This window comes from Talpa occidentalis, unplaced genomic scaffold, assembly GCF_014898055.3.
Source record: "Talpa occidentalis isolate TD23 unplaced genomic scaffold, MPIMG_talOcc4v2.1 talOcc4.5, whole genome shotgun sequence".
Taxonomy (NCBI): domain Eukaryota; kingdom Metazoa; phylum Chordata; class Mammalia; order Eulipotyphla; family Talpidae; genus Talpa; species Talpa occidentalis.
In genome coordinates, this window is record NW_023604861.1 from 65,193,419 (window position 1) to 65,254,366 (window position 60,948).

The 60,948-nt window shown below is 40.3% G+C and overlaps 2 protein-coding genes across 2 annotated transcripts; both read left to right on the plus strand.

Moving 5' to 3' along the window:
- Positions 1 to 25,072: 25,072 nt before the first annotated feature.
- On the plus strand, positions 25,073 to 33,691 carry GJB6 (gap junction protein beta 6). The gene is made up of 2 exons (XM_037528780.2): positions 25,073 to 25,149; positions 32,585 to 33,691. Exon 2 carries the CDS (start codon positions 32,600 to 32,602, stop codon positions 33,383 to 33,385), a length of 786 nt encoding a protein of 261 aa, XP_037384677.1. The 5' UTR covers positions 25,073 to 25,149; positions 32,585 to 32,599; the 3' UTR covers positions 33,386 to 33,691.
- A 25,641-nt stretch (positions 33,692 to 59,332) lies between these two features.
- Positions 59,333 to 60,697, plus strand: GJB2 (gap junction protein beta 2). The gene has a single exon (XM_037528781.1). The coding sequence runs from the start codon at positions 59,372 to 59,374 to the stop codon at positions 60,050 to 60,052; it is 681 nt and encodes a 226-aa protein (XP_037384678.1). The 5' UTR covers positions 59,333 to 59,371; the 3' UTR covers positions 60,053 to 60,697.
- Positions 60,698 to 60,948: the final 251 nt, after the last annotated feature.

Sequence of the window (60,948 nt, forward strand, 5' to 3'; positions counted from 1 at the left end):
ACATAATCCATGTCATCAGCATTAAGATGGATGTTGAGCCTGCATGAAATAATATCATGCAGTTAATTCTTCTTCTAGCTGTGTGGAGTTTTGTTAAAGACTGAAAACGAAATTGTGGGACACAATCTAGCTGCACTGATTAAGATAACAGATTCAGTCTACCTGAGTTACTTTAGCTATGGAGCTTAATACAGGAACCCAACTGGATAAACTAGCTTAGATGTTGGCTAAAAGGAATACATTTAACCCAGAAAAGTCCAGTCCACTAAATCAAAGGTTGAAGTTATGTCAGATTATGAAGGAAAAAACAAAAAAGCCTGACATAAAATTCAGCTTTTCTTGAATGAGGGTGTAACTATTTAGTAGGTGAAAAACTGTCCAAATTCTCTCTACTCCTTATTAAAAATAATGTTCTGAGAAGCTGACAGAGATGTTCTAAAATCAACTCTCTCATGGCCTGCTTCCTTCTTATTCTTCGTTGACTTGCTATAAATTGTGATGCCCCAAACCGACCACAAAAGAATAACTATAAATGAATAACCCTGTCTGTGGAAGCCAGAGAAAACGTTGACATAAAGATAGGGTGGAAAAGGAGGTGAAGGAGAGAAGGATGTGGAAATAATGGGCCATACAGCCTGATGTTTTCCAGCGGAGCCAGGCTTGCTCACTCACTCGTTCAATATAGGCTGTATTGTAATAAGTGTTCATCTGTTTTTGAATAAATGAAAAAGAAAATTACTACAGGAAGCAATGGAATAAAGAACACATTCCTTAATAGAACAAACCAATCATTTTAATGTTTTGTTTCTAAGTAATTTCTATTGGTTACAGAATAACATTCTTGTATAAGAATGAAAGGATATTTTCTTCAATTAATCACTTTTTAGGTTTTTAAAGCAGTTTTAGGTATATACAAAAATTAGGCAGAAATGATAGAGTTCTCTCATACCAACTCTCCCTCTATTCAGTTTCCCCAGTTATTAACATCTTTTGTTAAGGTGATGCATTTATTGCAATTAATGACCCTACATTGACACATCATTATCATCCAAAGTCCATAAATGCTTGGGACACCTCCCTGTTCTTCATGGCTATTTACAGACCATTTATCATCCTGTATGTTTAAGCTAAATATCTCTGTTCTCCCACATTCTTAAATACTTGAATCCCTTGAATATTCAAGCTGTGTGACAAAAACAAGCCCTGACTTCACAGGATTACCTCCCTAAGTATTTTTGCAATTCTCATGAATTTGTGTTTGCTCCTAGTGTTGTATATTATAGGGTTAAAAAAGCATTTAATGACATGTACCCATCATTATATTACCACACAGTATAGTTTTCAACTCCTTTGAATAAATATCAAAGAGTGATTGATCAATGGTAGGAATATGTTTAGATTTATAAAACTGTCTTCCACAGTGACTATACTATTGTTCCAGCAACGGATGAGAGTTCCTCTTGCTCCACATCCTCACCAGCATTTCATCTTTTCATTGTTTTTATTTTAGCCATTTTAGCATGGTGTGTAGTAGAATCTCACCATTTTAATTTCGTATTTTCCTGATGACATATGGTGTAGAGTATCCTTTCATATGCTTGATTGCCATCTATATACCTTCCTTGGAAAATGTCTTCTTCACATATTTTGCCCTTTTCTTAGCTGCTTGTTTTTTGTTTGTTGTTGTTGGTGGTGGTGGTGACCTTTATGTTTTCTTTGTAAATTTTGGTAACAATTCCTTTATTATGTAAGTGTTTTGCGTATACTTTCTCCCAAACATGTCTTCTTACTACTCTCTTAACAATGTCTTTCACAGAGCAGAAGTTTTCAGTTTTAATTAATCTCAAAGAGTCAATTTTTCCTTTCATGGATTGTACTTTAGTGTTGTATCTAAAAGTCATCACCAAAACTAAGTTATCTCTAGATAATCTCCTATGTGCTATCTAAATTTTTTTAAGTTTTTGGATTTTACATTTATGTTTATGAGCCATTTGAGTTAATTTTTGTGAAATTTTGTGAAAGCCATAGATTTGTGTCTACATTCTCTCTCTCTCTCTCTCTCTCTCTCTCTCTCTCTCTCTCTCTCGTTTGTTGCAGGTAGATATCCAGTTGGCCTAGCACCATTTAGTGAAAGGCCTATTCTCTCCATTGATTTGCCTTTGCTCTTTTATGAAAGATCTTTTCACCATATTTGTGTGGGTTCGTTTCATGGCTGTTTTATGGTTTTATTGTATATTTCTATGCTTTCATGATACCACACTGTTCTATCATTAAAATTAAAAGAAATCTTACTGATTGGGAGAAAATATTTACACATCATACATCCAACAGAGTATCCAGTATCCAAAATATATAACAAACTCATAAAACTGAATGACCGAAAAACAACTTAATCAAAAAATCTAAGTTACTTTAGTGACTTTATCAGAGTGATGCTATATGCAGAGAGTGCTGTGTTTTGGGGTGAAATTGGAAAACCCCCTGGATATCACAGATTAACACTGAGAGCAACAGAGAACAGAAAGAGGTAGTCATGAGTCATTGAACAAGAGGTAAGTGAAGGGAAATTCCTGGAAGCTGGAGTCCAAGTAGCAGATAAAAATAGTAAGTCTCCCAACTAAGTCGTAGGCCTTGATTAGGGAAGAGCTAAACAACCTAGAGGTACATAGCCTCTTCTGTACAAACATGTACAGAAGAGCTAGGGTGCTCGCCACAGGCTGGTCTCCCAAAAAAAGAAACAAAAACTGGGAATGCTCTGGAAAGCACTCCTAGTACCATAACCCTTAGCCCTGATATTGACCTTTTGGACTGCAAAGACAGTGCACAGACAGCACTCTCTGACCTGCAGCCTCAGTGAGGATGGATACTGGCAGTAACAGAAACCAGTCCTATCTCAGTCCCGCACATTTGCATCAGCAGCTGGAACCCTCCAGACTACTCCCCTACCCTCTGAATCAGTAACTGTATATCAGTACTTATAGATAGAACAGGAATCAGTCCTATGGAAGCCAGCAAAGATCAAAAAAGATGAAATCAAATCAAATAAAACCAAAGCACATCTGGAGGAAAATTACATAAGTTACTGCTAAGATTTTTTTTTTTAATAGGGGAACCTAAAGCAGAAAAATAGGGAGAAAAAAATATGACACATGGCACTTGAGATCTCAAGGGAACATGATATCACAAGGAAAGAACAGCTCCCCATAATCCAATCACAAAGATATGAAATATCTTACATCCTTACCAGACAGAGAGGTCAAAATTGCTATAATAATGAAAATCAAAGGGATAGGAGAAAACACAGAAAGGCAAGTCAAAGTGCTACAAGAGAACTCAGAAATACTAATAAAAGAGGTACAATGAAATTCAGAAAACCAAATGAATGATCTGAAAAATAAAATTAGAAATCAAAGATTTAAATAAAAAATAACAGAGTTATAAAACATAAAGGGATCAATAGATGAGATCAAGAACTCAAAAGAAAGCTGTGAATACAGCATAGACTAAATTGAGGGCTGAATAAATGACCTCAAAGATAGTTACGAGCAAAGGGACCAAATGGAAGGAGAAAGAGAAAATAGACAAAATATTAAAAAATGCAGAAGCATTGCTAGAAATATTTGGCCTGTTAGGAAAGGCAATATAAGGATAATGGGTATTCCAGAAAGGGAAGAGAGAGAGGGAACCTCTTACTCAAAGAATAATAGAGGTAAACCTCCCAAACCTGGGGAAGGAATTTAACATACAAATCAATGAAGCTAAAAGATTACCCAGGTTATATAAATGCATTGAAAGTTACACTAAGTCACACAGTAGTGAAATTGCCAAAAGTTCAAGACAAAGAAAGAATATTAAAGAGTGCTTAAGAAAAATAAATAAGGTAAATTATGAAGATAATGTATCAGGCTTTCATCAAATTTTTCAGCAGACATGTTATAAGAGAATAGAATGACATAGTCAAAATACTTTAAAAACTTTCAACCAAGCCAAGCAGCAGACCTCTCCTGTCTCATCTGCTGCTCCCCTCAGCAGTGTATTTTGGTCCAACTGCCTGTTCTGCTTCCTCACCCTATCTCTGGTGAATCCTTTCACCCTCCCCTGCCTCTGACCTGTACCCCAGTTCTTGTATAAAAATAAATAAATCTTTAAAAAAAAAAAACTGTATTTAAAAAAAAAAAAAACTCTCAGCCAATACTCTATCCTGCAAAATTCTCCTTCAGATATGAGGAAGAAACAAAGGTCCTCCCAGACAAATAAATGCTGAAAGAGATTGCCAACACTAGACATCCCCTACAAGAAATGAGTTCTCCTATCAAAACTGAAGAGAAGAAAGTCCACAAACAATTGAACAATCAAATTAATAGCACAATAAAACACAAACAAAATGGCAGCTGCAATCCTCATATACAAGTAATCACCCTCTAATGTAAATTGGCTGAACTCACAAATGAAAAGGTACAGAATGTCTAACTGGATCAGAAAACAAAACCCAATGTTCTGCTGTCATCTGGAGACCAATTACAGGCTCAAAGCAAAAGTCTGGAAAACAATCCTACAAGCAAATGTTACCCTAAAAAAAGCAGGATATACAGACATAGATATAGATATAGGTATAGGTATAGATATTGATACAGATCAGATAAAGTAGACTTCAAGCTAAGAAAGATAACAAGAGACAGAGATGGAAATTATGTAATGATTAAGGGGTCAACCCATCCAAAGACATAACCCTTATCAATATATGTGCACCAAATGAGGAATCATCAAAAATATATAAGGCAACTATTAACAAACTTAAAAGCACATATTGACAGCAATACAATAGTAGTGGTAGACTTCAACATCATAGTTACATCAATGGACAGAAATCAATGAGACAGAAAATCAAAAAAGAAACAATAACATTACATTAATTAGAAAACATGGACTTAAGAGGTACCACACCCCAAAAAGTTGAGTACACATTCTTCTCAAGTGCACATGGAACACTCTTGACAATGGGCTACGTGTTGGGGCACAAATCAATTGTCATAAATACATGAAGATATAAATCATATCAAGTACCATCAGCTATGTCCACTAAGAAAAAAAGGTGAAAACTCTAATAAACAGAAATGAAAAAGCAGAAGTTACAACAAACATCTCAAAAAATAAACATCTCAAAAAAAACAAAGGATCATAAGAGACTATCATGACCATCTTTATACGACAAATTGGATAAACTAGAAGAAATGCACACATTCATAGAATCATACAAGCTCCCAAAGCTGAATCAGGAAGAAATAGAAAACCTGAACAAATCAATTTCAAGCAAAGAAATGAACATGTAATCAAAAGAAAGTCTCCCAAAGCACAAAAACCCAGGATGATATGGTTTCGCTAGTGAGTTCTAGTCAAAGCTGGATTAATACCTGTTTCTCAACTGTTCCCAAAAAAATTGAGGAAGAGACAGTGCTTCCAAATACGTTTTATGGGGCCAATATTACAATGATACTAAAAGCAGAAAAGGGTATCACAAAAAAAGAAAACTACTGAGGAATATCAAATGTTGATCAGGTGCAAAAATTCTCAACAAAATCTTAGCACACCATATTCAACAAAACATATAAAAAGATCACACATCATGACCAAGTAGAGTTTATTCCAAAGATTTAAGGATGGTTCAATATCAACAACAGGAAAGATAAAAATTATACTGTAATATAAGCAGCTGCAGAGAAAGCATTCGACAAGATTGTACATCCAAGTACTTATTTTTTTAAATCTCCAAAATTGGTGATTTAAGGAACATGCCTCAAGATAATAAAGAACATATGGACAAGCCCCAAAACTAACATCACAACTAATAGTGAAAAACTGAAAACTTTTCCACTAAGATCAGGTACCAAACAACGATGTACACTCACACCACTAGTATTTGAATAGTTCTGGAAGTCCTAGCTAGAACAATTAGGCAAGAGAAAGATATAAAAGTAAACTAAATTTAGAGAAAAAGAACTAAAACTATCATTATTTGAAGAAAGCATGATAACATCCATAGAAAACTAAAAATTACACTAAAAACTATTGGAAACAATAAATCAATGCAATGATGTGGCAATCTACAAAATCAACATACAAACATCAGTTGCATTTCTATATGTAACCTACGAACTAGGGGAAAAAAGAAACCAAGAAAACAATTCCACTTACCACAGGTGAAAAAGAATTAAATAATTAGGCATAATCTTAACAAAAGAGGTGAAATAGCTGTACAATGAAAATTATAGGACATTATTGAAAGAAATAGAAGACACAAAGAAATGAAAAGATATTCTCTGTTCATGTACTAAAGAATTAACATTGTAAAAATTACCATTTAGTTACCCAAAGCATTATACAGATTCAAAGTAATCCTTACCAAAGTTTCAATGACATTCTTCAAAGAAATAGAACAAACATTAACAGAAGAATCTCCATTAGAAGGGGAGGTTCCAGGTTTCCTGCCCTTCCTAATCAGGGGTGGAGAAGGAAAAGAGCATGCTCCCTTCTTAGTACTGGACTTGCACCAATACTAAGGGGCTTGCAGACATGGAAGGAGACATGTGAAATCAAAACAGAGATGCTTGAAAGAGATATGTGGGTGAGAGGCTCATGGGAATGCTGAAAATAACAAATTTTATACTTTTTTTCAGATTCATTTTTATTTATTTATGCATACAAGAACTGGGATGTTGGCCAAAGGTTGGGGGGGGGTGTTGCTGGTGCGGGGTGAGGGGGGCAAGTATTGGCGAGGGAGGGTGAGAGGATTCACCAGGGACAGAGTGGGGAGCAGAACAGGCAGATCTACTGAAATACACTGCTGAGGGGAGCAGCAGGGGAGACAGGAGAGGTCTGCTGCGCCATGTGGATAGCTCCCTCGCCAGAGATTGAACTTATGCCACAGTGGCTAGCCATACTTTGATAGTGCTGAGACTTTAACCCCTGTGCCTCTATAGAGGCAACTTTATCTTGATTTGCACTTTAATTTTGTTCCTTTTTCTCTCAAACTTGCCTTGCCTTTTTCCCCTTTCCTCTGGTCCCTGCCCCCCTGTTTTGGACCAACGCTGTTTGGCTGGGCATTCATCCACAAGTGTATGTGTAACTTTAGGTATTTCATTGGGAAACTATATCCTCTCTCTACTGTCTCCACTATGCAAAATCACTCCATTAAGGATCTTTCACACTGAGTGTGATTTGTTAAAGAGACAAATGGCAGAACCCCTTTAGAACCCAGGTCCCCCTCAGCCTCCCCACTAACAACATTGCTGAAATATATATGGAACCCCAAAATACCTTGTACATATTTTGGGAGGTACTAATATAAATGCTGCTGTGTTTTTAATTTCAATTCTAATTGTTTGTGATTGATATATAGAAAAATAATTGACTTCTGATCTGAAACTTTGCTATAATTGCTTGTTTAGTTCCAAGAGAATTTTGTTGTTTCTTTCAGCATAGACATTCATGTCATGTACAAACTAAGATAGTTTTATTTCTTCCTTCCCAATCTGCATAGCTTTTATTCTTTTCTTATTCCAATATGATGTTGGATGGAGAGTGAGAGAGGACATCCTTGCCTTATTTCTGATCTAGGGAGAAAGTGTTTATTTTTCACTATTAATAAAATGTTTTTTGTAGAGTTTTTGTAGATGTTCTTTATTAAGTAGAGGAAGTTTCTCTCTATTCTTAGTTCGCTGAGAATACTTATATCATGAACAGATGTTAGAATTTGGCAGTTGCTTTTTTTATGCACCTATTGATTGTGGCTTTTCTTCTTTAGTGTGTTGATGTGATGGATTACATTAATTGACTTTTGAATGTTGAACTAGCCTTGCCTATTTGGGACAAATTGCACTTTGTCATGGTGTATAATCCTACTTACACATTTTGGGATTTGATTTGCTAACATTAGTTGAAGATTTTTTTTATATTCATGAGAGAAATTGGTGTGTAGTTTTCCTTTCTTTTTTAATTTGTTTATTCTTTTATTCTTACATCATTGTTCATTTTTGTACAATATTTGATTTCTCACCTCAGGTGTCCTCCCTGTAGTTCCTCTGCCACCACAGTAGCCATGAACCCTCACCTTAGTCCCCTGTGCTCTTGCTCCCCCTCTTTTGGATCCCCCTCCTTCCCCCTTCCTGACTATATGCCTCAGATCTATGGTTTGCCTGCAAGTTTTGTCTTTTTCCTGACCCTTTCTTTGGTTTCCCTATATTCCACCTATTAAGTGAAGCCATCCAATATTTTCCTTTTTTCCTTCTGACTTATTTCATTGAGCATAATCCCTTCCAGTTCTATCCATGTTGCTGCAAATGAAATAAGTATCTTTTTGACCACTGAGTAGTATTCCATTGTGTACATATACCACATCTTCTTGATCCATTCATCTATTCTGAGGCATTGAAGTTGTTTCTATATCTTAGCTATTGTAAATAGTGCTGCAGTAAACATAGGAGTACAGGTTTCCTTTCTTAAAAGGAGTGCAGGTTTCCTTTGGTATACTGGTCTAAAATGAGTTAGTACATATTCCCTTTGCTTCTGGACTAGACTGTAGAGAATTTGTATTATTTCTTTCTTAAATATTTGATGGCATTCACCAGAAAAACCATCTGCCCCTTGTGCTTTCTTTTTGGAAATCTTCTTAACTTTATTGATTCAGTTTCCTTAACAGATACACCCCATTCAGATAATTATTTCTCCTTGTGCAAATTTTATTAGAGTTGTTGAAGGAGTTAGTCTATTTCATCTAAACTATCAAATTTGTGGGCATATAGTTGTGGGCATAATACATTTTATTATGTTTTTTAATGTTTATATCAGAAGTGATGGCTATTCTTTCAGGTCTGTGATTGTAATTTATATCTTCTCTGTTTCTTCTTTTTTTTTTTTTCAGTTTACTTTAAGTTCATGTTGCTCTACTTTTTCTAATATCCTAAAATAGAAATGTAGGTAATTGATTTTACATCTTTCTTCTTTCCTAATTTATGCACTCAATGATATAAATTTTCCACCAACCAGGGTTTTTACTATATACCATAAATTTTGATAATGTTTCCATTTTAATTTATTTCAAAATATTTGTTAATTTCTCTTAAGACTTCTTTGGCTCATGTGTTATTTCAATGTGTAGTTTAATCTTCAAAGATTTTCACATTTTCCAGTTATTTTCCCGTCATTTATGACTTTCATTCTTTTAAGTTTGTTACAATTGTTTAATGGCCCAGAACGTGATCTATGTTGATGAATGCTCCATGGGAGCTTAAGAAGAATGTATATTCTACTGTTGTTGAAGTATTCTATAAATGTCAATTAGATCCAACTAAGTGATGATGTTGTTAAATTCAACTATATCTTTACTAATTTTCTGCCTGCTGGATCTGTCCATTTCTGATAAAGGGGTGTTGACATTGCAAAATCTGATAATAAATTCTTCTAATTTCCCTTTGCAATGCCATTAGTTTTTGTCTCACATAATTTGATGCCCTGTTGTTAAGTATATTCATGTTAAGAATTATGTCTTCTTGGACAATTGAACCCTTTATCTTATGTAATGCCCCTCTTTATCCCTGATAATATTTCCTTGATCTGAAGTCTGTCTGTTCTGAAATTGATAGCTATTTCAGTTTGCTTTTGATTAGTGTTAATATGGTATATCTTTATTCATCCCTTTACTTTTAATTTATCTGTGTCTTGTATTTAAAGTGGGTTTCTTATAAACAACTTGTTGTTTTTATTTATTGTTCTCTGTCCAAGTTTCTGACCTATACTATTTTCCTTCTTGGTGAAGAACATCTTTTAACAACCCTTGCAAGGCATATCTACTGATGACAAATGCCTTCAATTTTTGTTTATCTGAGAAAGTATTTTCTCTCACTTGTTTTTGTTTTCTCCATTATTTATTTCTCCAATTTTTTTAAAAGATTTATTTATTTATTTATTTATTTATTTATTTATTTATTTATTTATTTATTTATACAAGCACTGTTTACAGTCAGAAGAGCGGGAGGTGAGAGAATTCACCAGAGCCAGAGCAGGGAGCAGAACAGGCAGACTGATGAAGTACACTGCTGAGGGGAGAAGCGGGTGTGGCAGGAGAGGTCTGCGCGCTATGTAGGATGCTCACTGGCAGCCGGGATCGAACCAGCTTTGCAGAGGCTGTGGGTAGCTTCGCAGCCCAGTGCTCAACCACTGCGCCACCAAGGAGGCCCTCTCCAATTTTATTTTTTATTGTGATAAATTATACACAACAAAAAAATTACAGTTTTAGCCACTTCAAGTGTAACCTGCAGTGACATTCAGTCCATTCATATTGTTACTCAACCATCACCATCATCCATCTCCAGAATATTTTTCATCTCCCCTAACTGTTACTCCATGCCATTCAAACGATGACTGTCCATTCCACCTCCCATCAGTTCCTGGCAATCACAACTTTACTTTATTCTCTATACATTTGACTACTATAAGCACATCATAAATATGGGATCATACAGTATTTGTATTTTTCCTCTGCTTTTGAAAAATAATTTTACAGGAAACAGAATTCCAGATTAGTATGTTTTTTTTTTTTCACTCCACTGTTTTCTTGCTTACATAGCTTTTGAAGATATATTTGATGTAATTCTTATCATTGTTCATCTATAAACAAGGCAGGTATTCTTCTTCTGGTTTCAATAAAGACTTTCTCTTCGTCATTTATTTTCAGCAGTTTGAACATGGTAGGCATTGGTGTCGATTTTTTAGAATTTATCCTGCTTTGTATCTGTGGTCAGAGTCTATCATTAATTTTCACAAATTCTCCATTATTACTTCAAATATTTCTTCTATTACTTTTATCTCTTTCTCAGCATTAAAGGACTGCGAAATCTATCAAAGGCTCCAAATTTTTCTTTCATCTGTGAAAACTGACAATGAACCTACCTGCCCTGGGATGCCTGCATGACAGCATTGCTGTGGGTGAAACTTTTGAGGAAGTAGGAAAGCAGAAGTATCTGGAGGCTTTTTGTCCCTGAGTCTCTCAACCTCCTCCCCAGGTGGGACAGACTTTCCCATCCCCTTGTGTTTCCTCTAATCCCACCCAGCACTCAGAGTCTTATAAACAACACCCTTATCAGTTGAAAACCTATTCAGGCTTGAGTTATGGACCCCAGAGCCAGCCAATATTGTCCTCAAATGAACTGAACCTGTGGTATGGAAGAAACACACCACAGGAAGTTTATTTAAAAGAAATCTCAAGTGCCTTTTTCAGGGAAAGACCCTAACCTTGGTCATTATCAAGAGAAGCTATCAAGAAAGTTAAAGAAAAGTTCACAAGAAAATTAATAGGGAGAATCAGAACTAAATTTAAAATACTTTGCTTTTAATTTACTACCACATTAATGTCAATTTATTCATGTTGCATTTCAATATTCTATGTTAGTCCTATCTCCATGCCCTCAACTTAAAATCACAATGTTCTGTATTCATCTCAGACTCTGGCTCAGAAGACTTTAATTAGTAATAATGCACTTATGCTAAAACTTTCCCATCAAGAGACTTATATTTTGAAGACTGGTCAAGGATAAAATGTAAACAAACAAAATTCAATTTAATAAATTCACTGTTCTAAAAGAATTTGTGGTTAAGCTGACACCTTATCTATGAGTGATTTCTATTCCAAAGGACACACTTATAGACAAATATCTCCATTAGTCTTCATTGTTATTAAATAAAGGAGGGAAAAAGTCATACTCTTAGGGGGAAAGGATGTCCTGAGCTAATCCCATACAGGCTTTGTGGACCCCACCCCCACTCCAGACTAAAGCCATCAAGACATTGGGAAAGACAAATCCCGTCACCACCAAAGGGAAGGTGGCTGGGACCTGAGGGTAGAGTTGGGCAGCCAGGTTGCATATAAAAACCAAACACGTGGGCCTTGGGCTGGCTCGCTGTCACTTGCCTCCTGGCTTCATGGCTCCTGGCTCGCAGCCAGCTCTCAGAGCGCCATTTGGGATTCCTGATTGGCGGATCGGGTAGGACTCATTTAAAACTTTGTCTCCCACTTTTCTCCCTGAGCTATACATTTCCTCATTTCCCCTTCCCTTGTAAATAAACCTTTTATTAACCTTTCACGTGTGCCTGCAGTAGAGCATTGATAAGTCCTTTTAAGCGCGTGGGTGAGGACCCACAGTCAGGCACCCCGTTTTGTATCGGGGCTGCCCTATAACAATACCTCAGATATCTCTAGCCTCTTCAGGTTTATTTTTCAGTCTTTATTTTTCTTATAATAAATGTATTACATGCTCATTGTGGGAGGGGATTTAAATTACTTATAAAATCAGCTAATACAGATTACAGTTCACCATTAAGTAGATCTATAAGTAGTTTATTTCTATTTGCACACCACATATAAAATTAGAATATTAACAAGTTCCTCTTTATTCAAAAATCATCACTTTGTTCTTATGTTCATGGACTACCTATGGGCTGTTGCCCTTGACCATCCTTATCACAATCCTCACTGTTATTCTGCACTTTCTTGTATACTGGCTGTATCCTCAACTCCACTCTAAGTCCCTTGACAAAGTAACCTTGTCCATTATTGTGACCTTACAGCTTTACATGCAGTAGTGAAGCCAATGTGTGCTGTTAATTTAGCCTTTGAACCACCACAGGTTCTTATCCCACAAAGCTGTAAAAAGAAATTAACAGACTTTTTAGATAAGTTAGCAGAGAGAAGCAAACTGTATTCAAGAAAGTAAGAAAAGTTTATTTAGAGGGAAAAGAACAAAAACAAAGACTCCAAGACAGCTTTGCCAAAGAGGGGCAAAAGATGCCATTATGAGCCTGTGTCTAGGGGATATTTAAACCCTTTTTTCTCTATTCTAAAATCTCATCATCTTAATTTGTGATTAGCTCTTTCTCCTAGTGGCTATACCCCTCCGGGCAGATGTGCCCATTTTACTAACTCTTATCTTAGAATTTCTCTTTTTTGCTCCCCTGTCCAAGGTCTCTTAAAATTTGCTGCTCTCAGCCCTCCTGAATTCCTCTGCCCTTATCTCAGGAGTCTCTTTTAACTCTCCTGAAGTCTCAGCCTGCACTGTCCCTGTGTAACAGGGTAGTCCCCAGGAAAGGGGGAGGTTCCAGGTTTCCAGCCCCATCCAAAAGGACGGTGGAGCTGAGCAGGGAGAGAAGAAGCTGCAGAGACTGAGGAAGGGAGGAAACAGAATGGAGAGCCAGAAGGAGACCTGGAGGAGGCACATGGAGCAGAGAGACACATGAAGAAACAACACTTGCCTTTTGGTTGTGGGCTGGGTGACACAGATGTGGGTGAGAGAACCGTGGGGAGGTGACAATGACAATGGTGGTTTTTATCTTGGTTTTGATTTTGCTCTTTTCCTCCCAGACTTTCTGGTTTTCTGATCCTTTTCTGTGGGTCCCCACTGGAAGATGCTCTAGACTTGTGACAGGCTTTGGGGACTTGTTCTGGGCCAATCCTGCTTGGGTGGACTTTTACCCACGAGGGGACGGGGAACTTTGGGTGCTTGATTTAGAAACTATATACTTTGCCTTTCCTGTATTGTTTCCTAATTGTATTAAAGTTCTTGTTCACTAAAGTCTCGTATGTTTTGTGGTGATGGGGTGGATGGCAGAACCTATTTAGAGCAGGCAGGTTTGCAGGGACTGGGCAGCCCCGCTCCCTGCCCTGTAACACCTGAAGCTGCCTAATTAACCCTAACTAGCCCTGAGACCCAGTAGGAACTATCTGTTAGGAGGAGGAAAAAAATGAACCCCACTAATGTTGGTTAATTTTATATATCAACTAGGGTAGGCTATGGTCAAACATAAATCTAGATGTTGCTATTAAAGTGTTTTTTAGATGTGATTAGCAGTGAAAACAGTAAGCTTTTAATAAAGCAGATTACTATACATAATATGGGTGGGTCTTGACCAATCAGTTGAAGGTCTCAATAGATAAGACTGAGCTCCTCCCCACAAACACACACAGAAGAGAGAATTCTGTCTCCAGATAAGAAATACAACATCAATTCTTCCCTGGGTATTCAGCCTTGCAGATTTTGTATCAGCCCCCACATATCATGTGACCCAATTTATTAAAATAAATCTCTATGGAGTTAATAGCCAAGATATTAAAAAATTTATTCTATTTAACAATAAAAAAACAACAACCCAATTAATAAATGGGCAGCAGATCTGAACAGATCATTCACCAAAGGAGATACCCAGAAGGTCAATAAATATAAGGGGGAAAGGTTTATAATCACATTTAATGAGAGATTCCAGTTACAACAATGAAATATTGTCTCACACCATGAGAATGGCACTTATTAAAAAGAACCCCAATAAGTGCTGGATGTGGAGAAAGAAGACCCTTAGTACACTGTTAGTAGGCATGGAAACTGGTGCAGCCGTTTTAGAAAGCAATCTGAATATACCTTATAAAACCTAAAAATGGAAATACCCTAATGTATGGTAGTGCAACAGGGTGGTCCCCAGGAAAGGGGGAGGTTCCCTGCCCCACCCAAGGGAGGGTGGAGCTAAGCAGAAAGAGAAGAAGCTGCAGGAAGAGACTGAAGGAGGAAGGAAGCAGGATGGAGCCAGGAGACCTGGAGGAGGCGCATGGAGCCTAGAGACACGTGAAGAAACTGCGCTTGTCTTTTGGTCGTGGATGGGGTGACACAGATGTGGGTGAGACCCATGGGGAGGTGACAATGGCAGCTTTTATCTTGATGTTGATTTTGCTCTTTTCCTTCCGGGCTTGTCTGGTTGTTTCTGACTCTTTTCTGTGGGTCCCCACTGGAAGATGCTTTAGACTTGTGGCAGGCTTTGGGGCCTTGCTCTGGGCCAATCCCATATGGATGGACTTTTACCCACGAGGGGACGGGTAGCTTTGGGTGCTTTATTTAGAAACTAGACTCTTTGCCTTACCTGTATTGTTTCCTAGTTTTTATTAAAGTTCCTTCCCATTAAAGTCTCATATGTTTTGTGTTAATGCGGCGGATGGCAGAACCCATTTAGAATAGGCAGGTTTGCGGGGTTTGGGCTGCCCCTTTCCCTGTCCTATAACAGTAGTAGGGGGAGGAAAGATATCTGCCATCGATTTTTTTTTTTTAGAGTTTGGAAAAGGCTCTAAAGATAGATATATATAAAATCTTCTTTTGGGGCCTTCCGATGGCCCAGCGGTTGAGCGCTGGGTTGCGAATCTGCCCAAAGCCTCTGCAGCACCGGTTTGATCCCCGGCTCCTCCCCGGCCACCGGAGGAGGGTCCCACATGGCACACAGACCTCTCCTGCCGCCCGCTGCTCCCCTCAGCAGTGTACTTCCATCCTTCTGCCTGCTCTGCTCCCTGCTCTGGCTCTGGTGAATTCGCTCACCCTCCTGCGCTTCTGACTGTACCTAGTGTGCTTGTATAAATAAATAAATCTTAAAAAATAAAATAAAACAAATCTTAAAAAAAAAATCTTCTTTTGGTTCTGTGTCCCTGGAGAACCCCAACACCCTTCCAGTACTCTGTCCCATCCAGTCAACTGCCTCTCTGGACTAGCATTCTCCCCCATTTTCTTCTTTTCTCTTCCATTCCTGGTTCCCCTTTCTTCTTTCTGCAAAACTATGTTTAGACATCCACCTTAACCCCTACCCAAGTCCTTCTCAGTGTATTCACTCTTTCAACCAGCAACTGCATCCTGACACAATTCCAATTTAATTCAATTGATTTGTTCCATCATTTACACAGAAGCAACTGACATGGTTTGTGCCCACATACAGTGGTATTAGGGATGAGACGGGACAATGATAGAAAGATAAATAAGGTATGGGTGCTATCTTAAAGACACTTAATAATTAAGTACTTACTTGCAAGAAAGGTCAAGCCAAAGTGTGAACATTGATAAGAAGACAGACCACCCATGGAGCAGGAGCAAGGCAGAGAGACAAATGAGGGAAAGATCCCCTCTGGAGCAGGGTGGCTAGGAAGGGACAAGGACCAGGAATCATGGAAAGACAAGTCCATGAAAATGGGTAGGCTCTTGAGCACATTTCACCTAAAATATTTCCCCAACACACATGATCAGTGTCACCCAACATTGCTCACTCACCAGTCAGCTTCTTTCACCAACACCTCTTAATCAATAGCAGAGAAATAGGATTCTCTGAATCATTCAGGCTCAAACCTGACTCTGACTCAGTTTTCTCTTCCTCCAATGGTGATGTGTCAGCTTCATTGTTCCCAGGTTTCAAAGACTACTTAGCCCTTTATCTAACCTCTATCCATGTAGCACCTGTTTGGGAGTCATTTTGATCTCTGTGGATTTCTCTCCAGATAGAAACTCACTGCCCATCTATCCACATTGTGTAAATGTCTCCTATAAAGAAATGTGGCATGAGAGTCATCAGTTCACACTGGGTGGGACCTGGCAGCTTAGAAAAGAGAGCGGAAGCATCCGTTTCACTGAGACACTAAACTCCTATTAATGGAACCCAAAATTATCATGGCTGTTGGGCAGTCACATCACACTAATGAACAGGATTTCATTAAAATTGCCAGATTAGGTTCATACCTGGAAATGTCATGCTCCTTCTTTCCCGCTTCCTGCCTCAAAACCCCTCACTTTGGCCACAACCAACCGCTGAGTCCATCTATTTCCCAAAGCAAGCTCTCCACTCCAGCAGGACCAGCCAGTCCCCATCACTTACACACTTCACCTTCATCCCAATTGCCACACTCATGAGCCTGCCCTCAGGTTGCCCCAGGCATCTTCTCTCAGGGCATAAAGTTCCTCCCAAATCTTTCTGCCCCCACTAAGCTCTGCCTTCCCTAAGATTCCTCCTCAGATCCTCTGCAAAACAGAATCTGACTCTTGGATGCCTTGTATATCTTAGATTGAAAATAATATTCTATGCGATAATATAGATTGTATTGTAATTATTATACATATTTATATTCTTCTGTGGCCAGAACTAAGAGGATTATAGTAAGTCACCCCAGGATATGAATTTAAGCTCATGAAAATAGCACCGCAGTACCAAAATTTGTACTGATATGCTGCAGAAATACCTCAGTCTAAGAAATAACTAATAAATTTTTAAGAAAGCTTAGAATTATTAAAGTTAATTAAAAAAAAAGAAAATTATAACCCAACAAGGTGTGTTTTCATATGATATGAGAAGTAAAGGTGGTTTAAATAAGAGCCATATTCTATATGAAGTTTAGAACTTAAAAGGTCAAAAACCAAGAGTCAGTGCTTCTTTGGAAGGTGACACTGTCTCCAGATGGCAGACCAGTCATTTCACAGAGGTCAATTTGTCAGACTGTTAGGGGGAAATGATGTCCTGAGTTAATCCCATACAGGCTTTATGGACCCCACCCCCACTCCAGACTAAAGCCATCAAGACATTGGGAAAGACAAATCCCATCACCACCAAGGGAGGGTGGCTGGGACCTGAGGGTAGAGTTGGGCAGCCAGGTTGGATATAAAAACCAGACACGTGGGCCTTGGGCTCTCTGGCTCACGATCGCTCGCCTCCTGGCTTCACCGCTCCTGGCTGGCGGCCAACTCTGAGAGTGCCATTTTGGGATTCCTGATCCACGGATTGGGTAGGACTCATTTAAAACTTTGTCTCCCACTTTTCTCCCAGAGCTGTACATTTCCTCATTTCCCCTTCCCTTGTAAATAAACCTTTTATTAACCTTTCACGTGTGCCTGCAATAGAGCATTGATAAGTCCTTTTAAGCGCGCGGGTGAGGACCCACAGTCAGGCACCCCGTTTTGTATCGGGGTTGCTCTACAACAAGACTACCATTGCATGATGAGACTAGCCCTTTGAAGCATCCACCTTTTCTGATCCTAGTTCTAGGTAATCAGAGGTAGAGTGGGGGATGGATTGGTTTCCCAAGTGGACCTCACCAAGTGAAACTAGGTCTATCTCCAACAGGAAATAATGACATTGACATTATAGCTTATGATCCAATTTCTTCCAAGTTTGTTGATTTCACAGCATCATTTCTGAGGCTATAGAGCCTCTTCCAGATACTGTACTCTGGAGATTTGTTGTAGAGCAACCCCAATACAAAACGGGGTGCCTGACTGTGGGTCCTCACACCCGCATGCTTAAAAGGACTTATCAATGCTCTACTGCAGGCACACGCGAAAGGTTAATAAAAGGTTTATTTACAAGGGAAGGGGAAATGAGGAAATGTACAGCTCAGGGAGAAAAGTGGGAGACAAAGTTTTAAATAAATCCTACCCGATCCACTGATCAGGAATCCCAAATGGCGCTCTGAGAGCTGGCTGCGAGCCAGGAGCCCTGAAGCCAGGAGGCGAGCGACAGCGAGCCAGAGAGCCCAAGACCCTCATGTTTGGTTTTTATATCCAACCTGGCTGCCCAACTCCACCCTCAGGTCCCAGCCACCCTCCCTTTGGTGGTGATGGGATTTGTCTTTCCCAATGTCCTGATGGCTTTAGTCTGGAGTGGGGTGGAGTCCACAAAGCCTGTATGGGATTAGCTCAGGACATCCTTTCCCCCTAACAGATTCACCTCACTGCTGCTGCCTTCACTAACTCCTAGCTGGATGAAGAGGTGCCTCCATGCTTTACAGGCCCCACCCCTTTAAGTGCATGTGTCACATCTCCCTGTTAGATTCTGTTTTGAGGGTGAGAACAAGGCCTCATTCTTTCTTCACTCTACCAATACACAGGAGTATTTTCACTACTAGACTCTTCTAGTTTGTCCACTAATCTACTGAATAAATATTTCTTGAATCTTGAATTCTTTGTCATTCATTCAAAAAACACCTGCTTGTTCTCCAGCTATGTCACACATAGCACCAGTGTTTATACAGGGCCCAGACAGAAGACCAGCACTGTTAAGATTTCTCCCCCAAGTATCCTACAGTTCCTTGAGGAGGCAAACTGGCTCAATCACAGACAATGGGTTCCCCAATACCTGAAAGGACTCTTTGGAGAACGGCTGACTCTAGGGCCAGAGCAGGCATGAATCTCAAGCATCTAGTATTGCCAGAAAAAAAAGTATTAAAGGAAAACTCACCCTGATGTGTGTATATGAAAAGGGAAGCAGAAACGAATGAAATACTTCCAATGGCCAAAGATGAAACAATTTGAACAATAAAATAGTATATATTGGCTTATAATGCAAAATATAAAATAAACATCCAATGAAGTATACAATTATATGGACAAATGATTAAATGAGTAAATTGGAGAGAAAAATCAAACTCCTTGCAGAAGAATAACTGATTATTATGTAGCCACTCCGCAAGCAAAGAGGTGAAATACAACTGCCCAGCCCGCAAGTGTGAGCTGTACAATGATATCCTTTCAAAGACTAAAGAAAGGAAAGGGCAGAAGAGTAACTTACATGGAGAAATCTGGTAAACACTTCCCCTGAAGGATGACCAAACTAACCATCAACTGTTCATCGCATAGTGATTATAATACATACCTTTGATATGATGTAATGAAAATGACACTTCACCTCTATGGTCATTTTTTATTATTGTGTTTATCGAGGTAATGTTGGTTTGCTGCACTATGTGATTTAGGAATACAGGCTCACACCTATTCAGATGCATGTTACTGTAACACACCCACCACCAAAGCACCAATAATCCTTCACTGCAGTCCACTGGGCCCCCTCCACCCTTTGTTCCCACCTCCTCTCCCCATCTGGTAGCCTCAGTTCTGCAATCAGATTCCAAGGGTTGTTTTGGTTTGGTTGTGTCTATTCCTTGCTTTGTTTCTTTATACTCTACATATGAGCAAAATTATCTTCTATTTGTCTTTTCTTTCTGACTATTTTCACTTAGCATAATCCCCTCTAGTTCCATCCATGTTATCACAAGTGGCAAAATTTCATCTTTTTTTTAAAGATTTATTTATTTATGCATACAAGAGCTGGGGTACAGGCCAGAGGTGTAGGGGTGTGAGAGAATATACCAGAGACAGAGTGGGGAGCAGAATAGATAGATTGACTGAAATACACTGCTGAGGGGAGCAACGGGCCAGTCAGGAGAGGTTTGCTGGGCCATGTGGGCAGCTCCCTGACCGGGGATCGAGCTCTTGCTGCAGTGGCTACGGATAGCTTCATAGGTTGTGTCTTAACCCTTGTACCACCAGGGAGACCCTTCATCTTTTTTTAATGATGAGGAGTATAGCGTGGTATCCATACTACATGTTCTCTATCCACTCATCTGTCACTGGACATTTAGGCTGTTTTCACAATGTAGCTATCGTAAATAGTGCTGCAATGAACACAGTGCGTATATCCCTTTGAATTAATATTCCGCATTCTTCTGGTAGGTATACCTTTATGGTTTTCCCTCCCCACAACAAATAATCCCATCTAATCGTGAGAAAAACATCAGACAAACCCCAGGTTGGTCAAAATCCCCGATCAGTACTCCTCAAAATTATCAATGTACTCAAGTAAGGAAGGTAAAGAAACGGTCACAGCCAAGTGGGGCCTAAGGAGACAAGATAATTAAATGTGATGTGCTCTCCTACATGCAAATGCTGGCACAGAAGGGAGACATTGAGTAAAAAATTAGGAGATCTAAACAAAGTACATACTTTAGTGAATAATAATGAATCAATGTAGGTTCATTAATTGTAATAAATGTATCATATCAAGGCAAAATGCTTATATTAGGGGAAACGCATTGTAGGGGGTATGGTAGATAACTCTGTACTATCTTTGCAATTATCCTGTAAATCTAAAATGAAAGTTTATTATAAAAAAAAACAAATGAACCAAAACCACAACTAAGCTTTTCAGCTCATGCAGTGGGAAGTCAACATGTAATACTGGAGATTTTCAGAATAGTAGCAGTATCTCAGGCATAATTCAGTGCTTCCAATGCCAGAAAGATTAGGAAACTTAGCCACCTTTTTTGACTATTTCATGATGAGATGGTTGTTGAGCCCCTTTCCACTTCACCGAAGCACTGGCCATTGTAAATATATACATATCCTTTCCAAAAAGTCCTTAGCACATCACAGCAAAATCTGAACAAAACAGAGGATTGCCATAATCAGGCAGCAATCCACATTTTGCTTATTGTAGGAACTCAATATTTGTTAAAATGTTATTTGCAAATCATTTCACCACATTAAAACATCCATAACTGAAAAAATATTTCTCCAAAGATATACAAATGGTCACCAAGCATGTGAAAAGATGCTCAGTGACATCGATGCATCTCAAAACCACAATGAGAGGCCACTTCACACTCACCACCATGGCTATAACTTTAAAAGTGGAAAATAGTAAGTGTTGGTGAGGATATCGAGGAAGTGGAGTCCTCATACATTAATGATGGGGCTGTAAAATGGTGCAACCACTGTGGGAAACTATTTGTTGATTCTTCAACACGTTGAACATAGAGTTGCCATATGAATCAACAGTTCCTCTCGTCTTTTGGTTTATACCCAAAAGAATGGAAAACAAGTATTCAAACAAAAACTTGCACATGAATGTTCACAGAAGCACTATTCACAATAACTGAAGGTGGAATCAGCCCAAGTGTCCATCAATGGCACTTAATTAAAAGGAATGAAGTGCTAATCATGATCCATGGATGAATTTTGAAAACATCAGGCCAAATGAAAGGACCCAGGTACAAAAGACCACATATTGTAGGACCTCTTCTATATGAAATATCCAGAATAGGCAGATCCATAGAGACAAAAAGCCAGACTGGTAATTAACCAGGGGCTGGGGAATGAAAGGTGAATACTTAATGGTTTTAGGGTTTCCTTTTGGGGAAATGTGAAAGTTCTAGAACTAAATAATGGTGATTGTTGTACAACACTATGAATATATTAAATGCTTTTCTTTGTACATTGTACAATTTGAAATGGTTAAAATAGTGAGTTTATGTTGAATGTATTTTACCACATTTAAAATCAAAAGGCAAAGAACATCCATAATCGACATGCTTCCAAGCACGGTTATTGCACCAATAAATCAGTAATAGTTGGTGTACTTGATAGAAATGAAAGTTCCTGAGCTCATCTGACAAAATTGTATAGTATTATATTATACTTCAACAGCACCTCACAGGACCTTTGCACACAAATTTGACAGCCAAACTAAAAAAAAAATCTTAAGAAAGGAATTGTCTCCTTTATGTTCCCAACCCAAGTAGGCCTGTGTAATGTAGGCTTTATTTGTTGAATGAACAGACAAATATTAGTTTTATTTAAAGGGAGAACAAAGTTCCCGCTCTTTCAGCTGCCTAGGATTATGTCAGTTATAGGGAAGAGTCCTGTATTTTGTTTCCAGCTTAGACCATGGAAGTCTGAGCAATCAATATAAGTCACCTTGTGAGTGTGGTGGCAGCCTGAGATGGAGCAAGGAGATCTCTACTTCTTCCTTTGTGTTAAGACATAGAAGGCCTTAGAGATGTCCTGAAGAGCCTCACTATCATACTTTCAAACTTCCTGATATTTCCAAGGGAGTTCCACACATCACATATTTTGTGCCAGTTAAATTTGTGACTTTGTCATGTAGATACAAAGGGAAGATGCCAATCAAATGAGTTTCATGTCCCCAGTGTCAGTTAGGACTGCAAGTCTAGTTTTAGAACAGTGTGGTATCCTCAAGTGGACAAGAAGTTTGTAATCATCTCCTGAAGTTTTTTTCATCTTTGACACAGAAAGTCAATAATCCAGTAAACACTCTAGATGCTTTTGGATATCATGACCATAAACTATTTAATTAACTTTTCAGTTTTCAAATGAACAGCTCAATGAGCCCATAAATTTTATGGAGTCCATATTTAATTTGTGCTGCAACAGGACCATCTAATGAGAAGTGAAAATTGAGTGATTAAGGAAAAAAGTGACAAAAATAAATTAAAAAAAAAAAAAAACGATGGGCTAGTATACATAACCTGAAAAGAAAAACTTTTTGCACAGTATTGAGCCCATGGCCTTTTTGGACACCTGAGCAAAGGCAACATATTCTCTGTGACTACTTGAGTTAGAAAGTACTTTCCTGGCTGAGTCCTAGAACAACTTTCATTGATTCAGACACAGGGTCGTATGGACCAGCTGTAGAAGTGGGAACATGGGCAGTCAGGCCTCAGGAACCAAAGCTATTTCCAGGATTATTTGCTATGCTGGTTGGGTTTACCAATAAAAATGCAAATACTCATGGAGCAACACCTACATGTGCAGAGTACTCTTAACTAGAGCAGTGGGCACACAAAAGAGGTTTAAACTATTGATAATCCTCAAAGCAATTTAGAATCTGCTTTTTAAATTGAATTATTTTACTATGTAATTATTATACTATGAAAACAGATGTGCCTGGATGGAGTGTTTGGGGAGTGATGAAGAAAAGACCAAAAGGTACATCGTGGCGGAATTGTGGTGGACAGAAGAGGCCCCCTCCCCTAAAACTTTAAGGTTGGCTGAATGGTTCCAGGCACAGGACATATCAAGGTCCACCCTAAAGTGTTCTAAACTTATCTGCTCAGGGACATTTCTCCAAAAAACATGTTCTCCTCAAACAAAATATTTTGGGTTTTTTAAAAAAGATTTATTGTTTATGCATACAAGAACTGGGGTACTGGCCAGAGGCGCAGGGGGTGAGAGGATTCACCAGAGACAGAGTGGAGAGCAGGACAGGTGGGTTGACTGAAATACACTGCTGAGGGGAGCCGCTGGCGAGACAGGAGAGGTCTGCTGTGCCATGTGGGTCACCACCCTGGCAGGGAATCCAACTCCTGCTGCAGTAGTTGCAGATAGCTTCATAGTGCTGACGCTTAACCCCTTGCGCCACCGGGAGGCCCCTCAAACAAAATATTTTGGAAGTTTAATTTGTTTTACAAAGTCTTGGTTCAACTTTCACGACTTTGAAGGGACATCTTAAGAATCACTACTAATCCTGTTGCATTAGAGAATATGACCCAATGAGTAGTAAATGGTTTAGGTGGGGACATTTAATTACCAACCGATTTTGTGGAACAAGCAAATCACACATCCCTTGTCCAACGTAGGACAGGTTTGAACCTGTAAATCCGGGTTCTAAGTAGCTTCCGACATTTCTACCCCACCAGCCCCTGCACCATTCCCTGTGCCCGCTCTGGGCATTCCAGTCTGTGCCTTAAAAGGGGGCCACCAGCGTAGCCTTTAGGTGGTGTGCTGGGCTAGCTGCGAAAGGCCGGCTTGGCTTCCCCGGAGGAGGCTTCAAAGGATGGAGGTAACTAATAAAATGAACCCCTTCGACTCCTCTAGGTGATCATAAGTGAATAAAGAACGGCAGTCCCTGGGCCCCCAGGCTACTCTCTAGGAAAAGGCGGTGCACAGCTACAGGGCACCTTGTCACTGTCCAGAAAAAAGGGAATATATACGCCCTGGCAAAAATATAGCCTACGCCGAATTCTGATTCCAACTGGTACCGATCCTGGTACCTCATCCCAACTGGTATCATCAGGAGCCTCCCAACGGGCGGTGGGTGCACTCACCCAGGCCTACTCCCTAAGGGGCAGGGTAAGGGGCCCCGGGTCTGGGGCCCAATCCAATCCAAGAGCAGATTGCCCGCGAGCTCCGGACGCCCGCAGGAGACCCGCGCCGCCGCGCCCCCTTCCAGGAACTGGCTGGGCCCGCCCTCCGCTCCCCGGTACCCCAAGGGGAGGCCCTTGCACCCAGGAGACCCACACCCGCGCCGCCCCCAGCTCCTTGGCCGGGAGGGAGGGCCTGCCTGTGGCCTGCACCCCGGGGCGGGCACGCGTCGGGTCACCGCGCCGGCCTTGCGCAGCCAGCCGGGGAGCGTCAGGGCAGAGGCGGGGTGGAGCGCGATTAAAAGGCGCTGCAGGTGGGAACCGCGGCCTTCACCCCAGCGGGCGGGAAGGCGGAGCAGACCCAGAGCCGCCCGGGAGTCTAAGGCGCCCCTGCCGTCCCGCCTGCCCTCAGCCGCGCAGGGAGCCCCAGCGCTTCAGAACCCGCGCCCCGGCCGCGCAGGTGAACGGCGCCGGGCGCCCCACCATCCTCACCGCCCCCACAGAAGCTGGGCCGTGGGCTGGCGGGGTCGCTCCGGACTCACTGGTGCGCGCACCACCGCAGCCCCACGAGCGCTGGAACTACCGCCGAGAACCCCGGGCAGGTGAGCTCGGAGACCCGCCTCCCGCGCCCGAGTCGTCCCGCTGGAGACCGCTCCCGGGTGGGCACAGGCGTCCCTGGGGGCTGGGGATGGTTAAAGGGGGGTGCCCGGGGCCAACCCTCGCCTCGGAGCCGCATCTTCCCGCGTCCAGCCGGCGGGATCCCCCAGCCGGGCGTGGGCAGCGGGCGCAGCTTGCATCACCCCGCACGGGAGGGGCGAGGAGGGGCTGGTCTGACTTTTACCCCAATGGTCCCCCTTTGACTTGCACGACAGGTTTTATAAATGTTTCTCAACGTGTGTGAAGGTGGCAGAGATGGGGACTGTGCCCCTTTCCCCTTTCAGCAGAGGACACAGATGGGGACTGTGTCCTCTGCTGCGCCTTGGATTTTCTTCGCTTTTATGGGTCACTGACAAATCCCGCTTGGATTTGGGGGCAGAGAAAAGCCAGTTAAACGGCGGGGTTTCGGTCAAACCTCGAGACTCAAGGCGGGTTGGTAAATCGCAGGGATGGCTGCGAGATGCGCATCCGAGGAACTTGTGAAACGCAGATGACAGCCCAGTGGACAACAGTAATTAAGTGTCATTGGTGACACATCTCACTTAAAAGGTGGAGGCACCCATCCCAGTTGTCACCTGACGTCGTGTGGGTTTGGGTTGTGTTTTATTTTTTTCTATTTCCACTTGAGTAACCTCCGTCGTCCCCGGAGAGCGGGAGGTGAGTCTTGTGGACGCCCGCCAGGGCCGGGGGTCGTGGGGCAGCACGGATGCGGCCCAGCCTCCGCGGTGCTCCCTAGGTGGGATCTCGCTGTCAGTTTAGTGCCCGGCTGAATTTAACCTTGGATATAACCATGCGCGGTTGTTTTTTCCCTTCGGTGGATTTTATGGCTTAGAAGTGTTTTCTTGCCCCAGTTCTAGCAGAATCTAACCAATGTTCTAGAAGAAAATGTCCTGCTCAATGCAGTTTCCTTAGAATTGCAGGATGCTGCTCAGCACTGCGCTGTGGAGCGCTTTGTCTGTTATTTGGATCAGGCAGAGTCTTTGGGGGTGTTGTTTGAGCTCTGCCAAGGAGGGGAGAAGGGGGTTTCTGGCTCGAGAACACCAACACTGTGTCGTGGCCTGCGGGAACAGCCAGGGTGCTGAGGGTCTCCCGGCAGTGACCAAAACCCGGGGAGGACGCTTCCCAGCTCAGCTGTTTCATCGGTGTTTTTATTTTAAAACAAATTATGATGCAGGTTTGGTGACCTCACTCTGTTACTTTTCTCTTCTGAATTATAAGAGCTACGAAGCAAGCAAGAGTTAAGAAGGGACAGGGCAGAAAGCGCTGCGGGTCTGACTAAACAATCTCAATAGGCTGAACAGATGTTCCTCACAGAACCGTTTTGATTCTATCAGAAGATTCCGGGAGCTATGAGTTGTTTGCACATCTTAGTTAAAAAGTTAAGTAGAATATAGTTGTGGGGAAATAATTTCTGACCCAAACTTCTGGGCCCATGAGGACATCATTCTGCCAATGGCTACATTATCCTAAGTTAAGTTTCTGTTTTTTTTCTGCTTGCTATGAAAGTGGAACTGGATCCACTGCTGGCCTTGTCTGATTTTATTCCCAGGATTATTTAATTCTTATTAGACTTTGGGAAAGACACAGGTTGGCTTGAATGGAGTGCGAAGAACTTAATGGAATTGTTTTAAACTTTACATTTTTAAATACAGTAAAAAATGCATGTAATTCAATCGTCTGTTTTTATATTTAGTCTCTATAAGTAGAAAAATTCATTTTTACTTAATTTTGAAGAACTATGTAAATCTTAAATCCATGTCATCACTACTTGTTATTTTAAAAGAATAGTTGCTGAAGTTTTGAGAAATTAAGTTTAAAAATCAGTTACCTGATCAATTATTTCTTAGATGACCTGGGATTTCAGAAGACAGACTCTTCTTGATTAAAAAGAGAACTTATGTTTTTTTTCCTGCTTTCATTTATTGTTTTTAATTACATTTATTGAGGTAAAATTAGTTTACAACATTGTATGTGTTTTAGAGTATAAGTTCACACCTCTACAAATGCCAAATGCGTCTCATCACTCCACTCCCACCACCAAACCCCCAACAATATCTCACCATACATAGTCTATTGGGATCCCCCTCTTTCTTCCCTCTGTTTTGTTTTCTATTTTTTATATAGTGCTGATGGAGGTGGGGGGGTCCGGTTCCTGCTTCTCAAACTCTACTCCTTTTTCTTTTTAATGTTTAGGGAATGGGATTGAGGTTTGGGCTTGGGCAGCAGTTGTCGTAGTAATAGCAGTAGTAGTAGTGGGAGTGGTCGTGGTAGTAGGAGTAGTTTGATAAGGAAAAGAATGCATGCTAAAGATTTTATTTTGGTTTTATTGTATAGTCAAAGTATGGAGTGTCAGGAAACTGGCAGTATCCAAACTCCCCTCGTTAACAGTTCTGGGAATAAAAAGAACCACCCAAAAATACCTTACATAACACACATGTGGGAAGAGTTAAAGGAATATGCCACAGCTGTTTTTTTCCTCAACAGGTGACTTCCTCATTGACATTCAGAAACTGCTCGAAGCTTTATATTCATGTGCAATATTGGCTTCTAGGCAATCAAATAATGTAGAAGAAAGCCTGAAGCCCTTGAGAAGGATCCTTGCCCTAACTCTCCTCCTGTGATAAGCTTTGAGTCCTTGGAAGTAAGGCTGACTGGGCTTGTTTGCTTGGATATTGTTGCCTTTTATCAATACACACAAGTCAACTATGCAAAGCTTGGTGGAAACTGTGAGGAATGTGTTCTGTTCTAGAGTCTAGTAAATATTTACTGAATGACTGGAAAGCCCATCCAAAGAGGAATAGAACTATCTAGAAAAATATTTTCCACCACTTGGTATCTGCTGAGGGTTATCACTATAGTTTTTAGGGCTTTAGTTTTGATTCTAACATCAATGAAACTAAAATGACATTGTTAAGAAAATTAGTTATGATTAAATTCTAAATTAGAGACTAAAGAAAATTCTTAAATAAAACAATAAAGAAATTGTGTCACTGAAGCAGAATACTGATAGACAAATTATTTGAGTCGTAAAGGGGGAGGACCATCTATCTTCACAATACCTTGTGTATCATCAGCAGTTGCAGCTTATATTTTGGTCTGGAGCTGTAGTATCAAGAATGCAACATGGAATTGTTTGCTATGATTAGATATACCACAAAACCAAATACAATTTACCTTTGTCAGTTTAAATGTAACCACATTCTTAGAAGACTGCAAAAGGGAAACATATCTATTCTTCCCTTAAAAGAGAGCCAAAAGGCACCAGTTAAAATAAATCTCTCTGGTTTACAAAAATAGTTAATATTTACTTTTTTTTTAGAAAAGTTCCTCCCATTGTCTTAAGTCAGCTCGAAGCATGAACAGATAGAGCTTTACTAATACTAGTTGCAAAGGGTTCCAATAGATGCAATTATTTTAGAAGTAGGTTTCAGAGAGCATTTTGTCTTCAAATCTTCTCTAACCAAAATGTTTATAAAACGTTACCCCAGGGGTTATAATTTTGAAGGAGAGAGGCTGAGGATTAGTCCCCAGCCAGGCAGGCCTCAACCCCAAAGAGTCAGATCAGGGAAAACAACTGTATTCCGAAATCCTTTAAAACCTGCTGAGTCTACTGCCTCCTGACAGCTCCCTCCGGAGGACAGTCCAATGTGCCCAATGCGTCAGGAAGTTTAGGGCCATCCCCTGTCCTGTCTCCTAATATTTGTGAGATGAACTCTCCTTCTTCTTCCTGTCCAGAGAAGATATGCAGGAAAAACCCAGACTTCTTTGCCAGCCCCCCAGGAATGAGGTGTACTAGACGTGAGAATGGAAGGAGATGCTCTCACTGTAGGCAACAAGGGCTTACATCCCTGAGTGCCTGCCCATAGCACACTCAGAGTGAGGGAGGGATGGGAAATGTGAAAATAGTTCTGCCTTTCCAGTCTTTTCTACTGTGATAAATAATAGGACCATTGTGCCTCTTAAAGGGAGATACTGCAAGTCAGGTGACTTGTTTTCAGACTGATGAATTGTGTAAAGTGACCAGGAGAGTAGACATGCTTGTCTTTGAGTTTAATCACTCATTTTCCATTGTGATCCAGGCAACCTTTTTTTTTTTTTTTTTTTTGCCTTTATTGGCACAAGTAAATTGCTGATTTTTAGTCGAAGTCAGCAAGTAGTGTGAAATGCATTATTCTCTTCAGAGCATCATTTGGGAGCTCAGAGAAGCCAAACAAAAAAAGAAAAAAAAAAAAAGAAGCCACTTTCATCATCATTGTCCCTGTTTTTTGAGAAGGAGAAACCCAAAAGAGCAGAAGTCAGGGGCCTTGCTGCTAAGAAGCAGGGACCATGTACTTGAGAAGCAATTACTGGCTCCTGACCTCTCCTAGAACCTCAGCCTCCCAGAGACACGCAGGCCTGGTCTTCATTGGCACCTTGGTCTGTTTACATCCCAGAAGGGCGGGTATTAGGTGACTACAGTGTGACATTTCTCAGGCAGGCCACAGACAGAAAACTCAGAAAATGGCCTTCCTTCCTGTAAGGGAGCTTAAATTCTCTGCACTTTGGAGAGTTTGAGAAAATGTGAATTTTTATTTGCTAAATCAAAACTTGTTGACAAGCATTTAATTAACCAAACATCAATGGGAGATGTTTGTTGGTTAATTAGAGAACATCTTTATCTTATAAGCAGCAAAGAGGACTGATCCCTTCAATGAATAACTGCTGTAAAATATGTTTAAACAACAAAAAATATGTTTCTAACTCCCCTCTTACCTACCTCATGTCCTGAAACACTCCCAGAACAGCAATAATTACAAAAATTTATTATAATGACTTTCATCAGGGCCTAAAAATTAACTTCATAATTCATATTATCTAAAAAGAGTTTTTTAAATCAATGATGCATTTTTTTGTGAACATTGGAAATCTCTAGGCTGTGGTATAAGTGGTATGTTAACGGGAAGATTTAATAAATAACGTCAGTTATAAAACCTTGAGATCACCACTCCTGCAAGGGCCCTCTGCATGAGCCCTGACAGTCACTCACACAGCCTCTGACTGAAGTTTTAAAGATGAGCAACCATAACTACAAAGAGTTTGTATTTAAAGATATGTGCCATTGTTCTCCATCTTTTAAACAAAAACCTAGCTTTCTGTTAATTCCACCAGTGGATCCAATTCTTAGTCCTAGATCAATACAAGGATTTGATTCTTGTATATACAAGGCTCTTGATTCTGCCACAACCACAGAGATTGCTGTCATGTGCCTCATGGCCTCAAGCTAAAGCGTTCCAGCTCCCTCCTGCTCCACCTGTGAGATCCTTGCAGGCCCTGCCACCTGTTCACACTCCCGTGGATACCCTTCTGCATCCCAGCATCTTGAAAGTGAAAGGAACATGCACCAGGAGCCAGGCTTTCCATTGTCTCCATATAACCTAAGCCTAGGTTTCTTTTCGGCGGCTGTATCGTATCGCACAAATATCCTGCCTATAAGGATAGTCCATGTAAGGCATACTAGCCATACTATTCTTGAGTAAAATGTTAAGATGTAGTTGTTAGATGAGCTGTGAATCTACAGTTAATCTGATGATAATATTAAAGGCATCTATAAACAACATTCTGAGTCTAAGACAGTATGTGCTTTTGCATTATTATGGTTACTATGAGTAAACAAACAGCAACTTTACAAATAGGTTGAATGATGCTGTTTCAGAAGTTTGCTGAAGACAAGTTTCTCTTATTTTGAAAATTGGGATATTTGATCTTCTCCAAGCATTGAGCCTCTCTCATTCTGAATAATAAAATTCTGATCCTATCTACAGATTTTTTTTTAACCACAATATGAATTTTTTCATTTTCTTTCATTGTTGTTCAATTTTGTACAGTATTTGACTTCTCTATTTGGGTGTTATCCCATTCCATCTACAAATTTTTTAATACTCTGTCATTTAGTTCTTCTGGGGATTAAACTAGAGCTCTTTCTCAGTAAGCTCCGCATTGTTCCTATAACATGTTTTTAGAAATCATTTTAAAAATAATTCCTTGATAAAGTAGGGGAAGTAAAATAAGAGTGTCTGCCTTTTATTTGTTATCAATTAAAACTATGCCATCTGATCTAAGCATTGTGCCAGCTCTTCCTTTTTAATTTTGGCTCAAGTATTGTATTTTCTTTTCTTTTTTTTTATATTCCTACTTTTTTGTTCTTACTTTCCCTTTTGCAGGTGGGAGGGATGTTTCAGTAGGTAAGTTCTGGTCCATTTCGTGTGTTTTAATTTTCTCCACTTGTATTTGGGATCTGAGTTGTCTTCCATTTTCTTGTGACTTTAAAATCTGAGCTCATAGGTGCTGCTAGGGGATGGGGGAGGACAGGGAGAAGAGGTGTCACTGGAGAAGGGGAAGCCATATGCATTCAAGCACAAGAAACTATCTCTAAGGTGGGTTCACGAAATTTGGTGATTCCCTCTTTCCCTAAAAGGGGGTGTGAAAAAATGCATGAATGTGTATTTATAATGAGTCACTTTCAGAAGAAAGAGAATGCTGACCAATTCTTTAGTCTGCTGTGTCAATGTAGGCTAAGAAGACATCTGTTTAAAATGTAGCAAAAGTCTCTAGAAGTAAAGAAGTCCTTCCCTCCCAGGATGTGAAATCAGTGCATTAGAAGAGGGGTTCTGCCATACCATGCCCAGGCCCATTGGTGTTGACTTGGGTGTGCCAGGAGAGAAGATCAACTCTGGCCTTGGTTCCCACGGAGAACTAATGAATCTTTGTAAAGGCTCATGATTCTTTTCAAAGAGGATCTCTCAGTATTTGACCATATTAATATTACTTTACCATATTCCCTAGGAATACATAATTATGGAAAATTATGTTATTCGAGCTAGGAATTAATATAAATGCTTTTACAAAGTAAACTAATATCTTTGGTTTCTTCCCCCCTACCCCCCCCAGTCTGCTAAGTAAACCAAATTATGTCATTTCAATAAAGGTTTTTTTCCCTTGGATAATCCATTTAATGAATACAATCTACTGTGATCCCTTAGGCAAAATGAAATAGATGTCTTTCATATTTACATAGTGATTAAGAGGAAGTTAGAAATGAATTTATTTACCTGTGTTCCTGGATTAATGTCAAACAGCAACCTAATGTATAATCTGAATTCAACTGAATCAAGATGATCTTAAATCCTACAAAAGCTATTTCTGGTCAAAATATCAAGAATGTATTTAAAGTGGTCATTCCTTCTCAGAAAGACTTCTAGTAGCAGTTTAGGGGGTTGAAGTTATAAAATATCACCACAGATCTTAAGAGCAATTTGCTTGAGTCTGTCGCATAGCCTCACAGTTCTATAAATCCAAAGCAACATGTCATGAACTGACCTTTGCTAATTTTCATCTGTTCAGGAATAAAGCAGCACCATGGACTGGGGCACCCTGCACACCTTCATCGGGGGTGTGAACAAGCACTCCACCAGCATCGGCAAGGTGTGGATCACTGTCATCTTCGTCTTCCGGGTCATGATCCTGGTGGTGGCTGCTCAAGAAGTGTGGGGAGATGAGCAGGAAGATTTTGTCTGCAACACCTTGCAACCTGGCTGCAAAAATGTGTGCTATGACCACTTCTTCCCGGTTTCCCACATCCGGCTGTGGGCCCTGCAGCTCATCTTCGTTTCCACCCCGGCGCTGCTGGTAGGGATGCATGTGGCCTACAACAGACACGAGGCCGCCCGCAAGTTTAGGCGAGGAGAGAAAAGGAATGAATTCAAAGACATAGAAGACATTAAAAAGCAGAAGGTTCGGATTGAGGGGTCCCTGTGGTGGACATACACCAGTAGCATTTTTTTCCGAATCATCTTTGAAGCGTGCTTTATGTATGTGTTTTACTTCCTTTACAATGGGTACCACTTGCCCTGGGTATTGAAATGTGGGCTTGAACCTTGCCCCAATCTTGTCGACTGCTTTATTTCTAGACCTACGGAGAAAACCGTATTCACCATTTTTATGATTTCTGCATCTGTGATTTGTGTGCTGCTTAATGTGGCCGAGTTGTGTTACCTGTTACTGAAAGTGTGTTTTAGGAGATCAAAAAGAGCAAAGATGCAAAGAAATCACCCCAATCATGCTATGAAAGAGAGTAAGCAAAATGAAATAAACGAGCTTATTTCAGATAACGGTCAAAATGCAATCACAGGTTTCCCCAGCTAAACATTTTAAAGCACAATGTAGCTGACTCAATAAAACTGGGATGGCCTCCTGAAGGCAATGCTGACCTAAAAATCCCCTCTCTAGGCTGAAGACTTTGTCTTTGTACATGACTTTCATAATACACAGCCACTTGAGTTAACTTTTTGTAGAATAATTATGCCATTAATATGCAAAGTGGTCCATCTCTGAAAACTAAGACAGGCTGACAATTGTGCCTTGAAGTAACTTCAACATGTTTATTTAATCAGACCTCCTGACATAGTGAGCATGTTCTGAAAATTTATGTCATGGTTGTTGATAAAGAAAATTTATCTAGAATTGATACTTTTATTAGTAAAAGATATTTTTATAGTATTGAAAGTTTTCTAGTTCTCACTTTAAATTTATATAAAATATTTTTATAATGCCTGGTCTTTCTTACCTGGATAAACATATGGTGTTAGTTTTAGAATTATACCCTAAGCATCAAAATTTTGAACTTATAAAGGATCTGTCTTGCTGTAAATATTGTTTTTACAATATTTGTTATGTCTATGGACAAATGTATGAACTATCATGATACTCTCAAGGTGGAAAGTGTTCATTGTACAATATATTTTTACACCTTTCTGAATGTAAACAGAGCTGTCTGGAAGCAGGAAACTTCTCAACTAGCCTATTTGCAATCATTGTAAACAATTCACTTCTGAATGTGCTTGCTTCAATAAAGATCAGTCTGCTGCTTCAGCTTTCATCTGCAGTATGGGTTCCTGGCTGGAAGGGGTCTGATGAATTGATTGGTGACTTTTGCTGGGAAGGCTGCTGCTTGCCCTCTGAGAGCTGCCTGGGACTTGTGTGGGGCCTCTTGTCCTCGCACATGAAATGAGCATAGGCTGAGTTAGCAGCCCACCCAGTCCTCAGCTTGAAGAGTTGTGCTTTAGGGCATGGAAAATGTCCTCTAGGTCAGTTCAGCCTTAACAGAGAGGAGTTTAAGGACTTTTTTCTGCATTTCAAATTTCAGAGTAAATCTTACCTCTTCATTCCCATCTTTGGAGAAACCTTCCTCCCCAGGAATTTACAGATGGAACACAGATGTCTTTAAAGTGGATGTTCACGCGTCAGTTGCAGACAGGTCGCTCTGGAGTGATAAGACACAAATGAAACCTCTAGGTAAAGGAATACAATTAGCGTGGTGTATTATACATGGAAACGCCAAGGGGAAAATGAATATACATGAGGGCATGACATGGCACAATGATTCCAGAATCTATCTGCAGGAAAACAAGTAACTTTCATTTTCTTTAGTCCAGAGCAAATTCCAGACATCATTTTGTCAATATATACATTTAGTATCACTCCATAAAAACCAAGGAATAACTTTTTGAAACAATTTTATGATCACACTAAAAAGAAAATCTAGTCAACACTCTTAATTCCTGATTATCCTAAAATGTTCTTTCTTTTTAAATGGCTATTTGAACAGGTATCAAATGAAACCCATAAACAGGATGGCAGCATAAAACAGTCTTGGCAGCAATTCCAATCTGTGTAGAAAAGGGACCCCTCTATGCTCTTGGAAATCCCAGTCCCCCTCACAAGAGCCCTGGTGGTCCTTTCTCCCTCCTATATTTTTAATCTCTTCCTCTTTCTTGTTGCTTTTTGCTCTTCACCCTCTTTGAAGTTTCCTCTCCCGTGTAACTGTCACTGCACCACCCTGCACAAGACTGGTGGGCCATGCTTGCAATCCACCTACTTCTCAACACCTTAATCTGGGCCTTCAGTCACCACTGAACTGAAGTCAACAGTAGCACCAGTGACTTCTTGAACACCAAATCTTTGGCTTCTTCTCAGTAATTGTCTTGAAATTCTTTTTGAGGTCTTCCTTTGGATCCTGAAAGACTGCCCAATCTAACCTTGGGTCTTTACTTCCCACACCTCCTCAGTCTCCACTATCTTTTCTCTCTCTCTCCCAACTCTTGGATGAAGACCTTTCCTTTCTTATAAGGTATCCCATCTTACAGAAGAGGACACTGACATTCAAGAGGTTAACTGGCCCAAGGTTAATCATAAATAGCAGAGTAGCAGAGCCAAGACTCAAGCCGGATCCAGCTAGTTGCCATGGGGAAGTTGCCTGGGAGTCCAATGAGCACAGACTGAATTTAACAGCCCACCCATCCTCAGCATGGAGAGGGGTTGGCTACTTTAGGACACAGAAAATGTCCTCTGGGTCAGCCACTCTGGGTCAGTGGCTTAACTCTCATGTTACTTCAACTCCCATAGCACCATGCTTGACGACCCCACATGATGTATAGTGTTAAGAAATCTCACACACCACTCACATAGTTCCAACAGTTATCTGTTTGTGTCTATCATTATCCCAACAGACTCTCACCTTATTCCCCTGTCTGGATTACTCTGAAGCAAATCCTAGGCACATTTCATCTGTAAATATTGAAGTATGGGTCTTTTAAGACTACAGACTAATCTTGTATAATGAAACACAATGCAACTATTACACTAAAAAATCCAGTGTTCATAATTCCAAACCTTCATTTTAAATGCTCCTTTATATTTTTTTAAATTAAACTTGTTATTTTGATATAATTACAGATTCACGTGTAGGTGTAAGAAAAAATACAGAGACATTACATGTGCTCTTTACAGTTTCCACAGTGGTACTGTCTTACAAATGATCGTACAAGATGTCAGGCAGGATACTGACACTGTACAGATACACCATGTTTCTACTACCATAAGGACCCCTCACATTGCCCTTTTATACCCACTTCTTAGTCTATCCAAACCCCCTACATTCTCCCTTAACTGCCGGCAACTTAAGATCCACTCACCATTTTTGTTGCTTTGTCATTTTAAGAAAGTCATAAAAGGAATCATACGGTAGGAAACCTTTTGAGATTGGATTCTGCACACACACACACCCCCACCCCTCCCTGTAGCATAATTCTGTGGAGCTTCATCTTTGTTTCTTTCCATTGATGAATAATATTCCATGATATATATGTACCACAATTTGTCTAGCTATTCACCAACTGAAGGACATCTGTGTTGTTTCCAGTTTAGAGTTTATGAACATTTATGTGCAGATTTTTCTGTGAGCACCATTCTTCATTTTTTAGGATAAATATCCAACAGTCCAATTTTTGGGCTTTATGTTAGTTGCACACTTTTTTTTTTTTTTTAAATACTACCGAGCTATTTTCCAGAGTAGCTACACCATTGTATTTACACTCCCATCAGCAATATCTGAGTGATCGAGTTTTTCCTCATTCTCACCAGCATTTGTGGAATCACTATTTTCCATTCTATCCATTTTGAGAGATGTGTTTGATTAGCATTTCCCTAATGGCTAGTGAAGTTGAATATCTTTTCATATATTTATTTGCCATTGCTATTATCCTCAAGGCTTTTGTCTATTTTCTAATGAGGTTGTTTGGTTTGTTGAGTTTTGAGAGTTCTTTATATATTCTCGATCTTAGACCTTGCACAGTATCTCGGTTTGTAAATATTTTTTCCCATCCTGTAGTTTTTCATTTCATCTTGTTAACAGAATATTGAGCAGAGCTAGAGTTTTCATTTTAACAATGTCCGATTTGCCTTGCTTTTCTTTTATGGAATGTGGTTTTTGTGTCATCGAAGAACCCTGTGCTTAGTCTTAGATCTCAAATATTTTCTCCTATTGTTTCCTAAAAGTTGTATAGTTTTATGCTTTACACTTAAGCTTGTGTCCATTTTGCGTAATTTTTATATAAGATCTGAGACTTGAGTCTTAAGTTGAGGTTCATTTGTTTTTCCTGTAGAAGTCTAGTCGTCCCAGCAGAGTTTGATGGAAATGCTATCTGTTCTCCATTGACCTGCATTTGCACCCTGTCAAAAATCAACTTGGACACATTTGTGAGAGGTCATTTTCTGGATTCTTTCTGTTTCATTAATCTGTGTGTCTCAATATATTACAAGTCCAATTATAAGTTCAAATAGTCTTGTAATTGTATTATATAAGTAAGTCTTGAAATCTTCTAGAGTGATTTCTCCCACTTTATTCTTTTTTAAATTGTTTTCCTTATTTTAGTTCCTTTACTTTTTCACTTAAGATTTAGAAAATGCTTGTCTATGTCTAAAATAAATCTTCCTAGGTTTTTAATTGGAATGGCAAAAAACCTGTATTTTCAATTTGGGGAGCACTGAGCATTTGTGATGTCGAATCTTCACACAAATAGCCAGTGTAACTATTTATTTATACCTTTCTTTGATTTCCTTCATCAGTATTTTGTAGTTTACAGCATACAAGTCATGTAAAAGTTTGTTACTACACTTTCATTTCTGTGCTTTTTGACTAATTTTTTTCCTGGTTATGGGCCACATTTTCCTTTTTCTTGGCTTGTTTATTAATTTTTTATTGGATGCTGGATATTGTGAATGTTATGTTCTTAAGTGTTCTTCCTTTACTGAATTAAATAACTTGCAGGGCTTCCCTGGTGGCGCAGCGGGTTGAGCGCAGCACTATGAAGTTGTCCGCAGCCTCTGCAGTGCGGGTTTGATTCCCAGCCAGGGAGATACCCACATGGCGCAGCGGACCTCTCCTGCCTTGCCTGCTGCTCCCTTCAGCAGTGACTTTTGGTCCGTCTGCTTGTTTTGTTCCCCACTCTGTCTCTGGTGAGTCCTCTCACCCTCCTGCGCTCTGGCTTGTACCCCAGTTCTTGTATAAATGAATAAATCTTTAAATATATATAAATCTTTTTTAAAAATAAAAATAACTTGCCAAAAAAAGTTTGTTATATGTACTTCTAACCATTTCATTTTCTTTGTGTGATTATAGTTTTGTGTTAGTTAATGCTAATTTGTGTCCACATATTCATTATAATATATAGAAATAAATTTTCTTTTTATTTTTAAGCTGTGATCTTGCTGAACTCATTTATTAGTATGAGGTGATTTTTGTACATTCCTGAAGATTTTCTCCTTAGACAATCTTACCATCTGCAAATATGAATAATTTTATTCCTTCCTTTCTGTTCTATATGTCTTTTATTTCCTTTTCTTGCCATGTTGCACTGGCTAGAACTCCCATCACTAGTTTTTGAATAAGAATGACAAAGCAGAAATCCATATCTTGTTCCTGATCATAAAGGGATGAAATCTAATTTTCCACCATGAAATAAAATGTTAACTAGTGCCTCCCTGGTGGTCTAAGGGTTAAGTCTCAGCACTATCACCTCTACAGCCTGAGTTGGATCCCTGACCAGGGAGATAACCCACATATGGAGTGGCAGACCTCTACTGTCTTGCCTGCTGCTCCCCTCAGCAGTGTATTTCAGTAAATCCACCTATTCTGCTCCCCACTCTGTCTCTGGTGAATCCTCTCACCACCAACCCCCACACACACACACCTCTGGCCTACACCCCAGTTCTTCTACACAAATATAAATAAAATTTAAAAAATAAACATTTGGTATAATTCCCCAGTGAAACTATCTAGGCCTGCAGTTGTTTGTTTTATAATTTCAACTTTCTTGATAGTTACAGGGCAGGGCTATTCGAATTATTTATTTCTTATTGGGTGATTTATGGTAATTTGTGGTTTTTAAGAAAGTGGTCCATTTCATCTACTTGCAATGTATAGAATTATTTGTAACATGTCCTTATTATCCTTTTGATGTCATCATGGTCTGTAATGGTAGCCCTGGACTGATTCCTGATATTGATAATTTGTGTCTTCTCCCTTTCTTTCATCAGTCTTACTAGAACTTCATCAATTTTATTGATCTTTTCAAAGAACCAGATCTGTTTTATTAACTTTCTCTGCTCTTTTTCTATTTTAAATTTAACTAACTTCTGTTTTTGTTATTGTTTCCTTCTTTCTATCTGCTTTGGGTTTATTTTGCTCTTCTTTTTCTAGATTGTCGAACTTGGAACTTAAATTATTGATCTGGGTCTCTTTCTCTTCTTTAATATATATATTTAATACTACACAATCCCCTACCAGCACTCCTTTAACTGTATCACACAAATCTTGACATGTTGTACTTTTTATTTTCATTCAGCACAATGTATTATTGATCCATGGTTTACTTAGAAATATGTTCTAGTTTCCAAAGTGTTTCAAGATTTTCCTGTTATCTTTCTATTATTGATTTCTACTTCAATTCCATTGTAATCAGATAACACACTTCTTATTATTTCAATTAAATTTAAATGTATTGGGGTTTATTTTATAGTCCATTATTAAGCATGTGTTCTGGTGTTTTGACATCTGTGACCCCACTAACCCTGGAGATACTGACTCTACCCCAGGACTAACCCCTGTGAGTTCACCTTTCATATATAAGCCAACCAATCCAAAACCCACACTGCCAACCACCTCCTTTACCAGGTTCTCACAGTCTGGGCCACTACCTGTCTGCTCTCAAGGCTCACAGGGCCAGCTTTCACCAGCACACTGAAAGCCCAATCACGTTGCCCTGAAACATGTCTTTTCATATAGTGAGCAACAACAAGTGTATGTAGTTTTAACTGGGGTTCTCAGCACTAATTATTTTCTCCAGCTTTGTGGCAGAGTTGTCAGGAAAGGAAGACGGCTCATTAGTTTGCTATTCAGGAGGGTGGGGAGGGGGGTCCTGATGGCAACTTCCTAAGTGCCAGAACTGCTGTTGCTATGGTTTCTCCCACTTACCAGAAGTACCTAGGTGAATGCTGATTGAAGAACAGAGAATGGCTGGCCAAGGTCTTTTCAGGTCATTTTAAGAGGGAAAATAATTTGGTGAAGTGACAGAATGACTTGAAACCATTCAGATGTCAGAGCCCAGTGTGAAAAACTCACCAACATGAGGAATTAAATTAACTTTGAAACTACAGCCAAGAATCTTATTAGATAATACTGCAGACCTCAGAGGAGCCATCATTAATCAAACTAAGAAATGTGAAGGTACTTTTTAACCTAAATTATCTCTGGGAATGATTTATTAGATAGGCGGTAAAAAGTAATTTATTTCTACTTTTTGTCTAACATGATTTTTAAATTTATGTATTCAGGATTAATGTGATAATTTAAACTATAGTTAGCACAACCTGTAATTATTTCTTTACTGTTGTGTTGCCTTTATGATCTCTTACTAAGAGATTACCTTCCTATTCAAATCACAAATATAACTCGAGACTTTCTCTTCTGATTCAGAATCAGTGCACAAATTTTCAATGTTCAGAAAGCAGAAGACGTGAGTCAAGAGGAGCATTGGTTGTTTCTGGTTGAACTTCAGCCCTAAAAGAGAGCTATAAAGGCCTTCTAGATTCTGCTCAGCTAAGGGGAGTCCCCAACCCTCATCAAAAACTAATATATGGGTTCAATACTAATACCAGTGAGATGCTATAGATTGAAAATATACCATAATCTCTGATTTACTTATCAGGTGGTTGGGATTTGAAATTTTAATCTAATTGTATCTCTTTCCCAAATACGATAGTTCTAACCAAAACAGAAGACAACAGAAGACACCTCTCAGAATTAGCATTAATAGGCTCAAGACTGTAAGTTTCTCCTGAAACATATCTTTCAAAATTATGCTAGATGCAAAGTCATGAGGACCAAGTTAACACAGACTATACCGACCAGAGGTCTCCAAATCTACTGAATTAGAATGTCAGGTCCCACAATCAGTTTTTAGAAACATGTACTTTTTTAATTTTATTTTCTATATATTTCACATCATTCTTCATTTTTGTACAATGTATGCTTTCTCATCTCGGTTATAGTCCCTGTGAAATTTCTACCACCAATTCACCCATGTACCATCACCATCATCCCTTGTGCTCTCCCCACCCTTGCTTCAATCCTACTCCCCCACCCCTTATCCCTGCCCACCCCTGCAGAATGTCTCTGGTTTATAGTTGCTTTTTAATTTTGCTTTTTACTTTATTATAATTACTTTTTTTCCCCAGATCCCTTATTTGGATCCTCTATATTCCTCCTATAATGAAACCATCCAGTATTTTTCTTTTTCTTTCTGACTTATTTTACTGAGCATGATCCCTTCCAGCTCCATCCATGTTGCTGCAAATGGCATGAGTTTATCTTTTTCGATTGCTGAATAGTATTCCATTGTGTATATGTACCACATCTTCTTAATCCAGTTATCTATTTTCAGGCATTTGGGTTGTTTCCATAGCTTAGCTATTGTAAATAGTGCTGCTATAAACATAGGGGTGCAGGTGCCCTTTTGAATTAATGTTTTTGTGTCCTTTGGGTAGATACCTAGGATTGGAATTGCTAGAGCATATGGAAGCTCCATTTTTAGCAGTTTGAGGAAACTCCACACAGCTTTCCATACTGGTTGTACCAGTTTGCATAGAAATACATATTTTAAACAAACTTCTGAATTGAATTTTATCCAGCCAGATTGTTCTAGGTTCCCAGGGAACAGGCACTTTGTCAAATCTCAGTGTGCCAGAAAATGACCTGGTGAAGTCATTTAGAAGGCTGGTCCCTGGGCCACTCCAGAGAGTCTAATTAGGAGAGGGGAAGGATTCAGCATCTTCATGCTATTCTTTAGAAACACACAGACATTAGGCACTTTGAGAAGAGATGTGGCTCTCTGAAATATTTCCCATCTGGAAACGCTTCTGTAGAAGCTGTGCCACGTTCAGCCCCAGGATGATAAGAAACTGTAAACATTCAAGTCAATTCACCTCTTTTCAGCCCCCATGGATTTAAAAAATGAGCTTGTTCACTTGTTTCTTGTAAGAAAGGAAGCAGGGCTTGCAGTCCCCCCTTGTCAGTGACACATTGTGCATCACCCCTTAGCTCTTGGACTCTGTGAAAGGCATCTTCCTAGGTCTGTCAGACTGCTCTGCAGGCTCCAGATAAGCAACTCCTCAGCACTCTGTGTCTGCACGTCACTCTGCTCACAAAGCAACCACATTAAAGACCTCCGATGAGTTCTTTGTAGGATCTACTTTCTGTCCCTATCCTACTTAGCTTAGTTTCTGTTTCTTTTGGTGCCGCAGGCCTCACTTCTTTTTCTGCCAGCTTCTTTACTTTGTTTTGCTCTGACTATCTTCTTTCTCCTTTCTTTCAAAACATTTTCCCTTATCTTCTCTGATACAGACAAAAGGTCAGAAGCCAAACCCATCACAAGGTGAAAAGCCAGTGTCCCAATTCGCTCTGTGTCAATGGTTGTGTTTCTTGAGCCTTAGAGATATAGATACAAGACAAGCTCAGGACAGAGGGCAATTATTTCAACAAAGTTATTGTTTGAGTCACGTCTTCCCTCTAAGGATAAAGTTAGATAAATTTCCAACTCCAGCTTTTCCTTCTTCCAATTCTTCTTCCATTATACAAAGTGAATATTTTTAAATTGGAGATCCTAATTTCTCAAGAAACTAATGTAAAAAGAGCACTAAGCTAGGCATTGTAGCAGTGGGCATGTTAGGGTACAGAAGATAAAATCGAACTGTGGGAGGAGGCTGAGGCATTCTGCCTCAGGCCATATGGTTGATTGACAAGAGAAAGAACAAAGACTCAAATTCAGGTGTCATTGACCCTTACCCTGTCACACTGCTTGGGGGTGATGGGGAAATTGAAAGTCTCAGTTCTTCAGGAGGGCATTTTCCATAGTGCTGTCTCATATTCTGCCCTCAAACTCCACACCCTGGTGGTAGGAAGGTAAACAAAAGCAGACTGACAATTACCTGCATGGTTTGACATGAACAAAAGCTGTGGCTTGTTATTGCTAGTAGCATAAAGATTGAGTTAAAATAATGCTCAGAAGTCATATCCTTAAAAGTTGAAAGTACAAACATTTTATCAATGTAGCAAATATTTCTATTAAAGCTCATGATTCAATAAAAGAAAATTTGCACTCATCAATGAGGAAAAACAGAAGGTTATCATAAATAAGTTTCTCATAATAGAGGACTTGAATAAAAATCTTTAAGAATTTTTCAAAGGACATTTATAAAAGAAATAAAAAGACATTTAGAAAGTATGATCAGAATTTTAAACTAATCAACTGGTACTTTCTGGTTTCAAATAATCAGCTGGTACTTTCTGGTTCACATAGGTTACTTTAAACTAGCAGGTTAGTTTATCCAAGACAAACTTTACTTCTGAGAATAAATGGAGATGTTGCAGAAGGTAAACAAAATGTGTGAAAACAGAAAAGACTTATGAAAGGACTTGAAAAGTCAAGATCCTAGAGAGAAATAAACTATTTTACCCTCAAGGCAATTGCCAATTTACAAACAAACCAACAAACAAAACAGCTGAGAAACTAAGAGACTCAGTATTGTTGCTGGTAATCTCAAGAGGCCAGGAGAATGAAAATTAAAGTTCAGCAGACCTCTCCCGCCTTGCCCTGCTGCTCCCCTCAGCAGTGAAGATCTGCCTGTTCTGTTCACTCTGTGAACAGAGTGAATCCTCTCACCCCAACCCCCCGCACCTCTGGATTACATCCCAGTTCTTGTATGCATAAATAAATAAGTCTTTAAAAATAATAATAAAGTTCAGGACCAGAGTTAACAGGACTCACTAAATACCTGACTTCTAGTCTGGACCTCCAAAGGACTTGCTATAAGTAAAAGCAACCTGGAAATCAACCAACATTAACCAAGATTAAGGGCAAGAATTCAATCAGTTCAATCTTTGGTTTGATGCTAAGATAGATGTTACTGATCCTACCACCACTGCCTTCCTGAAACAAAAATGAGTACCCCTCTGGAGGAAGTTAACATAAGCCTGAACATCTAAATGCCACATGCAGATTCATCTCCTATCAGTCACCATAAGTTCATTTTTCTTCTCAGAATGCTGACCTTGAGTTCTCTTTGTTTCTGGCACTTTGGAACATGCCACCTTCATTTCTTTCACAAACTATTTGCCAAGATTTTTAATGTATTTTAATACATTAAATGTATTAATATATTTTTAATGTATTTAATATACTTACTATACCTAATGCAGGAAAAAGAAACTTGTAGGTTAAGTCCTATTGACATGCTGCCAGAAGTCAAACTCATCTATATCAATTTTTAAACTGAATTTCCAAGTCTCTAAATTCAAATATATATATATATATTGGATATATATTTGACTTGGAGATATATATATATATATTCTTTAAAAGTCTTTCCTGAGGAAACCGGCACTATATATGTGTGTGTGTGTGTGTGTGTGTGTGTGTGTGTGTGTGTGGTGTATATATATGTGGTATATATGTGGTGTGTGTATACATATATATAAAACATATGTGTGTGTGTGTGTGTGTTACCAGGCAATAAGGGGCACTAAGACTGGCCAAGGACAGTATCCACATAGTTCACTGGTCACTGTCTGAGTTCTTCACACACATGCCCAATTGCAAGACCACTGAGGTTCAGGAAATAGCAATAATAGGGTTTATTTAACAAATGGGAAACAAAGAGTCACTAAGGCCACAAGTGGCCCATTATCTCACCCTAAATAGTGCCCAGTGTTCAGAAGTCCTAAACAAAATGGTGTTCAAGATGGCATCTTCCCACAATGGAAGACCTGAAACAATGTATTCCAAACAAAAGGCCACACTCCAAAAATGGGATCTTCTTGCCACTGAGGGCTTGGAGCACATGGCAGACACAGACATCAGGCCAGGAGCCAACTCACAACAACAGCAGGAGAATCTCACCAGAATCATCAAGATGCACCCAAGGCAACAGCACAGTATCAAGCAACTCTGGAAACAGCAGCAGCTGAACAACCTAACAAATGGCCCAAATTCACATAGTTCAGCAAGGTGCCCAGTTGCTTGCAGGCCCTTGCCCTCTACTCCAGGCTGCAACAGCAGCAAAGCTGGGAACAATTTCAGTCACCCGGTTACCTGCAAAGCTTCTTAACTTTCCTCCTCCGAGATGGGCTGTTGGAAACTGCTCTACCACCTTCGGAGGCCTGCAACAGCAGTCTGGAAGATTAGGGATGTGGGGGCTGGAATGGCTTACCCCAAGTGCTGCTTCTTCAGTCCCTTATATTCCCTAACAAAGTCCCCACTCCCACCGATTCTTCCTTGCCCAGGCATATTCCACCTGGTCCTATTCACCCTCACCTGCACCACCAGGGTTGCTAATTGTACCAACCTTTGGCTCCAGCCTTATCCTTTAGCTCCCAGTTACATATACACAACGGAATACCACTCAGCGATCAAAAAAGATAAACTTGTGCCATTTGCAGCAACATTGATGGAGCTGGAAGGGATAAGACTAAGCAAAATAAGTCAGAAGGGTAAAGATAAATATTGGATGGTTTCACTTATAGATGAACTGAACGAAGGGAAACTGAACAAAGAGTCAGGAGAAAGATAAAACTTGCAAGTTGACCATAGATCAGAGATATATAGCAAAGGATGGAGGGAGGGGAGTCAAAACAGGGAGGGACTATGGTGATAGATCACAGGTGATGTGGTGGTGGGAGAACTATGGGGACTACACCTGAGGGGAGAAATCAAATACTGTTCAAAAATTAGCAATGTCAGAAAATTAATTAACTAATTAATTAAAAATAAAGGTCTTTCCTAAATATTGAAGGAATGATTGTCAAATATATCTTTATCTTTCTCTATATTATTTCTTATATTTCTATGATAAGTGAAATACAACATAAAACTACCCATTTTTCTACTCTTTAGAATGTTTTCTAAAACTTCTGATGAAGAAATTAGTACTGATCTTTAGCCCAGAGTGCAAGAATTTTCCTGACATGTATTTCTTTCCCACTACCTCATACACCCAACCTATCATGTCATCTTAATTCTAATTTTGGACCAGAAAATAAAAAGAAAAAATTTAAGGACAAAGAGAAGTAAAAAGGATACACATAATTTTTGGAAATAAAAAAGCCTTAGGAATTGGTCAGTGAGAAAAATCCTCCATCAACCATTTCACAATAATAACATGTGTAATGAAATTTTTAAAACTATTATCTTTTGGCAAAGTTGTGGGAAAATAGGCATTCTCACTATAAATTGGTTCAACCCTTTTAAAAGTCAATTTGGCAATATCTATCAAAATTCCAAGTATACATTCCTTTTGACCCAGAAAATTCACTTTTGGGATATTGTCCTATAGAAGTATATATACTCCACACACACAAAACTTTGTTATGTATATATAAAGATGTATATAAATGTTAACAATTGGAGTACTAGAGTATTATTTGAAATGCTGTATTATTTAAATGTTAATAGAATCCACCCATGAAGTCATTCAGACCTGGAGTTGTCTTTGTGTTAAAGGTTTTTAGTTACAAATTCAATTTTTAACAGGTTTTTTCCATTTCTTTTTGTGTTCATTTAGATAAATTGTGTTTTTCAAAGCATTTGAATTTGTCCACTCCAATTAAGTAGTTACATTTATGGCATAAAATTATTCCCAATATTTCATTTAACTTTGTAATGTCTGGGGCCTCCCCGGTGGCACAGCAGTTGAGTGCCGCGCTGCGAAGCTGTCCACAGCCTCTGCAGCACCAGTTCGATTCCCCGCCGGCCAGGGAGAACCCCACATGGCGCAGCAGACCTCTCCTGACTCGCCCGCTGCTCCCCTCAGCAGTGTCTTCGCTCTGACTGCCTGTTCTGCTCCCCGCTCTGGCTCTGATGAATTCTCTCACCCTCCCGTGCTTCTGACCTCTACCCCAGTTCTTGTATAAAATAAATAAAAATAAAATCTTTAAAAAAAAAAAAATAAATAACTTTGTAATGTCTGGGCCTCCCTGGTGGCACAGGGGGTTTAGCACAGCACTGTGAGGCTATCCTCTGCAGCACGAGTTCAATCCCCAGCCTGCCAGGGAGCAAACCACATGGCGCAGCAGACCTCTCCTATCTCACCTGCTGCTTCCCTCAGCAGTGTATTTCAGTCATTCTGCCTGTTCTGCTCCCCACTCTGTCTCTGGTGAATCCTCTCACCCCCCACACCACTGGCCTGTACCCCAATTCTTGTATGCATAAATAAATAAATCTTTTTAAAAAAAAACTTTTTAATTTCTTCAGGGTCTGTAGTGATTTCCCTCTTTCATCCCTGACAATGATGATTTGCTCTTTCTTTTTTCTTGATTAATCTTGTTAAGAATTTTATGCACTAAAATGTGCCCCACACACACATACACACTCAATTCTTATGCTGAAGTACTAACCTTGTAACGATATCTGGATATGGGACATCCAGAAGATAATTAGGTTTAGGGGAAATCATGAGATGACACCATTAGGATGAGATTGGGGCTTTATGAGGAGGATCACCAGAAAGTTTGCTATCTCTCTTTGCCATGTGAGAACATGGTGAGAAGGCCATCTACAAGTCAGAGACTCCTCAATAGAACCCAACCAACCATGCCAGCACCTTGATGTTAGACTTTAGTCCCCAGAACTGTAAGAACATAAATTTCTTCAGTTTAAGTCATTCAGTATTTTGTGGCAGTCTGAACTAAGACAAGGAGTTAATCAATTTTATCAATATTTTGAAAGAACTAAACTTTGACTTGCCTTGATTTTCTCTAATGTTTTCTATTTCATTGACTTCCTATCTTTATTTCCTTCCTATACTTCCACTTAGTTGCATTTGCTCCTTTCTTCAAGCTTCTTAAGGTAGAAACATTGACGATCTATTTTTTTAAAATATTTATTTATTTGCACTGGGTACAGTCAGAAGCACAGGAAGGTGAGAGAATTCGCCAAAGCCAGAGCGGGGAACAGAACAGGCAGACTGACGAAATACACTGCTGAGGGGAGCAGCGGGCACAGCAGGAGAGGTCTGTGCTCCATGTGGGACCCTCACCAGCAGCCAGGGATCTAACTGGAGCTGCAGAGGGGGTTGGCAGCTTCACAGCCCAGTGCTCAACCGCTGAGCCACCAGGGAGGGCCCTGAAGATCTATTTTAAACATTTCTTCTTTTTCTAACACATGTACTTAAATCAAAATTTATCACTTAGCGCTGTTTCAGGTGCACTTTACAAATTTTGGTGTTTGTGTTTTCATTGTCATTCATTTCAAAATTTTTAAATGTGTCATAATTTCTTCTTTAACCCATGGGTTATTTATTGTTTACTTCCAAATATTTGGTATTTTCTAGATAACTAACTAATTTAATCCTATAAAAGTCAGAGCATATATATTTCTATTCTTTGAAATGTATTAAGACTTGTTTCATGGTTCAGTATTTTTCTCTCAACAAACATTCCATGTTCACTTGTATATTATGCAGTAGTTGCTGGACATTGTTCTATAAATGAAAACAGATCAAGCTGGTCAATATTATTTTACTCTTCTAATCCATACTGATATTTGTGTGCATGTTCTATCAGCTATTCAGTCATTATAACTATGACTATAGGTTTGTCATTTCTCCAATTGTTGCTTTCAGTTTTGCCTTGTGCATTTTGGTGCTCTGTTATTTAGTATATACACATTTAGGATTGATATATTCTGGATGAAATGACCCTTCTACCATTGGAAACAACTCTTCAATTCTGGTAATTGCTTGCTTTGAAGTATACTTTGTATGATAAGGCTACTCTAGCTTCCCTAGGGTCTGGGTTTCATTGTATGTGTTTTTTCCACCTTTTTACCTTTCAGCTACCTATGAGTCTGTTGCTTATTTTTTTCCTTCTGATTATGCATCTCATTTTTCAGTTTCTTCATGTCTTACAATTTTTTATGCAATGCTGGATATTGCATATGAAAGAATCTCCAGGAATGTTTTGTTTTTTGTTTATTGTTTTCTCCAGTGGAAACAAGTCTTTTTCTCTCTGAGATGTCTTGAATGAGGATTCCACCATTCAGATATCATCAAGAGTCTAATTGGCCTGAGACTGAGCTACAGTGTTAATTGAATTGAGCATACTTATGGGATCTAATAAAAACGAACGCATTTCACTTTGACCCTGAGCTCAACCTCAATTTCGTACACCTCCACTATGAACTGGCCAGTCTCCTTGATCTTGTTGGTGTCTGAGCTAGCAGGAGGTTGAGACACAGATATAATAGCTTGACTCACTTTGAATTCCACATCAGCACAATTCCAAAATTCCCAAATCTATGTGACATTGTATAATTCTCTGTTTTCCAGCCTTACCTACACTGATCCTTATGCAGTAAAATTGGGGAGATTGGGGGAATGATAGTTCAGTCATTTTTTTTTTTTTTTACATATGAGGTACTTTTCAATTCTAATCCCTCTTGCTACCTACCATGCTTATTAAAGTCCTGGCTGATTTCTCCTCAACTCCACAAAACATCTTCATCTGTTGGAGGCCAACTTCTTTACCTTTCCACAAACCAAGCACTTTCCCCCAGATATGGAAAAAGCTGTGGTTCTCTGCTTACCATCACGATCTGCAGTTTGGTTCATCAAAGCTTACTCTCTCCACAGTTCTTTGATAATTGCCATAGAGAAGTATGATTTTCATTTTAGCAGGCTTTTTTGGTTTTATTACAATAGGAATAGTGGTATTTTGTATCCTAATCAGAAGCAGAATTCAAAGTGCCATTTATAAAAGCAAAAGAATGGTAATAGTCCAAATAGCTATCAATAAAAATGTTTTAATTAAATTATTATATAATCATTAAATTATTACATATATGTGTTTATATATATATATAACTCCTATTACATAGGAATACTATGAAGCTGTATGAAAGAACAGGAAATTTCCTTATTTACTTATATAAAAAGATTTTCATGCTATATTGAGAAAAGCAAAGAATAGAGTGTCTGATGTTTTACTCTTTGCGTAAGAAGGAAGAAAATCATCTCTTCATATGGACTCAAGTCACATTAGATTCATATCACATCCATATACATAAATAAATTCTGGCAAGACAATTCTTAAGACTCAATTCTTAAGACTCAGCTTTACATCTTCAGTCTGGGATTAAAAATACTTTCTGGCCATGGTGCCAGAAGGCTACGGAAAAGGGCAACACAGAGCAAAGCTCTATCTAGAGATGGTATATTAAAAGGTGAAGATGTGAAAAAACAGTGATAAAGTATTTGCCATAGTCAGGATATCAAGTTGAAGATAAATGGTTAACATGGTGTCCTCTGCATTAGATTATACCTGTACATTCCTTCATTTATATGTGTGTGGAGTTACATAAGCTAGGTCATTCAGATAAATTACCTCTGCAATTGTTTATTTTTTTCCTTTGAAAATTTGTGAGTAGGAACTTTGTTTTCCAAAGTCTATCAACCTAATAATCTAGTATGCAATTTCATATCATCTACAAGGAAAGAAATGAATGTTGCCCATCAGATGGTGACTGAGATGCTGATACCAAGATCCTCCTGATTGACCAATATCATCTCCACTGATGGGGCACTATATATATACACGAGCCCCAGATTGCTAAAGAGAATAGTCCAAAACTAATTTCACCACCTCTACTGATTCATCTCAAAACCAACAGAGAGACAATGAAAGGCAGTATACTTATTACCTCCTCTTTCCCAAAGCACAATAATCCAATGCATACTTGTGACATCAAAAGTCTCATGTGGTTCTTTGCATTCATAATCCATTAACATGATTTTGGATCATACTAGGTATCACAGCATTTTTAGACAAATAATTTTATTAAATTAATAAAAGACCTAATCAAATCTTGCTGTTGCTTCCACAAACCCAACATACTCAAGCCAGAAGATTTACACAGAACACACAAATCAAGACAAAGAGTACTGGGGAAAGAAACTAATGGAAAGGCAGCATCCTCCAGCCTGAACTAAGATCCTTAAGCAGCCCAACTACTAATAAACTCATCACTTGGAGTTCTGTAATTACTGTACTGTGAGCCTACAGAATGCACAGCAGAGCTGGGGGCTGCTCTTGCCGCTAAGATGTCTCTCTTCTTTCTTCCACTGCTGCAGTCTCTCTTGTTGTTGCCCTGGAAATGGAATAGAACAGTAACTTTCCAACACTTTCTGGGATAGAGGTCTACAAGATCTACTACCAAATGCACAACACATATTGCGCCCAATACACATGTGAATATGAGCACACACACACATACACACACACCTTTCATGAAACATTACTTGCCCTAAAAGGAATGCATTCTGCTATTTTCTGTTCTGCTTCATTTAATTTAAATAAAATAAGAAGAAATTTATTTCCTGGCCTACTATGTTGGTCAGGAGTAGCAACTCTAGACTAAAAGAAAAGATTATCTATTTTCAGTCACACTGTTTTCAGAGCATGTGCATTTTCCAAACTTCCTGACAAGTCTCCCCAGTGCCATCTTGTGTACTTTGTAAGTACTACAATTTTTTTCCTGTCAGATTTTTTTTTAAAGGATGAGATTAAATCAGAGAAAAGACTCCAATGGAGTTTTAAAATAATTTTACATAAGCATCTAACAAATATACCTGATTCTGAATTCTAAGACCAGAATCTTCATTTCCAGCGCCTGAAGAAAAACTAGCATTTCCCCTAACTTATTCCAAAGGTCTTTCAAGATGACAGAATATTGTTGTAAAAAAAACTAAAACATAGAAATATCTTTTATCCCTTTGTAAATGATACAGAATTTCCATCTTGCCACCATGAGCACCATAGTTTACAGAATTTAGTTTTTGTAGTCAAAAGAAGTAAATTTTTCCTACAAGTTCACTGACAGAGTTACAACTCCAGATTCATCCCTTACCATGTGCTTTTGATACAAATACATTTGGAAGTATCTTTGTAATTTTTCTACCATCTGATTGAATGATCATAAAAGGGCTACACTACTGTATTTGCAAATAAGAGAACGTGCCCATCAGCAAAACCAAGGAAATCCACTTACTTTACCAATGCCATACAACTCACAGCAACTCAAATTCTCCAAAATACTCTATTGTGAAATAGAACAGAATGAAGAAAATTGTACTTGTTTCAGTAACAAGTCAGAAGTTGGAATTTTTATGACATACCTTTAATTTAAAAGTAAAGAATAAATAAAATATTGAAATCCCAGGCTTTATGTTTTCCCCCTAAATGATGCAACATTAATAACTTTCAGGATACGTAAGTGAGGGTATGGGCCAACGGTGTTTTCCCATCATAATTATCCACAAAAATTTTAAAGGCTAACACCAGGGCCACTCCTGCTTTAAAATTGTATTATTATATGTAAGTCATTATTAATTATAAGATGCCAGACATTTGCTATATATTCTGCTTCCATCCGCTATTTCTAGGAGAGCCGCATGTTCTCTCTTTTATTAATATGATCAATATTTCAACAGCAAGTCGAGAAGAGGGGTACAGCCTAGTAACAATGTCTTTTAAAGAGATACTCAGTGAATCTAACTTGCCCGAAAACTGCCAAATGTTAGGAGAGGGTCTCCATTCTCTCACAAGTCTCTTCTGGTCTCAAGATATTTTCTGCCATCACCATGATTTGTTCATTCAGTGCATCCCAGGGGACATTGATAGGCTTCCTCATACGGCAGTTAGCAAGCAATCATTTACTAAGATACATTAAGAACTATTTTTTATGATAATTTTTACTATACTTTAGATTTGGGTTTTTTTTTTAAAGATTTATTTATACATACAAGTATTGGAGTACAGGTCAGAGTTGGGGGGAATGAGAGGATTCCCCAGAGACAGAGTGGGGAGAAGAACAGGCAGATTCACTGAAATACACTGCTGAGGGGAGCAACTGGTAAGACAGGAGAGGTCTGCTGCACCATGTGGGCATCTCCCTGGCCGGCCGGGGATCGAACTCACTCTGCAGAGGCTGAGGACAGCTTCACAGCTCAGTGCTCAACCCCTTGCGCCACCAGGGAGGCCCAAGAACTATTATTTATCTTACATTGGTTTCTTGCACTCTAGCAACATCGTTTTGGCTCATTTATTTTTAAAAGCCTGTCCAATTAAAATGCCAAATAGCATTAAACATTAGTATTTTCATCTGGTAAGTGCCTCCTTTTAAATACCAACATCACAGTTCAGCACAATTATAAACACACGGGATTTACTGGCTTACTACTAAGCAAGGACACGTTAGTTATATGTAATCTCTGACGCTCTGAAGTTACAAGGTGCAGCTATAACATATTCTTATCAGTTAATCATCAATAGTTGCTAAATATTGCCCACTCTATTAGTTTCATTCAAGACCCACCCAGGAGACACCTATTTTTAACATAAAGTCAAGTCAAAAACTATTCTCTAAATAGCTTGGTGCCTATAAGTTAATGAGACAAATGTGTTCCAGTCCACAGCAGGTTACTTTCAGGCCCCGCAGTGCTAGAAAGGATGGGGGAAGGGCAGCACAGAGCAGAGCTTGCTCTAGGGCCTGGTATATGAAAAGACGAAGATGTGAAAATAAGGTGACAAAATGAAGACTTATTTTCAATGTTTACATTCTTTTCAGCAAAATATGCAGGAATATGATTGTGCTATTCACAGAATAATTACAGGATTTATAAAAACATTAATTTGTGGTATGATCTGCTAATCATATTTAAAACCCTTTTCCACCTTATCTCTTCTGCTTCTCCTCTATTCTGGAGGATGATAGATGCATGCTTGATAGACAGATAATTGACAGATAGATAGATAGATAGATAGATAGATAGATAGATAGACTTCCTGCCCCAGAGGAATCCAAATCTGTTTAGAAAGAAAACACCAAGACACAAAAATCATACAAAACAGGATAAAATCAAGTTCTGAATTTTAAGATTTAAGAGTTGTAATAGTTCCAGCTATATATCTTAACATGCAGAACAGTTGTGATATACAATTTACAAACAACACACACTAATTATGCAAATCAGGAGAATAAGTCAAAGGAAACAAGGAAAAGGAAGTTGAGCAGCAAGCTACTATTGTGCTATAGAGACTACAAACCTAAGATGAAATCTTTCAATTGAGGAAAGTGACTCAACTTTCAACCTCAAAACGTTTTCACCAGTAGAATCTTAACAATGGTTCTAGACCCTTCCTTCATTCCAACCTGGGCTCTAACAGACTTCTCAGCAGCACTGGCCCTGAAACAACCAAAGGCAGGAACCCCCATCTCCCAACCCCAACCTCAACCCCAACCCTGAGATGCACCGAGACCCTCCCAGGTTGCCTCCATCCCATTAGCTCTGCCTCCACATTTGAAAATGCTGATTTAGCATTTCTCTCAGATGGGCTATGTAGGACTCTTGGCAGCTCTTGGGGTTTAGTTTCATCACCAACAGACACTCCCTCATAGACTAAGACTTAGAGCTGGAAGGTGAGGTAGTAAACACAGGATAAAACTTGAGTTGGCCCATAGAAGAATGGACTATATTGCCCTGGGCGACGGGGTGCCAGTTTTACCAGGAAAAGTCAATAGCTTCACGTTGAAAGTGAGGGAAATGCATTTCTAAAGCCAACTGACAAAATGAATCATCACCTGTTTAAAACATAAACGTGGTGTAAGAGAAGGCGAGCGTGAGAGGGAGCACGCTTCTGCTTCTCCAGTCGCTGCCCTTGCAGGAATCGTCAAGAAGCAAGGCGCCTTAGCAGGCACGCCATGACCTCCCCAAAAGTCGCTGCACCTATGATTTTAATTGTCCATCCATTTGTTTCGTGAATATCCATTATCTGTCTCCTGCATCTCAAGACATCGAAATACCCAACCAAATGTGAACAGGGAGACCTCATAATCCGAGACCACGTATTCCAGGGACTCAACTGTCCAGAATACACTGCCCGGGGACCTTCTCCAGAAATCCTGTCAACCTTCCCTTACTGGAGTATGGTAGGGGGACGACAGGAGGGGGTGGGTGGGGAGGCTTCATTCGTGTCTTTCTGAATCACTTGAGCTCCCCAACCCCCAGCCCAAGTTGAGCAAGTAAACTCTGTGGCTTCTCTACTGTGGAAGGGGGGAAGCGGGCAGGGCCCAGGCGAAGCTCCTAGTTGCTCAGGCTCCGGAGCCAGCACTTGCAAGAGCAAGAATTGTGGCCTCCACCCCCTGCCATCCTAACTCTTGGCATATTGTTCAAATAGACTGACCCAAGTCAGGAAGTGTCTGTAAATTTGCCTGTGAGATTTGGGGGAGCAAGAGGCAGAGTCTAGAGTCTAGGCCAAAGCGCCTCACCCGCTCTGACACCACATTCCAAGCAGGAGAAGCCTCTGCTGGCAGCCCCGAGCCTGCGGGAGCTGGAACCTCCCCGCCAGAGCTGCAATTTTCAAAGGGTTGGGAACGCCTGTTTTTTTTACTGACTGATTAACCAAGTGAATAAATAAGTAAAATAAATAAAATAAGCAGACCTTTAAATACAATAGTACTCGAACTAGTCCAAGTTGAAATAAGAACAAAAATCCTTTAACCCCAACCTTTCCCCCAACAATCAGGGTGCCTAGGCCCGGGGGTTGCACCCTCCCTTGGGTCACGACACTCAGCCTCTCTCCGCTGAGAACCGGAGCCTGAGCAAGGGCCTGGGGGTGAAGAGAGGAAGAGAGGTCTGGGGTGCTTGGGGCTCTGAGAGAGAGACTATCTCGACCCCCGGACGCTCAGCGCTCCGGGGAGGAGGACGAGCTCCCCTGGGCTTGGAGGGGCGCTCGGGAACCCCGCAAAGCTGCTGGCACCCGAGAGGCAGGGAGCGCCCCGCCCGCAGCGCAGGGGGCGGCCGGGCCAAAAGGAGCCGCCCCCTAAGTGGCTTTCCGAACGACTGGGGGGAGGAGGCGGGGTTGGGGTTCGGTTAAAAGACGCCGCCGGAGCAGACAGGTGTTGAAGACACAGGCGCCCGCGCCCAGCTCTCCGAGAGTCCCGCAGGTCGGCGGCGCCGGAGCCGGAGCGAGCCCGAGGCCAGCCGGGCCAGGACCACCGGAGAGGCGGAGCCCCCACCCCGCCGCGCAGCCCCGCCCCAGCAGGTGAGCCCCGAGCCGGAGAGCTGGGCCGGCGGTCGGGCCGGCGCCGGCAGCTCGGCGCCCGGGACAATTAGGGGCCGGGCGCGAGGGGGGGACCCTGAGAGCGGCAGGGCTGGGGGTCCCGCCGCGGCGGCGCCGGGTCCACGAGTGGTCCCTGGCCCGGGCAGCGGCGTCGGCGGCGTCGGCGGGGGGCAGGTGGCGGGAGCGAACTTGTGGAAAGGAGCGCTCCGGTCGTTCGCTCAGTCCGCGCCGGGCCGCTCGGGCCGGATGCGCAGCCGCGCGCTGCAGCGGACGCGGTGGCAGGACCCAGAGCGGGCTCGGGCGCGCCCGGCGCGGGTGGAAGCGGGCGGTCGGCCCGCGCGGGCCGTGTGGCCGCGGGCGAGAGCCTCGCACAGCCGCGGGTTTGGTTTATCTGTCGCCACCCACAGTTTGAAATCGACCGAAGACTTAGTTTAGGGGGAAAACTCTATTTCGTCTGCTAAACAGGGCGCCTGCCCTGGAGGGAACTGACCTTTAGCTCCTCGCTGGGCCTCTGCAAAGAAAGGCGCTCGGGAAAGTTGGGGGACACGGTGGGGAGTGAGCAGGGAGTGCGCGGGGACCCCGTAGCAGCCTTTGAGGGCAGGACACTGGTTGCTTCTCTTTTTCGTGAGCGACTTAAGAGCGTTCATTCCAGACGGTGTTTTCCAGCTGGAGAGAAAGCCTTGAGGATACTCTTTGCAAACGCGGTAGTTGCAACCCAGAAACATGTTCTTTAGGGCGGTTGCATCAGTCCTTGGATGTTCCCTCTCGGGAAGGGGGAGATACACCTAAACGCTGTGCGTCCCACAGTTTTCTGAAAGCTGAACACGCATGAGCATTTATCTGGGACTCAGTGTGGACGTGTGTTGCTCCAGCCTTGCCCCGCCATTTGCCTTTTGAGTCCCTTTCATTCATCGTTGCAGACCCTTGTGAAAAGACCAGGGAGCTCTGGAGACAGGTAGTCAAGACGGCCTTAAAAATATGTAAGATTGAGAAAGTAGGGGGATGAAGAATTCCCTTTGCCTTTTCCGGACCCCAGTGATTCATCCAGTGCCTTCCCTACAGAACAGAACCAGCTTACCTTGCCTCTGGCACAGCACCATCAATTGCAGGGTGGTAAGACCTGGCAAGAGCCTGCCTTGACCCATCTGCCAGGTCAGGAAGGGCAGGAGGGCAGCTCCCACACTGACTTGAATGTTAAGAACAGTCTCATCCTGCTTGGCTAGTCCATCTTGACCTCTATCCCACTTGAGGATCAAATATTAATTTGCTTCGCTTCCTTAAAGAATATTTGAAACAGGTAGTTAAGCTGTGGCTGAAAAAAGAAATTTAAAAAAGATATATATATATATATATATATACACATATATCAGTTTTACTTTGTATTCTTCTCAACTGATGGCTAATGGACTGGTTTATAGATAAGTGTGGTTCTGTGTTTGGTACTGTGGCAAAGAGCAAAGACTGAAGACCCACTATTGGATTTAGGGTCATATATATTGATGTAAACCACAGTTTATTTCAGAGAATATCCTGTTTTCCTCTTATTAAGTGCCAATGAAGAGCTAGAATATCTAATTCCAGAGATAGTTTGGTTAAAATATGAATTTCTATTTCGCTTCTTGGGCAGGTCTGGATGGAAATGTGAAACTTTCAGCAAAATATCCTTAGTTCACTCAAGGACTTCCCCAGAGGCTCTGTATTTAAAGGGTCAGGGCTGAATACCAACAAAACCACGGTTTCTTCCAAATGTGTTTCTCCTTTTCAAGCTGAGTTACGCTAAAGGTTTCTCAGGTATATTTCAATATTATGCTCCACTTTCCTGCTGCCTTCCCCCACCAAGGTGGCATCAGATGGTTTCACCCAGATCGGGGTGCCCACAGCAGCACCCAAGAGGAGGCAGCAATGAAAGAAGCTTATTGAGGGCCTGCATAGGAAGTTCACTGGCACCCGGGCCTGCTTAGCTCAGACCGAGGAAAGCATTATACCTTTAAGTAAGAGAAGAAAGAGACTCTACTACCAGCTTGGGAGGGACAGAAAACAGATTACTCAGGATGTGGAGATAGAATCATGTTTAGAAAAGGGGTTGATTGAGACAGATGGAGTGTAACTTTGAATAAAGACAGCTCATATCCTGGGTGAAGAGAAGGCAGTTGGCTCACGGAAGATTGCTCCACAGGTTTCCCAACCTCCATTTTCAATAAGTAGCACTTTACCCCTGCGAACTTCGCTTCTGAACAACAATCCAGTGACATCACCTTGTTGGGCCAGTAACTGAGGAACCACTGAGCTACACATTGTCGTTTTTCATAATAGCCTCTTAGAAACACTACTAAATTAAAACCATGACCCAAAAAAGAAGTGCACAGTTGCCACACTCACCAAATATACATCCCTTGTGTGAACGGAGCCATCAAGCCCGTGTGATGAGGAAGATTACCAAGCCAGACACCAGCACATCAAAATGGTCTCTGTGAAGAGACCATTTGTAACCTGCATCTTTTCATATAGAAAATGGAAGTGAGGCCCTTTGCGAATTTTAACTTGGGGTGCCTCTAACAATCACTTATTACATCCCAAGTCTGTGAAAATTACTTGAAATATTTTAAGGGAGGTGACTCTGGTCTGTTTGGCCTTTGAGGCAAGGTTGACCCCAGTGAAGCTCAAACCCAGTAGTAGGATACAGCATGAGGCTAACAAGCCTGGGCAACTATTGAAAGTCACCAGGGCGCTGAGTAACTCTGGCTGGGGGAGAGGACCTGGGAGTGTCAGAAGAGGTTTCAGTCAGCTGGAATTAGTGCCTTTATATTAGTGGTGCTCCGGGTGGTTTCTCGACCCCCAGTTTTTTATTATGTGTTAAAGGCTGGGTAAATTACTCTGGTGAGTGAGCTACTCTTATTAGAGAGTGCACGAAAACATGTTCAAGATGGTTTGGGAACTATACATTTAATCCTGTGGCAAACAAAGTTGGTTGTGATTTTACCCTTTTTTGTGTGAGGTTGTGTAAGAGTTGGTATTTGCTCAGGAAGAGATTTAAGACCCAGAACAATCTCCCAGATTCTGTCCTGACTAGTCATCTTGCATTGTGTTCATTTTGCCTTTTGCAGTGCAACCACCCGGAGGAGAAGATGGATTGGAGCGCACTGCACACCATTTTGGGGGGTGTCAATAAATACTCCACCAGCATTGGGAAAATCTGGCTCACTGTTCTCTTCATTTTTCGCATCATGATCCTCGTTGTAGCAGCAAAGGAAGTGTGGGGAGATGAGCAAGCTGATTTTACCTGCAACACTCTGCAGCCAGGATGCAAAAATGTCTGCTATGACCACCACTTCCCCATCTCTCACATACGACTCTGGGCTCTTCAGCTGATCTTTGTATCCACGCCCGCCCTCCTGGTGGCCATGCATGTAGCCTACCGGAGACATGAGAAAAAAAGGAAGTTCATGAAGGGAGAAATAAAGAACGAATTTAAAGACATCGAAGAAATCAAAAGTCAGAAAGTCCGCATCCAAGGGTCGCTGTGGTGGACCTACACCAGCAGCATCTTCTTCCGCATCATCTTTGAAGCTGTCTTCATGTACGTCTTCTATATCATGTACGACGGATTCTACATGAAGCGGCTGGTGAAATGCACCTCGTGGCCGTGTCCCAATACAGTGGACTGCTTTGTCTCCAGACCCACCGAAAAGACTGTCTTCACGTTTTTCATGATTGCAGTGTCTGGAATTTGCATAATGCTAAATGTCACTGAATTGTGTTACTTGTTAATTAGATATTGCTCTGGAAAGTCGAAAAAACCAGTTTAACACCTTACCCAGTTATTAGATGAAAGATAGGCATCATGAAAAGGATGAGGCAACCCTTGCTTAGCTGTCAAAGTAAAGATTTTTATCTTAAACACAATCATTTGAAATTCCCCTCGGTCTCATGTAAAACCTTAAGTTCGCCCCCCGCCCCCCCCCAGCTTACCACTCTCCTAAAGCTTCAAAACAAAGACTCTCCTAAAGCTTCAAAACAAAGGCTCAATTCTATGCCTGTGTTGATTTTCACTAAAATTAGTTCTAATGAAACCCTGTGTTGCTAGGGGATTATTCGTGGAAGGTACTTTCAGATTTTAAACAAAGGGTACCCACTTTTTTTGTCTTTAAGAAAAGGCGAGAAACATCAGTTTCTAAAGAGGACACTGAGAAGATTTGTTTGGTCCTCTTAGGGTTCCCTTTGCCAATTTGCCCCAAATTAGAAGTAAGCATAAAGAAATCTCAGTGTTTGGTTTGCTTTGAGAGTTTTAGTTCTTAACTATGGGTAAAGATACTTAATGCTTCAAACCATGTTATACTTACTTAAGTGAAAACTTTTTAAAAATAAGATGTTCCTCTGATCTACAAAATGTTCTAAAAAACATTATATGTTCCTCCTATTTCAAAGGCTCAGATTGTGATATGTAAATGGTGCATAATTAGATACTATCAGTGAATTTTAAATATGGCCTTTCAGTTATGAATAATTTGCAGTGCCACTGAGAGGCTGGCCCTTGTGTTAATTGTGGCATGTAGTTCATGAAAACATTTCAGCCTCTGTCGAGTAAGACAAGCTAGAAGTTCTTGGTGATGGCCTGTGATTCAAATTGCCTCATTTCAAATTTTAAGTGTAGTTTTGCACAAAAAATGTGGACTGGACGCACCACCAAGTACTACCAACTCTA

Bases quoted from the DNA above. Each gene is read 5' to 3' on its own strand.
- GJB6 (XM_037528780.2), top strand. From the start codon at position 32,600: ATGGACTGGGGCACCCTGCACACCTTCATCGGGGGTGTGAACAAGCAC.
- GJB2 (XM_037528781.1), top strand. From the start codon at position 59,372: ATGGATTGGAGCGCACTGCACACCATTTTGGGGGGTGTCAATAAATAC.